Below are 72089 nucleotides of genomic sequence, written 5' to 3' on the forward strand. Positions count from 1 at the left end.
CAACATTTCTAAACTGTTACATGATTAAATAAGTTTGAAATAGAATGTACTAGATTAAGTGAAATTAGATAAGTTATTTGAGTAGAACTCACAAAATTTTTAAATGCTGGTATGTTTTGTAAATCTCCAAAGGGGAATTGTAGTAGGCATCATTTCTCAAATCTTTTTTGACTACAGAATCCTGTTTAAGGGGAACAAAACATAGGGCTTGTGGGCTGTGAAATGTGATATTGTTTTCTGAACCTTCACGGCTAGAGTGGAAATAATGACAGTAGCTTTATTTTTGGACTTAAGAATATACCTTCATCTGGGTGTGGTAGCATACACTTGTAATCCCTGTGCTTGGGAGGCTGAGGCAGGAGGATCGCACAGGTTCAAAGCCAGCCTCGGCTACTTAGGCTCTCAACAACTTAGTGAGACCAGTTTTCAAATAAAATATAAGATAGGTCTGAGAGTATAGCCCGGAGGTAGAAAGCCTCTGGGTTCCACCCCTAGTACCACCACCAAAAAAAAAAAAAAAAAAAAAAAAATGCTTTCAATATACCTTCAAGTGGTACTAACATCCCCAAGTGAGGAAATACTTCTTAAATACTTCTTATATAACAAACATGTTACATGTTCCTGTTAGTGTACAATCTTAATATGTGTGCTTAATTTAAAGCCTATTTGAATGAGGAGTCCAGTGCATATAAAAACAGCAGTTGATAAACAAAGCAAAATAGCATATCATCTAATATGGTTCTTAAGCCTGTACTTGATTAACATATCCCGCTCAAAGTGAGTAGCTTATATCTTTATTTACTAGCAAGAGAAAAGGTGTTACCAAAACTCAGCATAAAAAATTCTGAAGACATAAAAATGTTAAGGCGGTACAAATACTCCATATAATACTATGCTAGTGGATACATGTTGTTAATATGCTTGTCAAATCTCATAAAATATATACCAAGAGTGAACCCTAATATAAGCATTGGACTCTGAATGATCATGATGTGTCAGTAAGCTCATCAGCTGTAACAAACATACCTCTCTGATAGGGAATGTGGCTAGTAGAAGCAGCTTCCATGTGCCAGGGCAGGAAGCATAGGGAAATCTCCATAATATCCCCTCAATTTTGCTATAAATCTACGATTGCTCTACATATAAATTCCAGCATTTTTTTAAGAAAGTGAAATCACAAATATTTAAAAATACTAAGACCCTCTTTTGTCTTTCTCTTCTAATGGAGGAAGAAATGTAAATAAAGATGAAAGGACAGTGCAGGTGGGGTTTTAATGGACTTACAGTACATTTCACATGAAAATAGATCCATAAGAATTTCTGTACATGGAGGGACAATCAATCACAGCAGGACCTAAGTGATGAGAACTTCTTTAGATTTTTCATATAGTTATTACCAACTGACAATAAAGTCAGATTTAATTTCAGAGAAGAGCAAACATGCAAAAAAAAATCCTGTAGTAGTCAAACTCTCAGCAACCTAGTGAGACTCGGTTTCAAAAAGAAAATAGGGTTGGGGGTGTAGCTCCAAGGTTCAATCCCCAGTACAGCCCCCAAAAAGAAAGAAAGAAAGAGAAGCCCCTCCTAGGATATTATCCAGGTCCAATTTGGACATTTCTTGAAATTAAAACAATGAATTTGCAGCTTTTAAGAGTGAATATTTTTCATATGGCTCTTGAATTAGTGGTAGAAGTGGTAACTTGTAGGATATGATAAGGAGTTTATAATGTAAGATAATTTAAAGAAGACTTTGGACAGAGTCCATTGCAATCAAGAAAAGAATTGTGCTTTCCACTTTCCACTATGCATTCTGGATTCCAAGTCTCACATACACCTGTTGGCATTTTCGGAATGTGTGGCCATCTGTTTTTAGTTATTTTAAAGATATAAGGCATTTAATTTCCTAGGGATATATTATTTCTATTCTTTAAGTCTTAGCACTGGTCCTGAACTCAAGGAAATTACTAAAGGATAAAGCACAAAACCACATAATTCCAAACCTTACTAACTTGGCCACACAAGTCTGCCATGCCAACTTAAGTCTTCTTAACACCTGGATGGTGAATAAATCACAGTGGCCAAAAGGAAAAGTAGAACCCTGATCAATTATCCTCCCTCCCTGGAAGGAAGAGTACCTTTAAGATTGGAGGATCCTTTCCCAAGATGATGTTGGCTAGGGATTAGTGTGGTGATAACCACCTCTGATTTCTGCCCAGTGCTGCTGGTCCCTCACCTCACTGCCTGTCCTGACCAGACTTCATTTTACCGAGTGTGATGCAAAAAGCAACCAGCATGCTGCAGTGACCCTCTTCCGAGAGCATTGCTTTTTGGCGCATTTGTCTTCAATGACAGACTTTCCATGGACTCATTTCTCCCTAAAATGTCATTGTTTCAACCTCCAGTACCAAAAAAAAAAAAAAAAAAATTGTGACACTAGTACCTGGTGAACATATCACTTATCACTTGAGCTTACATATTTATCACTCTTGGTTAAGCAAAGTTTAATACAATTCCCAAGGCAGCCTATTTGTTTATCTTGTTAACAGTAGCTGGCAAATGCAAGAGTATATATTTTTAAAAGGAGTACTTTATTTTTTTTTTTTTTGCAGTACTAGGGGTGGAACCCAAGGGCATTTTACTTCTGAGCTACACTCCCAGCTTTATTTTTTTTAATCTTTATTTTGAAATAGGGTCTCACTGAGTTGCAAAGGGCCTCACTAAGTAGCTGAGGCTAGCCATGAACTGTAATCCTCCTTTCTCAGCCATCAGTGCTGGGATTACAGGTGTGTGCCACCATGCCTACCCTTAAACAGTACTTTCAGCAATCAACCATTTTATTTATTTATTTTGAGTGCTGGGGATCAAATGTAGGGGCTCACACATACAGGGAAAGTACTAAACTATATACAACAGCTCCAAATTTGAATCTTACTACCTTATTCATGATGATAATAAGACCATGATAAAAGCTTTAAAGACAACATTTATTATTGATGCAGTAAGAAAAATTAATTAGTAGTAAGTCAGGAATATGAATTGATAATTAAAGCGATATGGGAAGTTGTATTTCCTCAGACTTAACTGGCTTACTTAATTTGGTAGCTTGGAACAACACCTTTGATTATCAATAGTAGGTTGGGCAGTCCAGGGAATCAGATGTGCTTTCTTCTGGCTCTGTGGTTCTCAAAAAAAGTTCTATTGACATTTGCATGCAAAGAGACTTCCTTTGCACAATGTCTAGTATATGCATTCGGAATGTTTAACCTACTACCTGCAGTTGGGTCCCTCCAGGCATTCTGAGGACCAGAAACCCTGTCCTTTTCACATAAGTTTTGAAGTCACACTACCACTGTGTATCAGAAACTTTGCTCTTGTGGGGTTATACTGACCTAATTTGTGAGGGAGTTAGCTTTGAATAACAGTGTTATATAAGCTGGTGAATATTCGATGACTCAGAGTGCATCATTGCCAGTCCTTCTGACTGAGAATTAACTGTCCTTTGTATCTGGATGCCTCTCATCCTTGTATCTTGTTGTACTGATGAAGAGCAACCCATTGACCTCTCTTACGGATTTCCTTTGTCACCCACAAAGTATCACACAGATGTAAGGAGGATTGTTGGGAGTTCTTTAGAAGTCTTCAATGTAAATCCCTCTAGAAAATCTGCTAGAATAATTTAAGAAGTCACTTTCTAAATATTACCTATGAAAAGGAAATTGGCTTATTCTTGAACAAGTATAATAATTTTAGTATAAGAATCACAAATATAAATGAGTTTAACTTACTTCTGAACAATTTTAATGGGGAGATTAAGTAAAAGGTTAAGGTTACATGTTATCTTTAAAAAAATAAAAGGATATAAGTGCCATAGGAGACATTTGTCTTATGCCTAGTGGCTTGGGATTTGAACTTAATCATAGCCTCACTAGACTTTGTTTTTCTCATTTATAAGATGAACATTTCCACGTTATCAGGTAGGATTAACATTGAATCATCCTTAATATCCTGTTAATCAGTTAAAAACTAGCAACCAGCAAAAAAAAAAAAAAATCCACTGAATAAATATCTCCAGAATCATGTATTACAATGTTCAAAGAATGGAATTTGATCACAGAAAAATGTTAACTGGGTCTTGTTTTTATATTACTATGTCAGCAGCTATAGTCAGGAAAGGCTAATTTGCATAATGATAACTGTGAAATTCTGGGGAAGGTAGCAATGACATCATTTTCATATGGGATTCAAATTTCTTATGAAAGTTCCAATGAGATCATATGGATTAGGGTGGATTTGCTCAGCTCTTTTTGGTGTGTGGGATTGTGAGACACAGTGCTGTCAATCACATGGAGTCTAGACATGATACCACCAGCCGCCAATTCACTCTAGGAGCCCGTGAGGTGTTAGCTGCCCTGCCTTTCAATTGTGTTTTGAGGATGATGTAATTAAAAATGGAAGACAAGAGAGGTGTTATGTAAACTCTTATCTTTTCTGTCTCCTCGTAGAGTGGATTTATAGTTCTTAAGAAAGGCTAAGAAAATTTAGTACTTGCCAATGGTGCATTTGTGCTCATTGTCTTAGCTTGAATTCTTCTTGATAGAGTTCATGAGTTTTGAGAATGAAAGACTTTTTAACTCTTTGACCCATGGTATATAAAGTTTTAAAAAAAATGAGCCAGGAATGGTGGTAATATCAGTACTTGGTATTAATCCTCTTGAAACAGAAGGACTCCCGATTCGAGACTTACCTCAGCAATTTAGTGAGACTCTTCTTGTAAACAAAAAATAAAAAGGGCTGAGAGTGAAGCTTGAAAATAGCATGCCCATGAGTTCAATCCTTAGTACCAATGGAAAAAAAAGTAATAATTAATTCCCTATTTCTCTGGAAGTTCAATTTTATGCCAGCTTCTGTGTTAGAGGGTTAAAAAATATATATATATATATATATATATATATATATATATATATATATATATATATATATATATGAATGACCTGGACCACCCTCAATGGTTGCAGAATATACAGAGAAAGTACATATTCAAACAAATAATTGCAATCCACTACAATTATTAGGATGGGAAAAGGTATAGTCATAGAATAGAAAGCAGACAACCCGTTAAAAATATCTGCTTTCCATTAGAAATAGTTCTCGATCCTATTGTCTGAGTGAATAGGAGGTATTTTACAGAGGAGAGAGGGAGGGAGGGAGGGAGAGAGATAGAGATAGAGATAGAGAGAGAGAGAGAGATCCAGATCCAGAAGAGATGTGAGAGTAGGGGGGTAGGGGAGTTTGAGCCTCATGGAGTGTTGAGAAGAAGAGTACCTTTGGTAGAGGCAGGGTGGATGGGGCACTAAGGAGCTTGGTGTAGTGAGGCACCGGCAAGATGCAGGGAGCTGGAGCTTGGTTACAAATAGAGAGGTTGATATGGAACAGGCTCTAGAACTAGACTAGATATTTTTGTGTTGGGCCCTGATTCCTAACATGGAGCTCATTTATCCCAAGGTTAAACATGAACTTGTCCTCCGATGTTCAAGGTTTCTTAACATAGAGCATATCTTCCTTGAGCTGCAAACTTAGTCTTATTTAACTTAAAAAAATGTTTGTTAGCTGGACATGGTGGCTCAGGCTTGCATTCCCAGCATTTGGGAGGCTGATACTGGAGGATCATGGTTTGCAAATAGCCTCAAATACTTGAGGCCCTCTGTAACCCAGTGAGACCCTGTTTCAAAATAAAGAGTTAAAAATAGGGCTGGGGGTATAGCTCAGAGGTAGAATGCTTCTGTGTTCCATCTTCAGTTCTGAAAAAAAAAAAAGTTTGTTAGCAGGGCATGTGGTACACCCCTGTCACCCAAGTACACGAGGATTGTAGATTGGAGAACAACCTCAGCAAGTAGTGAGACTTTCTTCAATCTAGTGAGACCCTTTTTCAAAATAAAAACAAAATGTGGCTGGGAGTGTAGCATGGAGGTAGGAGGTTGAATGCCCCTGGGTTTAATCCCCAGTAACACACACGCGTGCGCGCGCGCGAGCACACACACACACACACACACACACACACACACACACTTTTGGATACAAATATATAGTAAGAAACAGAAAACAAGTTTATTGTAAAATTTAGAGGTTAATTACAAAATTTGAATGAAATCTCTCTAAAGGAGGGCAAGGTTGGAGCTTCAGGTCCAGAGCCCCAGAAGGTGTGGACCAGCTCTCTGGCCATTCCAGCTGCTTCAGCACAAAGGGCTCAGGATGGTTAGTGGACAGTGACAGTGTTCCTAGGCTTTCAAAACTAAATGATGAAAAAGAAGATGGATAGGCCTATTCTCCATATGAAATAGAGTTTAGCTCTTTTTTTGGTGATAATCAGAAGTATTTGCCAGAAAATAATTAAAGTTTCTTATTGGTATTGAAAGCCTCGTCCATTATAGGACTTCCTGGGCTTATCAAGCTCAAAGAATAAAATAAAAGGCTCCTTTGTTGCAAGAGAAAGCCCAGCAGAGTTTCACATGACTCTTTAGAGAGCAGGGATTGTAGCATTGGGACAGGCAGCCACCTGCCCTGCGCAGACCATTCAGTCAGCTGGAGGAGTCTGTGACTACTAGTATCTAAGCAGTTTTGTCATGCAAAGAAGTGACATTTTATATCATATTTCAGCACGATTATAAAATGGCAAGAGTTAAATAAAACATTATCTCAACATGAAACCAAAGGAGATATGTAACAACAATGATTATTTTCCCTCGAGTTCCCCCTTATTCGTGACCCACATGGATATTATTTAATTTTTAAGGGAGTAATTGATAATCTTTTTATTTAAAAAATGATTTCTTCAAAGGAATTCAGTAACAAATGTCACATTCAGAACAAACTGAGTTCATAATTACTTAGCTTAATTGAAAATACTGATAACACAAAGGGGAACAGAAAATCATTTAACTCAGTGTTATTTTAGCAAACCACTCAGGAGAAACATTGTCATCTTAAAAAAAAAAATCAGGTGTTTAAAGTTCCAGTCACCATAAGAGGAGCCAAAAAGCCTTTGTTTAATTTCTGAAGAGAAACAGTGTGGTCAGTCAGTGGGCGCAATAGTGATGTTAACAAAAAATATACTTTCTGTTCCTACTTCAGACAATTAAAATCTCCTTGATCCTGGCAAAATTGCTTCATTTCTCAGCCTCATCTCTCTCTCTCTTGATGTGATGGACATAAAAGTTTACCCATTTTCTTAGATAGGTGTTCAAAGGGGACAAGGTCTACAAAGTATTTGATGCAAATGGGAATTAGCATTATTATTCTGTAGCTTAGTGACCATCAACAGTCTCTCATGGATTATGTTGAATCTTCCATTCTTTTTTGTGGAATTTAAAGGACCAGTGTTGTGCAGGTAAGTTTATCATGCTTTGGATAGATTGTTCCATATCTCGAAATTGAATTTTAATTTCCACATTTTGAAGTTTTCATATTGCCTGCTCGTGATTTTGTGGTAGTCATGTTTTCACAATTGAGAAAATTAATGTCATAAAATAAAAAGTAAGACAAATGTATGGCAGCCATGTTGCTCCCCAAATTTTAAAATACAGAGGAAGAAGAAAGAGTAGCCATATTGTTATCATCTGCATACAGCTGCTATTAACTGCTTGGGATGTTTCCCACCAGTCCTCCCTCATATGTATTATCATAGAATATTGGTGGAATTTTTCAAATAACATTATAATAATTTTTTAGATAGGGTGATATGCTTTCTGTCTCATCCCCAACATGTAAATCAGAGGTTAGCAACTTTTTCTCTATGAAGCCGGAAAGTAGAAATGTCTGTATTAACATTGACTCAATTCTGTAAATAAAGGAGCCATGGACAGTACCTAAGTGCATAAGTGATACCATGTTCCCATAAAAAGTACTCAACAAACATAGGCTGGGTGTTGGGCACAGGGTCTTGATCTAGATGATTATGTTATTTGATCATCTTGTCTACTTCATGGAACAGTGTATTCGAGGAACCTAGACTTCTTATTACCGACTTACTTCTTTGTTTTATTGATCTTCTGGATATATTTTATGTTTTCTTCTTTAAAAATGTTTTATGGGTGTATTATAGTCATATAATGGGGTACAAGATGATAGAGGCATACATGCACACATCACTCAATTCGCCCTTACAAAATTACTTACTTTATCAACTTACTTTTCAAAGGCTTATGAACTTCAAAATAAATTAATATCATATTAAAATAAAATAATATAATAAATATATAATAATAAATATAAATAATATGTTAAAATAAAGTTAAATTAATATTAAAATAAAATAATAGATGTGTTTTCACATTTTAGAAATGGATGTGTTTTCACATTTTAGAAATTTTAGTTGATCTACTCACTACGTACTTGTGACTGCTCAAAAAAAAACCTTCCCATCATCAGACCTGACTATATTTTTAGTGAGAAAATTTGACATCTATTTTTGTGTGTGTGTGTGTGTGTGTGTGTGTGTGTGTGTGTGTGTGTGTGTGTTACTGGGAGTGGAATGGAACCCAGGGGCTTTTCGACCTCTGGGATATACTCCCAGCCCTATTTTATACTTTTATTTTGGGAACAGGGTCTCACTAAGTTGCTGAGAGCCTCACTAAGTAGCTGAGGCTGGCTTTGAACCTGTGCGATCCTCCTGTCTCAGCCTCCCAAGCACAGGGATCACAAGCGTGCACCACCACGCCCGGCCTTAACATCTACTTTTAACAATATATGTAGACACAATACCAAAACATGCCTAAGAGAAAATGTTTCCTCTAGCTCTCTCAGATGCTTGCTCCCCTTCCCAGAAATGCCACATCTGTCCAGTTCTTGTGCATCTTCTTAGCTATTGTTTATTCATATTCAAGTAGAGAAAGTATTGATGCTTTCTCTACTTGAAGAAGTGCTACTGCATTTCTTCGATGATCATTGACCTTGATATTTTTATTTTTATGCAATATTAGGTACTTATCTTTAAATTAATAAAAATTTTCCATGATGTTTTTGATATTTGTATGCATTATGGAATTATTAAATCAAGATAACAAATCTAGCAATTGATATTTTCAATTTTTCAGAAATACATATTTTCCCTTTTTATTGTCTTGTTTTAGTGAGATTTCAAAGTCTATTTTGCATACCATTATTATTTCCTAAGTTATTCTTATGTTGTTTATTTCTCAAATCAGTTTTAGTGTTTTCTTTTGAGCCTACGTCTATATTACTTATTTAGCCCTCATTTCTTTCATTCCATTGGATAGATAAAATATTATTTCATTGGTTTGAAATTTTCATACTCTTTTCATCTCCTAATGTTTACATGTAACTTATTAAAACTCACTCTCGCCGGGCGTGGTGGCGCACGCTTGTAATCTCTGTGCTTGGGAGGCAGAGACAGGAGGATCGCGCAGGTTCGAAGCCAGCATCACTGGTTTAAGAGACCCTGTTTCCAAATAAAAATATAAAAAATTACTGTCTGGGAGTGTAGCCTGGAGGTAAAAGAGTTTCCAGGAACCCCATTACCACCACCATAAAAAAAAAAAACTCACTCTCAATTTCCTAAGCATAGTAATCTATCTTTCTTTCCCCAAATAAAATAAATACCTTAGCATACTTCATCTCATTATACTTTTTCCCATATCTCTAAAATTTAATTATGAATTTTCAATATATTTTTATTATCGCCTTCTTTTGCTTATTTTGGCAACCATATTAAGTTTTTAAATCTTTTAAAATAGTTTTTTGGAGTTGAGGTTAGAGCAGTTGCCTAGTGTATGCAGGGCTCTGGGTTCAATCCTTAGCATGGTAAAGAAAAAAAGAATTAAAAAATAAATGAATTGATAATGAATAAAATGTTTTTCGCAGCCCTTCTTTCTCCACTACAGCTTTATTAAAGTATAATTAGACATAAAACTTGAGTACATTTAAGGTGTACACCTTGGTATTTCAACATGTGAAATCGTCTTAGTAATGAAGGCAGTGAGCATTCCCATTACCAGACTTGACTATTTTTGTCGTAGTGAGATTATTTAGCAACTTTCAAGTATAAAATACATTATTACATATTAGTATATATAATAGTCATTATGCTGTACACAAGATTTTTTAACCTCCTAGCTGAATGTATTCACCTTACAGTGGAAAGTTTGTGCCCTTTGACCAACTTACCTTCATTTCTCCCACCCCTCCATCTCTGGCAACCACCATACTCCTGTACCTGTGAGTTCAACTTCTTCAGATTCCACATGGAAATGAGATCATGTAGTAATTGTCTGTCTGTGCCTGGCTTATTTCACTTAGTATAAGGTCTTCCAGGTTTATCTACATTGCTGTTAAAGAAAGAATTCCTTCATTTTAAAGACCAAATAATAATCCATTGTATATATTTACCACATTGTCTTGATTCATGGATGGACATTATTTAGGGTGTTTCCACATCTTGGCCATTGTAAATGTTGCTTCAATAAATATGGAGTCCAGATATCCGTTCAAGATAGTGACTTTATTATTTTTTTGATATATAGCTAGAATTGCTGAATCTTATGGTAGTTCCATTTTTAATTTTAAAGAAACTTCCATACTAATTTTTGTAATAGTGTACTAATTTATATTCCTATCAATTAGAGCTCCATTTTCTCCATATTCTCAACAACACTTGTTACCTTCTGGCATTTTAGTAAAAGCCATCCTCACAAGAGTTAGATAATATCTCATTATGATTTGGGTTTGCACTTCTCTAATGATACGAGAAGTTAAACACCTTTTCATAAAACTATTGGCCATTTCCATGTCCTCTTTAGAAAAATAAAGACAATAACATCAATATAGTAAGCAAGGAGGACCACATCACACTAAAAACTTTCTGCCCGGTGAAAGAAATAATAAAATGCAAAGACAACCAATGGAATGGGAGAAATATTTGCCAACTATATATCTGATGAGGGCTGTGTGTCTAGGGAAAAGCAAACTGCCTGTCTTTCTCTGTTTTCTCCCCACAACCACGAGTACAGAGGACTTCAGTGTCTCCCTGAAGGTGTGGGGATTTCTCTCCACCAGCAAGGAAGCAATCAGACCTGCGTGGGATTTGACTGGGATGTCCTTGAATCCCTTTCAGTTCTGACAGTCTACCTGGAGAAAGCATCAGATCTCAAAGCTTGAACACTCAACTCCCAAAGCTGCCCCACCTTCCCATTTCAGACACCAGTCACAAGCCTCAGGTTACCTTACCTGTGCTTCTGACCTGCCAGTTGTAGTTCGGAGTTCCCATGACCTTCCCTTAGGGCTAATTAGTTTGCTTGAGCAGCTTGCAGACAATGAACATACATGCGTTCATTAGTTGTTTTTTTTTTTTTTTTTTTTAATAAAGAATGTTCCAAGGGGTACAGATGAAGAGCAGCATAGGGCAGGTTTTAAAGGGACTTTGATGACGTCCTCAGGTGTCCTGCCCTGCAGGACTGTCCCACATGTTCTTCTATTTGAAGTTCTCTCAAACACTGTCCTTTTGGGATTTTATGGAAGCCTCATGACATACGTGTGATGATTAAATCCTTGGCCATTGGTGGTGAATTTAACCTTCTTTCCCTCCTGGAGTTTGTGGATGGGAGTGAAAGTGCTGTCCTGCTTTGGAGGCTTGGGTGACCAGCTCCCATCCAGAGAATACCTTGGAGCCAACAGCCATCAGTCAACTGATACGCATGCTCAGAGGCACTTACCATTTTGAAGATTCCATGGATTTTAGGAGTTCTATGCCAGGAAAATAGAACAAAAATTTCACAATATGATGAGAGGTTAACACCCGAAACATAAGAAATTTATATGACTTACTAGCAACCAATCCCCCCTCAAAAAAAATCCCATAAACTAAATAGAAACAAATATGGACAAAGAACTTAACAGACCTCTTCCCAAAAAGATGCACAAATATCCAGGAAGGTATTTAGTTAATATTGTTTTTCATGAGTCATAATGTTCTCTTTGTTTTTAGAAACATGAGGAGTCTTCTGAGACCTTGTGTACTTATTATAACCTATCATTTAAATGATATTTAGCTTTCTATGTGATTCTGGGCATTTAGCTTTTATAACCCTCTAAACCATGAATATATTAATTTAATCTCTCCTGGGCTTATATTCTGGGTTGGTTTTAAAACCTGGCTTCAATCTAATTTTGTCTTTTGTCAGTTAAAATTAGAGCATCTCGTCTCAGTCTCTGGAAGGTTTTAAAATTCTGTTTTCCTCATCACTTTCTTACATAGTTGTGGGTTTATATTGTTGTCTTTGCTGATTCGGTGACATTCTATGAGCCCTTTTAATCAAAGAACGTTGCTTTGGTCCCTCACTGTTTGTCAGCCAGCTAAAGCAGTATGTGCCATACACACTCTTTCTAGGACTGTATTTCTGGATAACTTTTGTTGGTGTCATTTTTATCCCTGCCCCAATTTAAATGAAACCCAAGAGTCCTTTTGTCAAATATTTTCAGTTTCAACACCGTGGTGAGTTTCCAAAAAGGCTAGACAAGGAAGCAGAGGTGTTCAAGTCTTAAAACTGGAAGATATCCATTTTACATGGCAAAGATAGTTAACCTCCCTTTTATTCCTGTCTATGGAAACATTGTTCTCCATATTTTTTCCAAAAAGAAAAGAGCCATCAACCTAAATCTCTACCCTTAGCCACGTGGAATCGCCAGGAGCCTGACAGTTTCTTCAGATTAAGTTTGTAGGTAGATCTCTGTCTAGTTAGTTTTTCTGTTTGTTTTATTTTTATTTGTTTGTCCTGTACTTGAGAAAATGAGAAAAACTTATTATCTTATTGTACTGATGCTCTTCAAATACTCTCTGGGACATCTCTCCCCTTCTCATTTCTCACTGTAAAGATACAAGCCAGAAAAATTTCTTACTAGGTTGATTACAAAGACTGCCTCTCTCTAACTTCACTGCCAATAATGTTTTCAACCAGCGATCTAATCATATCTAGACCTGAGAGAAATAACACAGCCATTATGCGTGAAACCACTGGCTGGAAACCCTAGGGACAATGAATGAACTGAGTAATTCAGAGGAAGGAGGGCAACTTCATTATGATGTTCAGGAATCCTAGAGTGAATATATGGTGCTTGTTTTCTGTCTCTGGAGAAATAATAAGATTTCCAGATGTGTTCTCACTGATATAAACTAAATTATGAGGAACGTTTGCTGTCATGATGTGCCCTCCCTTCCTTATTCCTTCCTTCCTTCCTTCCTTCCTTCCTTCCTTCCTTCCTTCCTTCCTTCCTTCCTATGAACACAGAGAACAAAAAGTTCAAAACACAATTCAAAATTTCACCGCCATCATGCTAAATCATCAAATGCTGTTTTCGCTGCACATTTAATACGGTTTTAAATTTTCTTCGTTAGGCAGCAAATTAAAGCTAAATTTGTTTCATACTCATTTACTTCAAGTGGAGGGATGTTTTCTGTATTGTTGAAAGAATAGAGCAAACTGGGACTTTCATTCGTTATATTTCTCATTCAGGAAAGTGGCCTCGTTAGTATGGAGATCACTTGTATGATGTTAGTATCAGCTCTGCTGTTGAGTGTCAATCTCCTGCTTGGAGCTAAGTAGGAAGAAACAACTTGAGCCTTTGAGGCTTCAGTGTCTGATAGACAGTGCCGATAAACATGCAACAAAACATAGAATACCAACTTTAAATGCTCCCGAAGTATCTCATAGACAATTCAAGGTTTGACTCCTCTAGGGTCAGCTTCATGAGAGTTGCATATTTCGATTGGACTTCACCAGAGAGATTCATAGCTTCTCTTTTGCTTAGCTGTAACCATGTCCAATGAATCCTTCAGGAGATATTTGACGGGCACCTCCCATCTAAAGAAGTAGCAAAGCTAGAAAAGTAATGACAAGGAAAAAAAAAAGGCATGGATTCCTCTCTCTAGTATATTACAGTGTAAGAGAGCAGAGATGCTACAAAGCATAAAATAGAAAGTAGAAGACAGTGAATGCTAGTTGAAATAGTTATTTGTAAAAACCAGACTGATTCCTGTATCTTGCTGGGTGTTTCCCTGTCATCGACTCCATTCAGGGTTAGTCCTTTCTGTGATTTCAACATCAAATATGCAACCAAATGAAAATGTTTACAAGGACTTTGCAGTGAGTTTGAGGATTTGTTGGAGATGGAGGATGGATAACACATAAACAGGACCAATTATGGTTATTAAAATTTATTTGATCACCCTGATATCTGGACACCCATCTAGTCCTTGCATATGAATGCCATTTTCCTCAAGATTTGTTACTTTTTTAAGATTAGATTCTGAATTCTGGGTCAACCCTTTGCAAATGAGCATAATCTCTAATAGGAAAAAGTACTGTTTTGAGCAAATAAAGACATTTTAATTCTTTTATTACTTTGCATAGAATCCACAAATGCGCACAGCAGACTATTCATGAGGTCTGGGCCATACATAGGACATTGCTTTTCCGTAGGGATCCAATTATTTCTGTAGAGTCCCCTTATGTGAAACAGGAAACCTGACATTTATTCACAGAATGAAAATTGGTCCTATGAAAAATGGCCCGTGTGCAAAGTCTTGGAGTCTCAGGATATTAGGTCTTGAAATGATGGCTGAGATTCTGAGCTTAACCCTCCTTCTGCTCCAGTTGAGAAACGGAGACATAGAAAGGTCTGCCCAAGGACACCTGGGTATCTTAGGAGATCAAGCAATTTATAACTTTCTCTTATAGTTCCTAAGATTTACATGCCATAAAGTGGTGGCGTGAAGTTCTAATATAGGGTTTGTAGGATAAGATGTCACCCTTGAGAATTGTTTTTAAGACTCTTAGAATTTATGTGATTTTTCCATCTCCCCAGATTGATCATTTCTGACGCTTTATAGTTGCAAGTTAATGCATAACCCAGACCCAGATTGTTTCCATAGGAAAGCAAATATCAATTCACAAGACAGGATAGAATTTGGCTCTAATTTAAAAATTGAAATGAAAACCCTGCTCAGAATTAAGATCTTCCCTGCTCTAACTTCCACAGGACTTTACTTGAATCTTAATCCTGCTGTTGGATTTTTACTGCCTACATAATTATTCACAGATTCTATTTCCACTAATCAACTGTCAGTCCTCTGAAAACAGAGACAGGCATATTGACACCTCTCTCTTAGTACACCCTGATACTTCCACATAGATGTTCTCTCCATAAATATTTACTACCTTAATGAATAAGTGAAAGCAACTTCTGCTTGCCAAATTTCATTTTAATACTTGCTCTCCCTCTTTAAAAAAAAAAAAAATATATATATATATATATATATATATATATATATATATATATATATATTAAAGTAGATCAAGTCCGACACTGTAGGTTAAATGCCTACTTTTTCTGTCTGAAATTATCTAACATTAAATGGCACTGTGTTAGCCAACTTTCTGTTGCTGTAACTAAAACCTGAGATTAATCAACTTAGAAAAAGTTTATTTTGGCTTACAGTTTTGGAGGTTTCAGACCAGGAACTCCTGGCCTCATTTCTTTGGGGCAAGAAAAAATGACGGAGCACCCGCTGTCCCCTTCAAGAGCACAACCCTAGTGCCCTGACCTCTAATGTAGGCCCCCCACCTTCCAGTAGTGCCTCAGGCTGGAGACCAAACTTTAACACATGTACCTTTGAGGAACATCAAAATCCACACTGTAGCAGGGTCTAATTTTCCTACTCAGAGCTATGAAATGTTTTATTCTTTCCCCGGGCCAAAATATTCCACTTTATGCTATTCCTTTGTTTCAAAGCACTTAACCTGGAATGACTTAATGTGGTTTTCTGGCCTCTTTTTTATTCAATGACGCTGCTTTCTCTTCAGGCAGGGCTCAAATGTGGATTCATTCTTGTTGAGTCACATGGTGAGTTAGAGGTGAGGACGAGTGTGTTGGTAGTTTTCATTTACAACATTACTGCTAGTTGCCAAGTGTAGGATTGATTTGGAAGGATTTGCCAGGTGTTATCTGCAAATTCTTTGGATCACTTTCTTCTACATACAAGACTGCTAATACTACTCTTGTTTCATTAAGATCATCAAAGAACCCAGGTCTGGTGACGCACTCTTGTAATCCCAGTATTTGGGGGGCTGAGACAGGAGAATCATAGGTTTGAGGCCAGCCTCAATGTAGTGAGGCCCTGTTTCAAAATAAAGAATAAAAAATAGGGCTGGGGACATGGCTTGAAGGTAGATTCTCCCTGGGTTGAATCCCTATTACTGCAACACACACACACATACACACACACACACACACACACACATGCACGCGCGCGTGCATACACACACATGTACATATGTATATATGTATATATATATTTAGAGTTTTTTTACATTTAATATTTTTTTACTTTTATTTTTAATGGAAAAATCCCGAGGCTCTTCAGGTCAAACCCATTTGCAATCAATAGCACAAAACATCATTAAAAAATAGAACAATCCATTATTGATAATGCTGGATGTTAGCATCACCCCATGTTAACATTTATAAGTTCCAACAGTTAATAATAAATCTATACAGTGGGGAACATGAAATATTTAAAAAATGAATAATTGATTTGCTGGAGGATCATTCGTTAAGGTTAGAAGTAATTCACCAATATGGAAATGAGCAGCTGGGAGAAGTAATATTATAATTCATTCCCGGGAAATTACCATGTGGCTGAGGAATAGGAAAAATCCAGAAAGATGGAGAGAAAAGTTATTAATATCAGCTAATTCATTTGAAAGAAGCATATTGATTACAAACAAATGCATCTTTGCTGGTAGAGGCTTCATTTCTATTATTAGCCATACTCCCAAAGTCTTTTAGTGTGACATTTTGTTCTGTGGATAACAATCCGTGTACTAGAAAGGTTGTGGCACGGATATGAAAGAAGAATGCATTCTCAGAGCGAAAACTGTAGTGCAATGGTATTCTTTCCTGTTAATGTCTGAAGGTATTGATAACATTTTGGCTTCTCAAATCGGTTCCTCCTGCCAGAAGTAGGGGGATAAATATATTTCTAGAAGGAGACCAGAGAGTAGTTCCGTTCATGCGCAGTTCTCTTTTCCACAGTTTGTTATTACTGTCAACCATGGTCTAACAATAGCAAATTGAAAATTCTAAAAATAATCAGTTCATTAGTTTTAAATAACTTCTGTTACCATATGTTCTTATAATTGTTTTATTATTAGTGAATGCTAATTTATTATTAGTGAATGCTATTATTAGTGAATGTCTCTTGCCATGCCTGTTATCAACTAAACTTTATCCCAGGTATGCATCTCTAGGGTATACATAGGGTCAGTTTTAGGTTTGAGGATGTACCCTATGAACAAGGTGGGACTGCTTTTTCCATGGCAGAAGCCCATAGTGGGTGTGAGTAGGTAGAATAGATCCTTTCCCTAGCTTTTGCCAACTACCCTGGAGATACTTAACACCTACCCAGCTCCTGCCCAGGACTCTGATGTTTGAAGAAATTACATAAGGTACAGTGTTAGGAAGTTCTCCAGCAGTGTGCTGGCATTCATAATCCGGTGGAAGGACAAGTCAACATCCTTTCCACTCCCGCATCTGCTGTTTTATCCTCTTCCTTTCTTAAGTCTGACTATTGAACTCTTACTACAAACCCTTTGAGGGGCCCACTGGTTACACTTAGCCAAAGTTTAAGTTCATTTTGCCCTACTTCATTTACTTTATTTGTAAAAAGGGGCGAATGAAGAATGCTACCCATTTCTTAAGATCGTCTTGAGGAGTAAATGAGGGAATGTGAGAAGTGCTTTGTGTTGACCTTGGTCATAGTAGGTGATTAATACATGTCTGCTATTATTCTCATCAATACATCAGTATAGTCAGGATCAACTTAATTTGCTGGAAGAATTTTGTGTTGGATGGATTGGTTATTTACCTGCTTAGGTCAGTGGACTAGACCGAGCAACCTATTGTGGCTTCCCTCATTGATTTCCTGAGGGCTGTTTATTTCTCTGTGGCAGCCATTGCTTTGGATTCCTGTAAGGATGAGGATGTGGTTCTCAAATTAGCACTGCCTTTTCGATACTTAAGAAGATGTCATTAGAAATGTCATAAATACAGATCACAGGGTAATTTTAGAAATACCAAATTCATGTTTTAGGGCAAAGTTGAGGAAATTTTATGGTTGAGTTTATAATTATATTTCAGTGGATTTGAAAAAACAGTCTCTTTGTGGCTGGCGTGGGTGGCTTGGCCAAGGTCCCACTTTTTCTGGGGTAGGAGATTGAGTCTGGGAAATGACTGAAGACTCTTTCTTCCTTAGGTCATGGGGTCACGGGTTCATATAAGATCCATATTCCCAGGTTTGGGAGGAGGAAGTTAAGTTTTTTTTTTTTTTCTTCACAGGGTCACTCTGTCACTCTTTGAGTTGACCCAGGGTTAATATTGGCATCATGTCCCTCAGTGAAAGATAAATACACCAATTGGATTTGTGTAGAAATTAGTACATTTCACCTAAAGTGCTTTGCATGTTTCAATTAATTTAGTATGCCTATGCCTAGGAAGGATGATTACTGTTTATAAGAGGAAAAATGAAATATCCGAATGTTAAGGGACTCCTTCATGTGGAATAATTTCAGAGCAAAGCCGGAGATGAAATTTTGGTTTCCTGAAACTAAGCTTAAAGTGTAAGTATATGTTTGCTTTTTTGGTGGAGAGAGGTCATTTTTCTGTTAACTAGATGGAAACAGATTTTTTTTTCAAAAGCTTTGATTTCTGAAGAACTAATTATAATTGATGAAATGATAATCCCTAGTGTGCATGATGTACATTTACAAACATATCAATGTCAATCAGTCAGCCAAACATGAGAAGGAGGGAGGGGGATGAAATGGGGTGGGAACTGCGGAAGAGCTAAAGTGGTGTGTGGATGTATGCCTCTACCATCTTATAATCTATTAAGATGTATGACTACAATGCGCCAATTAAAAAAATTGATATGGTAGGATCCTGTTAACTTGAAAACAAGTTTTTTAACTGAAAGTATTTAATGTAATTCTCCATATCCTTCCCTTTTCACCATTCTTCCTCCTTTATCCTTTATTTACTTATCCCCAAAAGATTTTTTATATGCTCGTGCATCTACTAAGTGTTATGTAGTCTTCTAGTTTCTAGAAATGGAACGATAAGAAGCCAGGCATTTTCAGCCCAGAATATGTTTGATGCAGAAAGTGGACAAGGGAAGAGATGATTATAAATTATCCACCCATTATTTCATGTCTATTTCATCAATTCTTAGACAATAAGCTCCAAAAGATCAGAGAACATCTGGTTTCCAGGACAATATCTCATATACAGGAGACACTTAAATATTTGTAGAATCAATGGAATAGATAAACAAGAGAGGCAATTTGCAAGAATGAATAGCTAATCTCACGGCTAATTTTGGAGCCAACGGTTAGCTAACTTCCACACACTTTCCCAGAGGATGCCATTACATGTCCTGTTCTGTGATTCTCATACCACATTTCATCTTACTGGTGAATATACTCAGTGCTTTGCTTCCTTGTGGGAGGCCTGAGTTTTATATGCTAGCAAGAAGCCGGGCATGGTGGCGCACGCTTGTCATCCTTGTGCTTGGGAGGCTGAGACAGGAGGATCGCACAGGTTCAAAGCCAGCCTCAGCTACTTAGTGAGGCTCTCAGCAAATTAGTGAGACCCTGTTTCCAAGTAAAATATAAATATAAAATAGGCCTGGGAGTACAGCCTGGAGGTAGAAAGCCCCTGGGTTCCACCCCCAGTGCCACCAAATGTAAATAAATAAATAAATAAATAAATAAATAAATAAATACTAGGAAGAAATGTGGGTAGGAAGTAAAAACAGAACCCAGCCCAGGAACATGACTTTTCTTTTTTAGGTTTATGGTAATTTTGCTATTTAAGGCAATCCTGGGTTATAGTGTCACACAAGTGATGTGATTGGAAATATCTGTTCTTGCCATGGTGGGTTTCAGCCAGTACCAGGTAGTGTGTATCACTGTTTACCATATTGTTAGCTGGTCTGCAGCCCATGGGTGAAGGATGGTTTTTAGTGACAGATGGTTCATTCCTTGTCCCGTTTAATATTAAAACTCAGCAGATTATTTCTTTTTTCATTCTGACATTTTCTGTTGTCCTGCTGTCAATCAGTTCTTCCTGATATTCAGACGAATTCATCATCTCTTCCTCTTTTATTTTATTCCTCTGGGACAACACACATCATCCTTCTAATTTTTTAATCTAATTTATTCTTATGAAATATGCAGGTTTGTGGATGGCATCACCAAGTAGTTACTTAGTGAGGCCCTTTGCAACTCAGTGAGTCCCTGTTTCAAAATAAAGAATAAAAAATAGGGCTGGGGATATAGCTCAGAGGTAGACTGCCCCAGGGTTCCATCCCTAGTACCACAAAATAAGGAAGTATGCACTAATTTTTTTATAATTGAAATTTTTATATTTGTATTGAGAATCAGTACACAGATAGTTCAATTTGTACCATTTTAAATACAGGTACTGAAAATACAAAAAACAAAAAAACAAGTATTGCAACTCTTTTAAAAAAGTGATTCCAGTGACTTTCCAACTTCAAATTTGGAGGCAAGTTTACCTTAAGCGAATATCAAGTACTAGTACTTCCAAATGCTGATAAGCCATTACTCAAATCCCACCAGCTTGCAATGCTATACCACAGACACTATACACTCAAAAGTTCAGCCTCTCCCAGCACATTAAAGAAATTATTAGGAAAACTGGTCTGTCCTGGCCAGAGAGTTTAGAGAGTTCCCACAATTCTGATGGGGCGATGGTGGAGGAATAGTTTTCTTCAGGAAACAACCTTACCAAAAAGTGACGTGGCAAAAGAAGTAATGGAAAATATTCAATGCATACTAAATGCTCCACCTTGGATGCAGCGGGTCACTCAGTGTGTTTTGTGTTACAAGATAGGCGGTGACACCCAAGACAGTCAAAACTCCCCACACTGCAAGATCCTACAATTTTCCGGTTGTACCCAAAGTAAACAACCAGTGAATGATTTCACTGCTTAAGAAATCATTTACCTTTAAAAAAATCAGATGAAGTTAAATTCTTATTAGAAATGTCTATAGAGAAATTAAGCTTAGATTTGTTAAACCCTTTATCATGACCCTTTGGGCGGTACAGGAAGGGAGGAGGATGTGATCAGACAGCACTTCTCTCTCTCTCTCTTGCTTCGTTCAAGGCTAGACTCTCCTCATTCATGGTGTTACCATTTTCTACAGGTAGATCTTCTTTGGTTTGTTGGTTAGCCATGTGGGGCTATTTTTCGTTTCTGTTTCTTTTTCTGTCTGCAGGTTCATCCTTCCATACTATTTTGGCTGTGTTTCCACTTTGGCAGGAGCAGTGCTAGTGACAGGCAGCCCTGCTGATCTCCTCTCAGGCCCTTTTCCAATGGCTCTTATGTGGACCTGACTTCATTTTGGCCATATTGGTAGGAAGAAGGGCATGTACTGTGTACCTACCATGTGTCTGGAGATTACACCAAGAGTCTTTGCAAAACTGGCTGCTGCTGGGAGCCCTAGCAGGGACGGTGGGAGAACCGGCTGGCCCTAAATAAACAGTTGTTAAACTAAATTGTCTAGAGACTACCGATCCATCCTTCCCCCAAAGGCATCTGTATATGTTCAGTACAGATGTAATTTCCTCCCCAAACACTATTCAATCCACAGTTGGTTGAATCCACAGATGTGGAAAGCTGACTGCATAGCTTTTGGTTTCATCACGTTTCAAGTGCGCTTCTTAATATATTTTTTTTTTTTTTTGTCTAGAATAGCCTCTTCCCCAAATTTCTTATTTGCTACCCAGTACTGAAAGTCATCCAGCTCGAAAACCTGGATTTGCTTTAAATTAAGCCCTGGACAGCTTACCCTCTTCCACACGTCCTCAGGTTGTACCCCAGACGTTCTTAGCATGATCCCTTTCTTGCTCATCTTCATCCTCATCACCATGGTCTGGTTGCTATATCCTCCCTGTTCCCTGGGGCCTGAGCTACTGAAAGAGCCTCCTTGACAGCCTCTAATCAAATCTATGCAAACCTGCCAAAGTAATCATCTGTCCATTTTGTTTATAGTCACAAGTATTTCTGTATCTTTATTAACATTGGAGTCTAATTTTCTCTGCCTTTCTGTCACTGTTCTTTCTAAATTGTCCAATTCCCTAATTTGTACCCATTTCTCAGCATTAATCCTCAACTTTCATCACACTGAGTAATTTTCTATTTTATCCATACACTCAAATTATTTCACTTCGGGCTTTCTCATCTCATTCTCATCTGCTTAAATAAAGCAGAACCCATCCCTTCAGATATAGCCTAACAGCATCTTTTTTTTTAGTTCCTAGACACTTTTCTTCTCTCAACGAACGGAATCCTTGTTTAACACAGAGTTAGCTTCAAATCACAGCTTATCTTAAATTCACTCATTCAATTAGTATTGAGAATGCATATGCCCTGCTGCATATGTGGTATTAAACAAACAATAATGCTTTTGTTCTTCAATAGATTACTATGTAATTGGACAGGAAGACATTAAGCAAAGGATCGCACAACATCTGAGAAGGAGTAACTAAAAGTAATTTGGAGAAGCAGAGTATAGAGCTAAGCTAAGCTATAGACAGTGGGTGCTTGAGTTCAAATCCTGACCTGAGCTCACCACTTGTTAGTTGTTAAATCGTGTGCAAGTTCTCTGATGGCTCCGGCCCTCAGTGTCTTTACTTATGTCATGGGGATGATAATCATATCTACCTAGGCTTCTTTGTGGGTTTTGCTGCCCAGCGTCCATACCAGACTCCATCTCATTTCTCTTACTCATTTGCACTGTGACAAAGACTAAAGCTAAATATTCAGTCTCCAAGCCTTTTTTTGCAGCTGGGGTTGGAGGTCATGTATCTCCATCCTGGCCCTGAATGAAAGGACAAGGGGATGTCTGAGAAGGCCTTTGATTTACTCCTGTGCAATGGTGATTAGATGGACCAGTTCCCTGTGAACTTCAGTGTGAGGTGCCACTCCTCATTGGAGTCTCACAAGAAAAGTGTGGAATTCTGAGGCCCCTTGAAGGCGCCTCCCTTCCTCACAAGTGTGGCAATGCCTAACCATCAGGAAGCAGTGGGCTGGACCTGAGCTCCATGCCTACTGTTGCCTCTGTCTGTCACACCTTCCCTAGGATCAGGGCCAGGAGAGATGATGAGGACCTTTCTCCTTGGCTGAGCTCCTGAGCTCACACAAAGCGCAGATGGAAGTGCCAGTGTCTGAGCATCCATTGCCATTTCCTTAATGTACTAGAGTGGATAATTGGGAAGGGCATAAAAATGGTTCAAATATATATCCATCACTGTGGATGTCTCGAGGAGGGAACAAGAGAAATCTTTTATGATATTCCCACCACTGGCGGGGTCACATTTGCAGAGTTCTAGTTCAATGGTGGCATTAAGCAGTGGTGTAAATCACAGACATAGAGAAGCTGCTGCCAGTGGCAGAATGGTCCAGGCCTCTGCTGGCCTACTTTGATCCCTCTTCTCTTGTCTTCCACCCTCGATCTCAGAGTGATATTTGCTGAACATCCGTTATAAGCTCACAGCTATTATAACCCTTGTATGCTATTATATGCAAGAAGACTTTAGGTATAACTAGATACCCTTACTAACCTGGTAATGTGGGTATTTTTATTCCTAAAGTATAAGTGAAGAAAGAACAGAGAACTGTTTTGTAGCTATATAGTGATAAAGATAGAATTTATTCTTAGTCCTATTTGATTCTCTGTCTAGAAACACTTCCATGCTGAGGGAGAAGTTTACCTCATGGTCGGGAGCATGAATCTGGAGTCATACAACTTGGTTTTGATACTGAGTTTGGTGTTAATTAGCTGGGTGATGTAAGATAAGTTACTTGATATCCCTGTGCCCCAGTGTCCCCCAATTTAATGAAGATCATGATAGTAGCTAGCCCGTGAGATAGTTGTGTGAGGATTAAATGAGTTGATGGTATCTGACATCTGGTAAATGATCATCATATTAATAATGATTTTGCTGAACAAGGGGCTGTTAGTGACTGGGCATATCTAGATCTCTAAAATGATACTACACAGAAAAATTTTCTCCTAGATAATGCCTATGTACAGCTCTTTAAGAAAAGGTAGAGGAGCATCAGGGAAATTGTAGAACATTCTTCCAGGTAGCCCTAATGGAGGACTCCTACACATGGGATATCTGAGACATACTGTTCACCAGAGCCCAGGAGACATGTGCATTGCTTTTAAATAGCCTTTTAGCAATGCATGCGTGCATGACTTCAGCAGGTCAAATATTGGCTTGGTTTCTACAAGTCTTCCAGGATATTTATGTGTCATTTACTTAGGTACCATCTTGGTGTATTATACATTTACATCCATGAAAAGTTTTCTATCCCATTTTATGTTGCGAAATTACAGTTACATCGATCTTACATAGATCACTTTTATGGCATAGACATCTAACTTAGAGTATAAATATCTTGTCGTTCTAATGTGCTTTGTGTGTGGTGTTATAGAAGAACTTGATGGGGCTGGGGAGGCCTGGCCCATAATTCCTGGCATGCCCTGGGGTCTGCTGTGTTCGTTGCTGATATGGCCTATGCTGATTCCAGAGCTAATGTTGCCAGAGTATCTTTTTTGTTTTGCTTTGTTTTTGTATTAGCCTAAGAGATATTCTTTCATACACTGAAATGTATATTCAAACATACTTTAGGTTGGAAGGATCCCACTGAGGCCAAGCAGCATTGTACAGAAGATTCCCATGGTCTATACCTCATAAATCCTTTTAATTGTGATGCTGGAGATTGAACCCAGAGGGATTTTACCTCTGAGCTACAATCCAGTCCTGCTTTATTTTTATTTTGAAACAGGTCTCACTAAGTTGAAGACTGTCTTGCTAATCTTCTGAGGCTGGCCTCGAACCTGTGATCCTCCTGTCTCAGTCTCCTAAGTACCAGAATTAAAGGCACATGCCACCTCATTCAGCTTTCACCCCACAAATTCTTCATCCACAATTCTAGGTGCAATTCAACCCAGCTGACATGTATTGAAGAGTGTTTTCCCAGATATTCTAGGTGTAGAAACAAAATTCTATATACAATGATTCTACAGCTCATTCTTTATTCTAATTAGAACCATAAAGAACAATGAGATAATTTTCAGAGGGTATGTGGGAATTTGTCTTGCTCAACTGCAGTTGTGTTAGCTAGCCCCAAAGCCAGGTACGCCAATCACGCAACTCAGCAATCTTCTACCTAGGGAAAAATGAGAGTCCCTTACGTTCATTATCTCATTTAATATCTGCCTAATTCCATCAAGTAGGTATTTTTATACTTTTTAAATGAGTAAATACAGACCAAGAAGATTTAGTATCTAGCAAAATGTCACAGGCCAAACAAACCACTGAACCAGGATTCAAATTCACACAGCAGAATCCAAAACACAAGTTCTTCAACTCTCTATGTGAGTACACTTTTACAAGACTTCAGTTTGTACTTTATACTATGGGAGAGAAGATTTCTTTATTTATTTTTAAACAAAGTCTTAAGATATTTTATTTTTCATTTTTAATTTATTTTTAATTTATTTTTCTTGGTGCATTGTAGTCATACATCTTAGTGGAGCACAAGATGATAGAGGCATAACTTTCTTTGGTTCAGTCACTTTTAGAAAAATAATTTATTAGTATTCTTGTTTTTCCAGATGTTAAGAGAGTCTTACAGAAGCTCAACAATTTTCCCACATGAGAAAGTAAAGTCATTAAAGATGGGAGCTAAGATTTTAATGAAATTCTAACTCTAAATATAATGCTTGTCATTTTGAAAAGAAAGTCACTAAATTATCTTTGCTATATCTACTTCTTGGCCCAAATTTTGTCAAGTGGTCCCTCTTCTCCAAATAATTGGGGCTCTTAATAACAAAGCCATACAATAATTAACTTATTCTATGGTTTGATAATGAATATCAAGAATAATGCTTTCTTATCACAGGGTGTCTATTTGCAGCCCAGGTACAGACTATCTAAATACACAGCACATTTTTGCCTAGATTACTGTCTCAGCATCCCGTCTACTTAACCACTCTTTTCCAGACTTTGGAAACGATTTGGATAATTCTATACCGCTAACATGAAATAAAGTGCTGACAGGGATCTACAAGTTGCTATCTGATTTATTAGTTTTCTATGCTATGTAACAAAACATTATAAATGTAGAAGCTAAAGGACATTTACTATCTTCTAATATCTGTCAGTCAGAAGTCTGGGCACTGACATCTTTGCTTTTGGAGTTTGTCAGCCTACAGTCTATGTATCAGCTGGGGCTGTGTCCGTCCACATGAGAGACCCAACCAGGGAATAATTTACTTCCATATACTCTCTTAGGTTGCGATCACATTTTCCTAATGGCTGGGGTGACTCTCAGATCCTAGAGGTCACTGCCGGTCTTTTGCCATGAGATCCTCCCATAAGCTTCCCCTCAACATGGTATTGACTTCTATAAAGAGAGCAAGGGGGTATTTCTTATTTCATCTGTTGAGATAGCATCTTACATAGTATAGCACGATAAGGGGAATGCCTCCGATCTTCTTTGCCATATTGTGTTGAGTAGGAGTCATTCACAGGTTCTGTCTGAATTCATGGGGAATGTAATGTACAAAGCCATGGCTCACTGAAGGTCACTTAGTGTGTGATAGAAACACCTGCTCACAGTTTTCTCCGATGCCAAAGACTACTTGTGTGGTTTTCTGGGATCTGGTCCTCTGTGATCTTGATTTTCCATCTTTAACCTACAAATCTGATGGCTGATTTGAGATAAATTCAGACCAGACACACAACTGGATGAGGCAATATTTTCTGTGGTGAGCTAAATATCACTGAGTTAATCAGAAACATGATACATTAAACTTAGTGCCCACATGTGAGTTCTCATATAACAACTGAAATTCAAAAAGACTCTATCAAGGCAGATACAAACCTCTAATGAAACTTTTGTCTGTCTAGACCCGACTAAATCAAATAACATCTTCAAGGCATGGATAAGGGTTGGGTATGTAAATCTACCTGACTCTTCCCAGGCACCTGGCAGCAACTGAAATTCCCAAACCAAGCCACTTTTGATGACTTGCAGTAGAGTACTACAATTTGTCACAAATAAGTAATTTTTTAATATTTATTTTAAGCCATTTTAAGAACACTCAAATATTTTTTGTCTGTGGCATAAAATCATAGTTGCATGGCAATTTTTAATAAAATGTTACTTAATATTAGGTTGTATAATGATTTCCTTATTTATTCTCCAAGCTGACTTGATTTTATATCATCAACTACTTGCTTAAATTGTCACGTGTTGGCTACTGCACCCCTTAGGGCCTCTTAGTGTCTGGGCTCTGCTCTTGGCTTGCCTCTGTCCAGTTATAGATTTGGTTCTTGGAGCATTCTCTCTCAGTGTCCATGATATTGTTCTCCACTGAGCTGTTTTTGGAAGTATGGTGGTGTGTCAGTCAGCTTTCTGTCACTATAGCAAAATAACAGACAATTAACTTATGAAGAGAAAAAGTTGACTTTGGCTCATGGTATTGGAGGTTCCAAACCATTATTGGGAAGGTCCCTTGCTATTTAGGCCTTTGGTACTGGTGCCATGTGGCAATGGTAGAGAGGGGGGGTGGGGTAGAATGGGAATAGAGTACTACTTGCTCATGGCCCAGAAGCAAAATAAATAAATAAATAAATAAATAAATAAATAAATAAATAAAAGGACTTGTTTTCCACTCTCCCCTTTAAGAGTACATTTCCAGTGACCTACAGACCTCCCATTTAGTCCCATCTTCTCAAGGTTCTACAGCACTACAATGTCAGCCAAGCCTTTAACTCATGAGCCATTTGTGGCATGCAGAATCCAAACTCTAGCACATGGTTTTGACAAGTTGTCTTGAAGGACATTATTATGTCCATTTATATACCCACTAGCCCGCTTCATCTTTCTTGGTTTCCACAAGAACTCTGGTGAAGGGTATATTTTCAGACCTTATGCCCTAGTTTATTTGTGCTGACCTAACAGAATATCAGTGACTGAATCATTTATGAAGAGCAGACATTTATTTATCCTAGTCCTGGAGACTTGAATGTCCAAGATCAATGCCCCCATGTTTGGTCCAGTGAGGGCCTTCTGGCTACAACCTCACTTGGCAGAAGGGCAAGCAGGCTAGCTAGCCCAAGACTGCAAGAAACAGCTTTCATCATAGCCTGTGTCTTTACTGATGGATGAACCTTCCTGTCTCAATCATATTCACATGGCAGCAACCAAATCATGGAGGGGACACTGAGACCACTGAAACTTGCATGTGATGGTTTCCTGTAACGTCCTTTGTAACTGCTTTTCCTATCTCTGTGTGGAGCAGCGGAAGATCCAAAAAGTGATCACCATGTGATTTAATTTTTCTCTGCTACTAACTGGCCTCTGTCCTTGGTAATCTCAGTAAATTCAAACTTGTGACAGGTTGAGGAATACAGACTCCAACCAACCACAGCTTGACCCCCACTAAAAATGTTGAGATTCATCTCTGTTTAACTGCACAAGATGGATGGCTTAATATAAATTTTTTTTTCATTTTCACATAACACGAATGGAAATAGAAATGGTCTTCTTTATTATTTTGGATGAACAGGAAAAAAAAATGCATGGGTACAAAGTTTATATCCTGTTATACTCTGCCAAAGTAGCAAATTGGGGACTGGGAATGCAAGTAAAACTCATAAAGTACAGAGGTACACTTGGAATGGAAAAAATAGAGATCAGTTGAAGCAAGTTATTAGGGAAGAGAACGCTGAGCAAATTCAACTTGCTCAGACCTGTCAGAAGTGCTTTTTCCTGCTAGATATGATATAATGTGATTCACACAGAATAGATGAATTGGTGATTTAAAACCTGGAAGCACTTTCCTCCCTCTATCACACACATACCCATACCTGCACACACACACCCTACGTCATTTATATGCCTAGACTTTGTCAAATTCAAAACCTTGTTATTTTCAGAATGAAGATTCAAGTTTACTAACACCTAAGAGTCCACTAATTAGTTTCTTTCCCAATTTTTGTAATAAAACAGTGTATGGTTTTGCTCTATGCTTTTTGCTGTATGTGTTCAGTACATGCTGCCAGCTGTAGAGGCATCAATAAGAAATGGACCTAGCCTCTGAATGTTTAATTCAATTTAGCCATAAGGGAATAGCCAGTCTGACGATAAAATCCTGGGTTCTAAGGCAGTCTTTAGATTCGTTTTTTTTTTTTTCAGATAATGATCTAAAGCTAGAAGCATGGCAATGTCTATACTACAGACATTCTAAATTCTGAACCTTTTAGCCTCTGAGTTCTGTGGTATTGTTGGTGAATACTACCTTTTTCATTAAAAAAATTTCCTGTCCTAGATTCTCTAACATTCTCTCCTGAGTCACTTTTGCATCTTAGCTATACTTTCTCAGTTTGTTCATAATTTCTCTTCTTTTATGTATCCACTAGATGTATTTTTATGGGTTTACCTTTAACCATCTTCTTTTCCCTCCCTCTGTTACTTCCTTCCTTCCCTCCCTCCCCCTCCCTCTTTCCTCCTTTACCTCCCTCCCTTCCTTCTTTACTTCTCTCCTTCACAGGGAAATTCTACTTCAAATGATACCCCCAGCCCCTTTTCTTTTTGTTATTTTTATTTTCATCAAAATCTTGCTAAGTTGCTGAGCTTCTAACTAAATTCCTGAGGCTGGCCTTGAACCTGAGATCTTCCTGTCTCAGTCTCCCAAGTACTGGGATTATAGCGTGTGCCTCCTCACTCTGCTGGCCATCCTCTTTCCCATCCCATGGCCATCTTTTCAATGCTGGGTGCATCCTGTCCTACCCGAATGCTGATGACTGCAAACCAGTATCTCTATCCTTCTTCTGGACTTGTTTCCTTAGTGTTTTAAACTTTTGCTTTTACCTTCTATTATTTACTAATAGGATCACACATAGGAAAATACAATGCATTTTAAAAGCAAAATTATTATTTCTTCCTAGAATCGATCTCTTATATTGGGTAGCTACCCCAAATCTGGATAATTGCAAACTTCTCTTTTGCTAATGCCCAATCTCTCAGATCATCTGGCCACTGAACATTATAGGCACTCCTTCCATAAAGTCTTCACCTCTCAGTCTTTCTCCGATTCGGGCACTACTTCCAAATTTTAGATCTTGGCCATTTCTTTCTTTTGGACTGTTTTAAGATTTGCTCATTGATGATTCTCCTTGCCTCTCCAAGTCCACCATCTACATAGTATTAAATTATTTTTGTTGCTATGGGAAATCACATTATTTTGCTCCCAGGTTTCAAATATGCTTGCTTCAGAATCAGTCATCATCATCTAGGCATGCCACCTAAGTCTTCTGTGACTTATTCTCTGTTACCTTGGCCAACTCACCTTGTGCTTGTACCTCTCCTCAACCACATCTGTACCGCAGGTCTCCATTCAGTCTCTACTTGGTGGGATGCTACTTTACTCTCATTCCTCTGGCCCACCCAGGACTTTTTCCTTATGTCCTTTCTCTGAAGTCTTCCTAGTGAATCTATACTGATTCTTTAGAACCCGTATCAAGCATCATCTCTTCTTTGAAGAACTTGCACCCATTTTCTCCCCATTTTCTTTCCCCAGGAACTTGATGATTTCTTTTCTTGTGCCCATATAATATTTGGTCCACTGCATTTGCTTTTATTATAACCATTTATTTACCCAAGCGTCTTCTTTAATTTCACTTTCTTAAGATAATTAACTAAAAATAAGTAACTTCCAGCTTTGTGACCTATGGTAAACCTGTGTGATTCAGAGCACTTGAATGAAGTAGAGAAGGGCTAGAGGGAATATTTTATCAGAATATAATAATATTTGCCTTTTGTAAATTGTGCCAAATTATGGAAACAATCTAGGTACCTATCAACAGATGAATGCTTTACAAATCTGTGGTATGTACATATAAAAGAATTTTTTTTTGTGGTACTGGGGGTGGAAGCCAGGGGCTTTGCTACCTCTGGGCTATACTCTCAGACCTATTTTATACTATATTTGGAAACAGGGTCTCACTAAGTTGCTGAGAGCCTCACTCAGTAGCTGAGGCTGGCTTCGGACTTATGTGATCCTCTTGTCTCAGCCTCCCAAGCGTGGGGATTACAAGCGTGTGCCACCATGCCTGGCCATATAAAGGCATTTTACTTAGCCATCAAGAAGAATAAAATCATGGCATCTTCAGGAAAATGAATGGAGCCTGAGATTATTATGCTGAATAGATCAGTAAGTCTCATATATTCAAGCTTATATGTGGAAGATAGAAATAAAGTGGGTAACAAAATGGACCTTGGGTAAAAAAGGAGAGACTCCAGCAGAGTTGATGGAGGGGGCTTAGAGGAGAGGGAAGGAGATGTGATGAACACAACATTTCAAATAATGTATGCCTGATGGGGTGTGTCTATACAGCGCCTAAGACCTGAGCGGCCTACGGCCTAAGGCAAAACTTTAAGTAAAGTGATTCAGTAAAAAAACGGTCAAGATGGCGCCTGGAGGAAGCTAGGAAGGCGTGGTTTCCCCATTCACTATGGGTGGGGAAACTGAGCGGTTTTTCCCTTTCTACCTTTAAAGGAGCTTCCCGCACACATGAATGGCTCATGTACTGGCCTGGATTGGCTGTAAACTACGTGCTAGTGATCTTTATCCCGGATAGGCTAGGCTATTTCTCATGGAAATTCCCCTCGTGGCTTGGTGCTATATAAAGAACTGCTTGGAGAGAAATAAATGAGATCTCGCCTGACTTGACTCCCGGCTCGTGGGTTTGTGTTAGAGTCGTCGGTACTCACCATCTTGCCAAGCCCTGCCACCTGTCGGGCTGGATTCCCGGCATATGCCCATATACACAATTATCAGCACCCATCTCAACAACATGTACAGGCAAGGGGAGGGAATAGGTAAGATTTGGAGGGAAACATACTAAATGTCTTATGTATATATGTTCTTATCACTTCATTAGGATATATAATTATAAAACATCAATAAAAATGTATTTTACAAGAATATAATATTTTATAAAAAATAAAATAATATTTTAAAAAAGATATATTTCAGTGGACTTTGTACATAGAATATAATATTAGTAAGGTTATGCTGAGACAAATGGCGTTCAATGTAAAAATTGCATGAACATGACATGTATATAATTTTCTTTTTCTCTTCTCTCCCTTCTCCTCCATATCACCTTCCTTCTTGGCTTTCTTCCTCCCCTCCATGTTTTCTTTTTCTCTATCTTTTTCTTTCCTTTCCCTCATTTTCCAAGTTCCATTGAATTATTATTTTAATACTTTTCTAGATATTAACCACTGAGTTTTCTTCACAATTACATATATATTTAACATGTGGGGAAAAGTAGTCCATCTTGATCATTTTCCTGATTGAATTATGCATAGCCACATGTGAACTTACCTTAGTGAAAAAGCAAAGGGTCAATAAGTTAGTTACTTGGGCTACAACATAGCAAGATGAATGGGTATAGGTGACATAGCAACCCTTAAGTTTCAGATGACTGTTGCTTCAGTGTTGACTAAACTTATGACCTGTGGTCTTAGATTCTTACCAAGATGCTTCTGAGTCCACCGCAAAGAAGCCTTGTCTTTCCCACTTGAATGTTTGGTCTTGAGCTAATGTCATCAACTCTGGTATCCTGAGAATTTTAGAGGAGGCAATGACCAATGAGCTTCTCTAGCCTGGACACATCGGAGTCTATGGAGGGAGGTCGTTTTGTGTGTAGGCATGATAGGCAGGCATTAAGGTTTCCTTCCTGAAGCATTTCTCAATTCCATCAATGAAGTTAAGAGTTAAACTCCCATTTTACATGCATTCCTACAGGATAAGTAAACCAGGACCTTTTATGTTGTTGATTTCCAACACTTTTACCAGAGCAAAATATATTCCTCAGCAAGCAAAATGGTAGTGGGTGATTCCTGGCCTAAGGAGAATGTTCTGTAACTCCAGCAAGGTAAATGGAAGGGAATGTGTGAGATTCTAAGTTGACTCTAAAAAAAAAAAAAAAAAAAAAATACTGAATACTTGTGGCACATCTCAGTGTGGCCTTTGATTTTGCATCGACTGACGGAGAGTCCTGATGTTATGTATATCTTGCCTTTCATCCTCCTCTCTAATTGAAAATGCTAGAGAAAAGCAGCTTATCCTATGGGAAGGCCTGCATTTGTTTGATAAGTCTCCAACATTGATTTGCTCTGGTTCTTACTAATAAAAACATGAAATGGGGTTGTATCTGCATTCTGAAACATTCGTGTATTGAATACTTGATATGGGAACATTAAAACGTGCATTTTAGATTGGTTCTTTCATTTAAAGAAGAGGTTACCTAAAACCTTAACATGGTGAACTTTTTCAGTCTCATTCATTGGTGTGCTGTGCTATCTGTAATATTATCATGTCTTTCCAAGAAACATACTTTCTTTTGTTTTGTTTTGTTTTGGTGGTACTGGGGTTCCTGGAAACCCTTCTACCTCCAGGCTTCACTCCCAGACTTATTTTATATTTTTATTTGGAAACAGGGTCTATTAAGCCAGCGAGGCTGGCTTCGAACCAGCGCGATCCTCCTGTCTCCGCCTCCCAAGCGCGGGGATTACAAGTGTGTGCCACCACGCGCGGCGAAACACGCGTTTTTATTTGTTGCTTTTTATTTATCCCTTCCTTTATTACCTATAAATTGGGAGCCAGTCAATTCTGCTGGGTCTAAAGATGAAACAGAACAAAATCTGACATAGCTGGGTGTGGTGGCGCACGCTTGTAATCCCAGCATTCGGGAGACTGAGACCTGAGGATCGCAGTTCGGGGACAGCCTCAGCTACTTAGTGAGGCCCCCTGCAACTCAGTGAGACCCGGTTTCAAAATAAAGAATAAAAAAAAAATTATGGCAGGGGGTATAGCTCAGAGGTCAAATGCCTCTGGGTTCCATCCCAGACCCGCAAAAAAAAAAAAAAAAAAAAATCAGAAAAAAAAATCTTCTTGGATTGGACAGTCCAGAGTGAGCAATGAACAACAGAATATTATATTGTTATTATATTATATTATATATTAATATATATTATATTATATTCAATCTTATATTTGAGCAAATATAACATTGTGACTGCTATTGGAAGGAGCACAGGAAAAGAAGAGAAGTGTATGAGAGGGGTCTCACCTGTCAGGAAGCTACAGATGATATCTCTACACAGGTGAGCCTGGAACCAAAGAGCTTCAGGGAGAGTTAAGAGTTAACTAGGTAAAGAGAGAGGGGGAAGCATATTAGACAGATGCAGTGTTGGATTTCACTTGTTTGTAATCTCAGGTGCGGCAGATTGGCTGTGTGGATTTAGGATAGTTTTTACATTTTACGTAGAGGCCAAACGTAATTCTGTGACTTATATGTAAGGACTACGTATAAGATAACATCAGTAGTTATGTTTCACTGTTTTTTTTTTTTTTTTGGTCTTTTTTCTACCTTCTTTAGTTTAATTTTTTTAAACATGACCCTCTTTCCTTCGTTTTTAAAAAATGGGAACCAAGAAATCGAGAAGTGTACCATCTTGCTTCAGGATATTGAGGATAGATAGCCTCTTGATTTTTGTAGATCTGTTTTGTGCTAATCATTGACATCATTTTTTTATATAGTATTGATGGGGATCAGGACATGATGCCTTGAAATATAGTGCTTTAGCACTTGAATAAACAGCAGAACCTAGGGTGATCACTCCCTTTACCCTCCCCTGTGAAGAATTCAGTGAGATCCTCATTCCAGGGACATCTTCCCTGTATACTGGGAAGATAGGATCGCCCTTATCTCTGTAGATCTGGAGTGTTCAGAGAAGAATCTGAACAGCAAGCCCTGCTACTCTTCCTCCAGGTCATTGCTATTAGGTCATGACCCTTCTTCCAATCATACTTCTCCATGACTGTCTACTTTTTCATCAAACCCAAATAAAAATACACAGGTGTCCCTGTTTCTTTGAGTCTTTATTTACTTAGAAAGGCTTCCGCACCATCTAAACCTCACACTAAATAAATGTGTGTGCCTTTCTCTTGTGAAAGGAGCCCCAGGCATGATCCTTATGATAAGTAAGGAAAGAAATCTTTTCCTCTTTTTTCATGCTTACAGTATTAAACCCACTGACCTCTTGAAAATCTGAATTATCTGGCTTATTTCCAGGATTGCTGTTACCATTGTCATTTAGAAATATAAGGTTGTGGAAGATTCATTGTGCTAGTAATTCCAGTCCCCTTCCCTTCCCTGTAGCCATGCAGCTGTATGGCTCTGTAGTTTTCATTAGTCCCGGCAGTCTTTTTCTCTACTTCTTGAGTCTGAGCTGCATTTGAAATTTATTTTGGCAAATGAGATATTATTTAGTGGGGCACAAACAGAAACTGAGTTTAAAAAAAAAAACTCTGATATGTTTCTGGTTGTCTCTTGTTCCTCTGAAATTGACAAAAGAACATGCCTAGGCTAGCCTGCAGGGAGGAAAGTCCAGAGGAGGAGGCCAAATGGTCCCAGTTGTCCTGGAGAATGCCTTGCCAGCAACACTGGGTGGACCCCAGATGTGTCCCTGAGGAGCCAGCTAACACTGGATCTGTCTGCCAAGACCAGATGAGCCCACCTCAGCACCAACATGGAGCCTCAGACACAAAACAGGGGCCTATTCACTAAAGTCATTGAGTGTTGGGTGATTCATTACCTAGCATTATTATGACAACAGAAAATAGATACAAGGGTAAATTCTTAGATATAACTTAATTATTTCTTTGTAATTTTCTACTTTGATTCACATTTTATTTTTTCAATGAAAACCAAGGAGAAAGTTGTAGAATAGACATTTTACTTATCATTAACTTCTCAGGAAACTTTATATTTTATAAAAGAGGGTATACTTAAAGTTGGACACTCCAAATTTTGGGGAAAAACTCCCTTCTTTCCTCCTATAAATATACAAAAATATAGAGTCAGTTTGCCTCAATAATAATCTTATCTCTGAATAAGTTTAGATTGCTCTATGATTATGTTCTAGAAATGAGAACCCCATACCAGAGAAGCAAGGCCTCTGTTTCATGAGAGCTGCACAAAACTATGCAGGTTTGATATTTTATGGTGTATAAACCCAGGTTAGTCTTATTAGTTGTAAAGAAAGTTTCTCATATTCCTACTCTTTAGAAATGTGCCTGTCCTCTTAGGCATGGAAATGTGACTTCAGTGCCAAGTTTGACGGCTGATTCTGTATAACCACTTAATTCCACATCCTGGGAGGAAGTGGCTCTGAAAGTAAACAGATGGAAATGCCTTGAGTTATGTAAGCCGGGGTGTCGTGCACAACAATCAGCAGAGGCAGAATCATGTCTTACATTTCTAGATAGTGTAATTTGAAGAAAGTTGTGAAGAATATTAGATTTGAGATGGTTTTTCTCAATTACCTGTACATCTATGGACTTCTTCCTTCCAAAACATCCAGAAAGTGGGAAAACTACCTAGCCAGCAAAATTGTCTAAACTTTGGTGGTGATGGGGGGGGTGAGGAATGGGACGGAGTGGTGAGAGCCTAGGGCAGCACATAAGAGTTCCTGGCTACTGTGAGGGATGCCCACAGTCACATGCTGTAGAAGTCATGGCCATGGACTGCCGAGGGGTGGCCTGTTTCTCAGGAGAGTGAGCCCTTTATACAGCATATATAGCCATAATGTCTTTAGTTAAAAGATCTTTACGTGATGTAGAAGTGATTACTTCATAGACCACATCCCTACAATAGAATATTACTCAATACATAAAACACTGTCAAAGAAATTTTAATGGCTCAAAAAATGTTTATCTGTCAGGGGTGGTGGCGCACCCTTGTAATCCCAGCATTCAGGAGGTGGAGACTGGAGGATCATGGTTCATGGACAGCCTCAGCTACTTGGTGAGGCACTTTGCAATTCAGTGAGACCCTATTTCAAAAACAAAAGAACTGGGGGGAGTGGAGGGCACTAAGCACTGTCTAAATGTATGCCATTTAAAATATGATTCTCATAAAAATAAAACTTTTAAAAAGTAAATGCAAAAATATAAAAATAAAAGGACTAAAAAATAGGGCCGGGAGTTTAGCTCGAAGGTACAATGCCCCCTAGATTCCATTCCCAGTACCACACACACACACACAAAAGTTTACGTACATTAAGAAAGCTCAACTTTAAAACTAGTTATGTATGCTGGGCGTGGTGGCGCACGCTTGTAATCCCCGCGCTTGGGAGGCTGAGACAGGAGGATCGCACAGGTTCGAAGCCAGCCGTGCGCGCTGGCTTAGGAGACCCTGTTTCCAAATAAAAATGTAAAAATAGGTCTGGGAGTGTAGCTCAGAAGTAGAAGGGCTTCCAGGAACCCCAGTACCACCAAAAAAAACTAGTTATGTGGTGTAGTTGGGCTTCTGCATTTATTTATTTGTTCTAAGAAGATTGGAAGGAAGAATGACCATCAAAGTAATTAGCTATATGTGGTATATTTAAGATTGATCTATTAATCTCTGATATTATTCTAATTTCCCAATTTTAAAAAGTGAGTATATTGATCCAGGTGAGGTGTTATACGCTCTAATCCCAGTAGTTGTGAGGCTGAGACAGGTGGGACACAGGTTCAAAGCCAACTGTGGCAATTTAGGGAGGTCGGCCCTCAGCAACTTAATTAGACCCTGTTTCAGAAACAAAATAATAAAATCAAGTTCAGATTGTAACTTGGAGGTAGAATACCTCTGGGTTCAAACCTTAGTAAGACACACACATACACACACTTGAGTATATTGGAATTTATAATTAGAAAAATTAACGTTCTACTTAAAATAGACTGGTTTAGGAGTACTTTGAGATTAAAGAATATGTCTTGCTTATTTTTGAAATCTTAATACTCCAGCACCCAGTGTTTGGGAGTTTGTTGTGGAAAAAAAAAAAAAAAGCAAAACCACACATTTGATGAATAAAAAGACTTTAGACAAAGATTCAATAGTCTGCATCGAGCCTCAATTAAAAGGGAGAAAGTAAGGTTATCTTAAGGTGCAGTTATAAGAAAACAGAGAACTTCTTTACTATCTCCAGTCATTCTTCTAAAGTAAAAAAGAGGTTCCTGAGACCCAGAAACCATTTTTTCTTAGATGCTGTCAACCACTGAATTTTGTGCTGGGATCTTGGGGTTTTATTTTTCTATTGTTAAAATATGTGACTAGTTTTGAATCCAGCACCTAACTCTAGTAACACTACTTTAATAGTTTTACAATATATAAGAAACTTTGAAGACAAAGGAGGCATTTATTCCTGTTTAGGTGAAACCCCCATCCACTTCCTCCAGGAAGTTTTCCTCGATGGTTGTGACTACCATTCCACTAAAGTGCTTTCAGGACATATTGTCATCAGCCAACATTGTGCCAGAAACATTCTTTGTTTTCCACATCTTTGTTTGGTTGTACTTCTCTCAGGTAGGAGTCCTTAGCCTAGACTTTTCTATTATAAAGTGAACACATGTTGTGAACTGACTTGTCTGTAGGTGCTGGATAAACAGGACCCTCTTCTAAGCCCTTTTCCTATAGTGGTCATACCATTTCCCAACAGACACAGGGAACAGTTCATCTCATCATTTATTTATTTATTTTTTACGTACTGGGGATGAAACCCAGTGATAGTCCACCGCCGAGCTGTACCCCTAGCCCTATTTATTATTCTTTATTTTCTTTGAAACAGAGGCTCACTGAGTTGCAAAGGGCCTCACTGAGTAGCTGAGGCTGGCTGCAGAGCACAATCCTCCTGTCTCAGCCTCCCAAATGCTGGGATTACAAGCATGTGCCACCATGCCTGGCTATCTCATCTCCTTTTACAAGGGAGGAAGGTAGATAAAGATGTGCACAACGTGGTCAAGGTCATAAAGAGTTGAGCTTTGCTTCAAAATCCTTGCTCTGTACCAGGAGTTTATACATCCTCTTTAATACCATTAGACAATTATTAGTCAGTGTGTATTTGTTGCTTAAAAAGAAGGCCCAGGTCAATTTGCAACTCCAAAACCACCTTCGTCAATCCATGAAGAGAAGTCATAGTATTTCTATCGAGTTTGACAGCAAAGTTTGAAAGATGAATCCTACCTTAAGCAAGTCCCAAGCTACTAAACTTTGAGTGAGTGTTTGAATTATTCAAGGGAACAAGAGAGAAGCTGTCCCTCTGAGATGACTGTGTCAGCGTGTACATGTTATGACACGTTCTTGTACTGAGGGAAGTGGAATCGTGTCTGCTCACTTTCCTTAATTCTGCATATTGTTTTGGTTCTTATTCTGCAGATGCAGCTGATTAAAGTGTATATCAGACATGAAAACAGCAAAAGCAACCCCTGCCTGTTTAAACCAGAAGATAAACTAACAGGATAGGAGGGCTTTAAGAGAATACATTGAGTAGAGTTTCTCACCCAGTCTCTGCAGCTCCTGAGAAGGGAGTCCAGTGGAAGGTAGACACCCAAGGATCTGCATGCTGCTTCAAGGACAGAAGATGAACGGAAAGGCATCCCCAATTCTTTCTGTTCTGCTCAAACTGACACACGCATTCTGGTTCGAGTCATTTTCCTCTGTCTGGAATTTTTTTTTTAATCTGTCATTTGGGGAGTTAATAACCAGCCTTTCCTTGGAAAGCATTTTGCAGCCTTTCCCTGAGAGGCGTTGGTTGTCCCTGCTGTTATTAATATTACCGTATCGCCGTTACAGGCCAGCCCTGGCTTGGAATGGAAGAAGTGAGCCGACCTTGCCTGACGTTATTGTAACCCTCTGAGCTGGTCAGCTTGCTTTTATATCTGACCCCCATGGCCTCCTGCTACCCGGTGAAGCTCAGCCTTTTGACAGCTGGCCCAGGGTCATTTAGTTCAGTGCAGAAGTGGGCCCTGCGGACATAACACTTGGAGGGCTCTTTGAATGATCCAGCTGGGGCGGGTCCAGGTTCTTTTTGTGCCAAGTGGAAAATGAATTCTGTGTCCGTCCTCGGGAAGCCCAGCATGGGGGAGCAGTGAGCTCGGCCCTCCTTTCCCCCAAATTCATATCGATTCCGAGCTGCTGCACTTACATTCTTTATTATCTACCACTAACCATGAACATTTCCAACGCCCAGGTGCTTTTCCTCTTTGAACCCTTCAGCCATGATGGAAACTTTATACTTTTATGTCTGCTTGGCTGAAATTTCCTCCTCTGGGAGAGAAGACAGTAATTGTCTTTTGGGTGATTTCTCCTCTGCCGGTTCTTTGGTTCTTTGCACATCCATCTGGGGTTGGGGTGGGGTGGGGGGAACCTACAGAAACAAATCACCCAGTGCTCCATCACGCACACTCAAAGAGCAGACTTCAGTGGCAGCAGCCTGTTTATAATCTCCCGGGCCTGTTTCTGTTTTCATTTTCCTGTAGATTGAAGTGGATACAGTGCAGAAAACAATAGCAGGATAATTCTGTAATCCTCTTGGTTCCCACACGTGTGGCTCACCAGCAAGCGTGCATTCAGAGACCTAGGCAAGAATTGTCTGTCCTTATACCCACGGTAAACAAAGGACCCCACAGTCTGCTGCCCATCTCTGGGGAATTAAAACCAAACATATATACTATAGTATTCCTGCAGATTAAGTTATTTGAAAGGCATTTTATTTTATAATCATGCAAATACATCTGTTCTTGTTTTTCAGCCTCGTAACCCAATCTCACAGGGCCAGTAAATAATCTCCCTTTTCCTTTCTTCTTCGGTACTCTACCCCGGTCTCTTACCCTTTGCTCTTTGATGCATAAGATGGGATGGCTGGGTAATCAGGCGCTGAAAATCTGCAGTTAGTGAGGGTCATTTTTCATTTATTGTTCTTATGCTGCTCTGACTTTTCCTGACTTTACATGGTCGAGGGAGGGGGAGGGGAGAGGTGGATGAGAAGGTCACTCTATTGTGTTGCCTCTAGATGCTGTGCATTTGCCCTTCCTAGGTCTGTTTACACTCTGAATCACTTGACCTGCTGCGCATTCTTCTATAAAATCCAGCTTTGAGCAGCAGTCTCTGAGCACTGGGGAGCACACTAGGTAATTTTAAGACTTGAATAACAAAACACGATTGGGGGAAGATTTTTTTTTTTTTCAAATAACCGAAGCCTAGGAGAAGATAGCTTTCTTGTTTAGTGGTGAATACCTGAAATCAGTAACCCTGTAGTTTGTCTCTTGAGTAGGCTTAAAATTATTCTGTATGGTATATGGGAGCATTGTTCTTTTAGGATAACTTGAGATATGCCCATTTCTGGTTTACCGGAAAGAAACGGCCATTATCGATGCTAAGCTCTGCTGTTATTTGAGTCAATAATAAGAAGGGGAGAATTATTTTTACAATGGGCCACTGGAATGATGTGATCTATCATTGGGATCTCAGAAAAAAATTGTATTTAAAGGGTTTAAAAATATTGGGATCTCAGAAAAAAATTGTATTTAAAGGGTTTAAAAATAAAGGGCATTTAAAAACACACTAATATATTTAATATGTTGCAACTAAAACAGAATTAATTTATTAAACATATCTAGTTACTTACATATTTGAAAATTGGGATTAAGTTGGGCATGCTAGAGCATGCCTATATTTCAGTACTTAGGATGCTGAGACAGGAGGATCACTGGTTCATGGCCAGCCTCAGAAATTTAGCAAGGTCCTGAGCAACTTAGAAAGACTGTTTCAAAATAAAAAAAATAAAAAGATCTGTATTGTAGCTCAAAGGCAGAATGCCCCTGGGTTCAATCCTTAGTTCCAGTTAAAAAATAGAATTAGCGTATAATTCAATTTTTATCATAATCAAGTGCCATTCTAAGACTTTGATTTATTTATATTAGTAGCTAAAGGCATTCATTGAATCTATCTAAAAGTATAGCCTGTATGAAATTTGACATAATGAAAATTTAAACATGTCTGTCATGACAGATGGATGTTAAGACAACTTAGGGGGATTGCAATGTACTGCCGAGTTTAAAAATCATTAATGATTATGGGTAGCTAGACATTTTCAGGCAAAATAATACTCTCCAGGAAGAAAAGTTACTGTTTCCCAAGAAAATCTCTTTTAATCATTTGGCAAATCATATAATCTATATGACCTCAGTTGTAAAATAATCCAGTTTGTTTTAAAAACCACTAGCTCAGTCTAATGTCCCCAGAGTCGTTAGGCCTGATGCATAATTTTGGGGTTCATGCTGCTCCTAACCCTCGCTGTCCTTCACAGGTGAGCCCACCGGTATCTTGTGTCTCCTTCTTAATTAGAACTTCATGTCACCAACAGACTTCTGTGCATCCAAACATGGGTTTTGCTTCCAATTTCACCTAGACAATAGTGGATTCAGGTCTTCACTAAGGTTTTGTGTCTTGTATTACTTCTTCATATTAAAATCATCTTGGACTTGGATTCATTATTTTACAGTTTACATGTTCTCTAAAAAGGCAGTATTCTCTAAAAAAGCAATATTCTCCATGATCTTAAATTTATAATCAAGCTTGATTCTTTAAACACTGGCATGTATTTTTTTTTCTTACTACCCTGTCTCTGAAAAATTTGGAAAGGTACATTCTCTTCCCTTACACTTCTATCTAACATTAGCCTCAATCCTGTAAGCCTTATTTGACTGGGTGCATAAGCATGGCTAAGAGAATAGATGTTTGGACACTGAAGCAAAAGGCTGGGTTGAATCATTTTCCCAGTTCAACATTGTACAAGAATAATTTTATACTTTATATTCTTCAAAAACAATATTGTATGGGATTGTAATGAATGACTGATAATTTTTCTAAACTGCTTTCTTTGCAATAAACCGTATTTCATGTTTGGTCCTTAGCTATGTCGTTTAGAGGGACAATTCTTACTATTGGGTGGGAAGTGAAGTAGAAGAAATGAACTATCACAGTCCCTGGGGTGGGTTTTGAGTTGGAGGTTGGATTTCAGAATTTATGCTCACCTCTGTGAGAATCAAGTCCACAGGGAGAACCAGTCACTCAAGGGCTCATCCTGGTTGAAAGTGAGGGAGCCATTGAATTCAAGTGTTTATAGCAGGGTGGTCAGTTTAAATGAGTGGAAAGAGTTTTCTCCCACAGCATGGAGAACTGTGTGTGTGTGTGTGTGTGTGTGTGTGTGTGTGTGTGTGTGTGTTGGGAGGAGGGTGTTGCTGTCATTCCACTCCACAAGGGCAGTGGGAGCCACAGGAAACTAGAAATAGGGTAGAGTCATATTTCCTGTCCTATCCTCTGACACTGGCTCTGACACTCACCAGTGAAGCTCCTCATGGATTTCTCAGCAGTAGGCTGAAATACTAAGGTCTCAAACTTACAACTGAAATTTGGGTATTAATGTAAACATTTCATTTTCTCGCATGCCTAGAGACCTAAGAAGACTTTTGGCAACCACGTTTCTTTTTATATTTACTTTCCATAAAAACTTAGATAAGGGTATGTTAGTAGTTCAAAATTCTGTACATATTATACTCTGAAGGCTGAACTCCTAGGTATAGAAAAATCACTGGCATAGAGAACATTCAGTCACCCAGATTTTTCTAAGTGAAGAAGGATGTGCCTTTTCATAAAAGACATACTCTGAGAAGCTTCACATGTGGGAATCATAGCCAGTGAGCATTGAAACCCTTAGATAAAAAATTACCAAGTATGATTGTTTCTGGCATCAGCAATTTTTAGGTGGTGAGAACTTTGATGAGTCTTAAACTCTATGTTTAATGCAATCTGGCATTGTTGCAGGGTTTAGAAGACAGCCTGGAGTTCAGAAAGTCGGGAGTCTAGGATTTGTATGATTTAGGGTTGAGAAGAGGGAGTTACATAGAGAAAGAGCTCTGGAAGTGTGCACAGTGGTCTTCCCAAGTCTTTAGTTGAATACCAGCGTGCACAGTGAAAGATGGAGCTATACAAGGCTTCATCAGAACAACTTCCAAAGAAATCACTGTTCCTTGGAAGATATAAGGCAAAACATTCCCAGAGCTAACACGGGAGGGATTTTATCTGTTTTCTCTAACTCAAGTCAGGATGAAGAGCCCGTGTTGAACATCATAGGCATCTTTACAAAAGGTAAAATTTAGGATCAGAACAAAGTTAGGGTTAAACTAACACTACTCTGGTCTGGACATTCTACTCCCCCCAAAGTTTAAAATAGGACCAAACTAGTCCAAAATTACATGCCTGCAAGAAATGTCTAAAGAAATATAACAAAATCCATTCCTCAAAATAAAAAAAAAATCTTAATGAATAGCCTACAATAGTGAAATCACTAGGCATTTGCAGAAACAGACAATATGACCCATAATCTGAAGAAAATCAGTCAAGGAAAATAGGTCCAAAGAGTTCAGAAATAAAGAAATTAAGAGAGATGGGAACAAAACCAGCTATTATAAATATGCTACTAAAGTACATGATGTAAGGAAAATATGAAAATGATGAGCAGAGAAATGGAAGATATAAAAATGCAAATCAAACTTTGAGGTGAAACATATATCTGAATTGAAATTTATACTGGATGTGAGTAAAAGCATATTGTATACATAGGGAAAAAACTGAAATTGAAGGCATTGATAGGAAGAATTCAAAGTATACTATAGAGGATTTAAAAAAACAATCAGTGACATTTCAGATAATTTTTATATAACATGATTAATTGGAATCTTAGTGAGTTAAACAATATTTGAAGAAATGATGAAAAATTTCCAAGTTAATGAAAATGATAAAGGCTCACATTCCAGAAACTCAATAGATCCAAAGAAAAGTACTTTTTTTTTTTTTTTTTTGGTGGTACGGGGGTTCCCGGAAGCCCTTCTACCTCCGGGCTACACTCCCAGACCTATTTTATACTTTTTTATTTTTGGAAACAGGGTCTCTTAAGCCAGCATGGCTGGCTTCCAACCTGCGCGATCCTCCTGTCTCCGCCTCACAAGCGCGGGGATTACAAGCGTGTGTCACCATGCCTGGCAAAAGTACATATTTTTAAAAAAACATAGATACACATCATGACCAACTTGTGGAGAATTAGTTATAAATGTTTGAATGATACATGAATATATGCCTCTACCATCTTGTACTCCATTAAGATGTATGACTATAATGTACCAATAAAAAAATAAAAATTGTTAAACATTAAAACTAGCTGAAAAAAGCTGGGTGTGGTGGCACATACTTGTAATCCCAGCATTTAGGAGGCTGAGACAGGAGAATTGCAGTTTGAGGACAGCTTCAGCTACTTAGTGAGGCCCTTTCTTTGCAACTGAGACCCTGTTTCAAAATAAAGAATAAAAAAAAATACAAATTCATGTTTACACAAAGAAAATAAGAGAAGGAATGATTTAACTAGTGAGGTATTAGAGGTTTTTATTGGTATATTTCATTTAATAATAATTTTCTAGAGAAAAAGTAATAATAGTGTATATAGTAAGGTCTATATTACAAAGGATAGCAGGATGAAAATAGAGTATATTATAATGTTCTTATACTATATGTGTAAGTACTATAATAAATGTGATTATTATGATTATTATATATTACAAATAGTAAAGCAATAACTCTGGAAAGGCATTAGTGAAGCAGTAGTGAAGGTAATATGAGATAATAAATAATTTATACCTGGTGTAATGGTGCCTATTAACCCCAGTACTTGGGATGCTGAGACAGGAGGATCACAGATTTTGAACCAGTTTCATCAATTTAGCAAGACGCTGTCTCAAAACAAAAAATAAAAGGGGTTGAGAGTATAACTCAGAGGTAGAATAGCTATGGATTTAATCTCTAGTACCACAAAACAAACAAATAAAATAAGTTCCATTAACCCAAAGGAAGACAGGGTAGGAAAAAGAAGAGATGAAAAAAGTAGAAAACAAAGAACAAGTCAGTAGATTTATACCCCAAAATATTGAAAATTCCATTACATGTAAATGGTTGAAACATGCCAGGTAAATGGCAGAGATTGTCTGATTGGGGAAAATGAAAGAACTCAAGTTTTTATTACATGCAATCTATAACAAGCTCATCTTAAGTAGAAATATAGAAGAACTAGAAGTAAAAGGCTATACAAACATAGCCCATAAAAACAAAAGAATCAAAGATAGTCTGGAGTGGACATTTAATATTATATGAAATAGATTTTAGCACAAGAAAATTTTACCATTGTTAAAAGTGATCATTTCTTAATTATACAGAAATATATTCAAGAACTCATAGTAATTGTAAATGTGTATATAATTTTAAACTGCATATGTGATTTAAATTACATAGTTGAAAACTGAAAACAATAAAATACACTGTCAGGGCATGGTGGCGCACGCTTGTAATCCCCGCGCTTGGGAGGCAGCGACAGGAGGATCGCGCAGGTTCGAAGCCAGCCGCACTGGTTTAAGAGACCCTGTTTCCAGATTAGAAAAGTATAAAAATAGGTCTGGGAGTGTAGCCGGAGGTAGAAGGGTTTCCAGGAACCCCAGTACCACCAGGAAGAAAGAAAGAAAGAAGAAAAGAAGAAAGAAAGAAAGAAAGAAATAAAGAAAGAAAGAAAGAAAGAAAGAAAATACACAAATAGTAATCTTTAAGTAGCTGCTATAACAAGTGCATAAAAATTTAGAATATATAACAGTTAAAGAACACAATCACCTAGCTTGACTTAATTGACTTTTTTTTTTTTTTTTTTGGTGGTACTGGGGTGAAACCCAGACGCTTTCTACCTCTGGGCTATACTCCCAGACCTATTTTCTATTTTATTTGGAAACAGGGTCTCACTAAGTTGCTGAGCCTCACTAAGTAGCTGAGGCTGGCTTTGAACCTGTGCGATCCTCCTGTCTCAGCCTCCCAAGCGCGGGGATTACAAGCGTGCGCCACCACGCCCGGCTCGACTTAATTGACTTTTATGGATCACTCTACTGCAAAACAGTAGAATGTTAATACTTTAAAGCACATGTGGAACATTTGATGAATGGACCATTTGATGAATGGACATGTGGAACACTGATGAATGGAGCATTAAACAATATTCAATAGAATAAAATAAAACAAACTATATTCTCTGAATACACAGAACTCTACTAAAAAACAAATAATGGAAAAATGTCTGAAATTTTTTCCAAATATTTAGCAATTTACATCCTCTTTCTATATGTCCTCTGAGTCAATGCAGAAATAACAAAATCATTTATCTGCAACAAAAATACAACATATCACAAATTTTGGAATGCAGCTAAAATAGTGCCGTGGAAAAATTATACCATGAAGTGTTTATATAAGAAACATATAACCAATAATTTATACTTTTACTTTAAACTTAAAAAAATACATTAAGCTTAAACTAAGTAGTTGGAGAAAATAATCAATAAATGTAATAGATAATAGAAACAAAAGCCCAACTAAAATTGCTTTTTTTTGCAAAGATTAATAAAATGGCAAAATCTCTAGCCAGACTAATCTGATTAAAAAAATACAGATTTTTAGTATCAGAAATAAAGAGAACATAAGTATATGTCTAATAATGGTAGATAGTTAAGGAAATGTTATAAACAAGCTTAGGGGATGTTATAAACAAGCTTATGCCAGCTATTTATTTATTTATTTATTTATTTATTTATTTATTTATTGTGGTACTGGGGTTCCTGGAAACCCTTCTACCTCCGGGCTACACTCCCAGACCTATTTTTATATATTTTTTAAAATTTGGAAACAGGGTGTCTTAAGCCAGCGTGATCCTCCTGTCTCCGCCTCCTAAGCTCAGGGAATACAAGCGTGCGCCACCACGCCTGGCCTTATGCCAGTTTTTACACACGTGATGAAGTACTCAAATTCCTTGAAAGACAAAAGCAAAGAGACACGAAGCATATCCACAAAAGAAAGCATTGATGCAAATAGTTGTATATATTGAATTTACGGTAAAAATTTTTCTCACAAGGAAAATCCAGGCATAGCCGCTTTTATTGGTCAAATTAATCAAATATTTAAAGATAATATAATGGCAACATTACACAAACTTCTCTAGAAAATCAACAGAAAATAGTGTGTGTGTGTGTGTGTGTGTGTATGTATGTAGTACTGGGGATGGAACTGAGGGACTTTCTACCTCTGAACTATGCCCTCAGCCCTATCCTACTGTATTTATTTATTTATTTATTTATTTATTTATTTATTTATTTATTTATTTATTTATTTGGTGGTACTGGGGTTCCTGGAAGCCCTTCTACCTCCAGGCTACACTCCCAGACCTATTTTTATACTTTTTTAAAATTTGGAAACAGAGTCTTTTAAGCCAGCGCAGCTGGCTTAGAACCTGTGCGATCCTCCTGTCTCCGCCTACCAAGCGTGGGGATTACAAGTGTGCGCCAACATGCCTGGCCTCTTACTGTTTCATTTTGAAACAGGATTTCACTAAGTTGTTGAGGCTGGCTGTGAACCTGTGATCCTTAGCCTTCCAAGTACTAGGATTACAAGTATGTGCCACCACTTCTGGCTGACAGAGAATACTTTTGAATTTATTAAGCCAGAATGACTCTGATACAAGTACGTAACTTATGTGTGAATGCACTCCTTCCGAAGAGGGAAATTGTAGGCTAGTAAAATCTCATGATCAGCCGGGCGTGGTGGCGCACACTTGTAATCCCCGCACCTGGGAGGCGGAGACAGGAGGATTACACAGTTTCAAAGCCAGACACGCTGGTTTAAGAGACCCTGTTTTCAAATAAAAATATAAAAAATAGGTCTAGGAGTGTAGCCTGGAGGTAGAAGGGCTTCCAGGAACCCCAGTACCACCAAAAAAAAAAAAAAAAAAAAAAAAAAAAAAAAAATCTCATGATCATAGCTACAAAAATCCATTAAAATAAAAAATCAAAGCTAGCAATGTTTTAGAAAGATAATACAGTATGAACACATGGAGCGTAACACAGTGAAGCCAAAGTTGGTTTAACATTTAAATAATAATATTAATAAGCAAAAATACAAAACCATACGATCACCTCGGTAAAAGAGAATACACCATGACCAAAGATTTGACAAAAGTCAGCACCCTTTCATGGCAAACCCTGAGCAAACTAGTAATGGAAAATAATTTCCTCAATACAACCAAATATACCTCTAAATTACTGAAGCTTAGTGATAAGAAACTGAAAATGTTCTAAGAGGGGGAGCTGCACAATAATATTCACTGTACTTTAACACTATAGTAACGAAACTGACTAGCGCTATATAGGAAGAAAGTGAAATAAAAAAATATATGTGTGAAAAAGGAAACAGTGATATTTTATTTATTATAAACAGCATTATCTTTTATTTAGAGAGTGTCAAGAAGTTTCTTTAGAAGTTACATGAGTGATAAGTGAGTTTAGCAAGATAACTTTATGCATGGTCAATTTATAAGAATAGCAGCATTTATGAATATTAGCAGCAAATATTTGAAAATTTAAATCTGAAGCATTTAAATGTTGTTTGTTATAGAATAAAAAAGAATGTACTAGATGTTAATGTAACTGGATATATACAAAATCTATAAACGAAAAACTGTACAATACTGATAAAAGGAATGGCAAGTTATCTAAATAAATGGAGCGATATGGCAGGTTTGTGGATCAGAATATTGGACTCAATATTTTTAAGATGTTAAGTCTTCATACCTTGATTTAAGATCAGTGAAATGCTACTTAAAATTCCAGCAAGTTTCTTTATATAAATTGACAAGCTTGATTCTAAAGTTTGTATAGAAATGCAAAAGAAAACAAAAACAAAAACAAAAACTGAGGAACCTGTACCACTTGGCTTCAAGAATTCCTATGAGTCAACAAAAATGAAGTTAGTATAATAATAGGCATAAGAATTATGAGATCAAAACTGACAGTATAGAGATATAAGAATGCATACATGCCCAGTTGCCAGTGGAATTCAACAGAAGAAAATCTTATCATTCAATGATGATGGAGCACAATGGAACCTTATGGGAAGAAAATGAACCTCAACTCTTACATCACGCCACATGCAAAAATGAACTTGATACCATAGACCTAAATGGAATCTCCCAGACTACCCAACTTCTTGAAGGAAACAGAATTTTGTGTGTCTGTGTGTGGTACTGAGGATTGAATCCAGGGGCTTTCTACCTCTGACTTAAACCCATGATCCTCCTGTCTTAGCCTCCCAAGTACTGGGTTTATAGGCATGTGCTACCACACCCAGCTAAACAGAAAATTGTTGTAACCTTGTGTTAGGCAAAATTGTCTTAGATTATGTATTTAATATCCCAAACTATAAAAGTTAGGGAAGGAAATTTGGGAGAAAATCTTTATGATGAACCAGGCATGGTGATGCACGCTTATAATCCCAATATTTGGGAGGCAGAGACCAGAGGATGGTGGTTCACTGATAGCTTCAGCTTCTTAGCAAGGCCCTTCGCAACTCAGGGAGACCCTATTTCACAATTAAAGAATAAGAAAACCGGGCTGGGGGTGTAGCTTGAAAATAGAATGCCACTGGGTCCCATCCCCAGTACCACACAAACATACAAAAATCTTTATGATGTAGGATTAGGCAACATCTCTTATATATATAACATGAAAAAATATGTAGTATAAAAGATGCACTATGATAAGTGGGGCTTTATCAAATTAAATATATTTGCTCTCCAACATATAGCAATAGGAAAATGGCAGGGTCAGTCACAGACTAGGAGAAAAGATTATTCTCTCTGCTATCCTTTCTCTTCCTTGGGGTTGTGCCTTAGGAATTTTTACTTTGACAGCTCAAAAGGGAAAATGTTCTTGCTTCCAGATAATATATTAGGTATTGATAAACAATGCTAGCAGCTGTTCAGAAATTAGTTGTAAGATAATTTAAAGGATATGAGAAGGGGGTAAGAGTTAGTAATTTTAATGTATGTCCTGTTGAAGGTTTGATAGAAGGATTTTTAGGCCAAACAACTTTAGAATCCATTTGCAAGTTTTATCAATCCAATGGATTTTATTTTTTGTATGAAGGTGGTGTTATAGTAGAGCCTTCTTAATGTTTAGGAATCTTTGTGTAGACTTTCTTCCTTCGATCTGATATTTCCTTCTTTTCTTCTCTGCCTTTTTTTTCCCTTTGAGGAAGTTTTGCTTGGCCTGGAGTAAATGAAACTCAGAGCCCAAAAGGTTCTGCTAAATTGAGCTTGAAACTGAAAACCCAGGGCTCTCTAGTGAGTGCTGAGCGAAAGGGAGAATATTGGCTGGATTTCACCCAGTGGAATCCTCTGACTTTTCTATTTTTCTCTTTGCCTTCAGAATTAGAAGATAAAAGTTATAAATATATAAAGCCATGCATTGGGAGGAATTAAACTCTCTGAAGCTGAAACTTCTTAGTAATTGACACAATGATTCAAATTAAACTGATGTTGGTTCTGAGCAAACTTTGTTGACCTAGTTGCAATGAAATGCCCTGCCACACCACGTGGGTTTCCAACTGGCCAAAACCCAGATGCCGCACTTGCTGTTGACAGCCATCAGCTCCGTGCCAGTTGGCAGCTTTGACAGCAAAACCATAGGTCTGGTAAAGTTGGGGGAGCCACGGCTCTCCATTTTGCCTGCCAGACAAGTCTTGAGCTCAATTTAGGACTGGGAAAACCAGTCCAGTGCAGGCCTTTGTTAACTCCAGGGAAACTGATATTAGACACACTGGATTAAGAGTATCAGTGGAATTAAATAGGTGTACTTGTCGATCCTTTGCATGAATTTAGTTTCCATTAGAATTCCTCTCATCTAAACAATCTTAAGATGATGGAAAATTCCAGCTGGTGTTAAGACACAGAAATGGTACCATTGTCCTCAATGTAAACCATGACTGGGAAAGACATTGGAGGCTGGCTGGCATTGGAAGGCTTGTTTCTCTCTTTTGGTTTGGTTCACTTCTTATCGTAAACCTTGGTAATTACATTTTGTTCATCCCGGGAGGCTGGAAGACCGACAAGGCTGTGTTTAAAAGGGAGGAATGGAAACCTCCCAACAATGCCTGAATTCAGCTCACTTGGCTCCATGCATTATGACATCTTTCATCACTGAAGCAGTCACGTACGGCCATGTTGGGCAGCATGGGAATAAATGGCTTTTATCTTGTCTTTTCTTGAGCTTAAAGATTTTCCTTTTTGCAAACATTTTTCTGTAGATACCCCATACATTTTTCTTAGTGCTTCTTTGCTGGGGCTGGGGAATGAAATTTGTGTAAATGGATATGTTTTTGCATCTACTTGCTATTTTTAAATTTAAATTAAAAAAAAAAACAAATGCTCATGTTTAACAGGCTTTTCTTGGTTCTAAATATTTTACTTCAACCACATGCATATACAATATAGTATTCTCCTTAAAAGGGCCGAACTATATGCTAAATTTAGGTAGTAAGTAATAGATTGTGATGGGGGAATAAAAAAAAGACAAAAATATTAGTGCTATATAAAAGATTTTTAGTTTTGGTGACTTATTGGTGCTGCTGGGTTTTGCCATAGTTAAGGAGTTGGTCCTGTTTGTACAAGGAGAGATTTTGCTTTGTTCTCCTATTGCTTGAATTTGGATAGAAATATTATATTCTTTGTTTATCAGAAATAGAAAAAGCAACATTAAATATCAAATCAGACTCTCCATAAGAAAAGCTATTCTAATCTAATATATTTGAGTGAGGTGAAGAATTCACTCAACGTAAAGTGCATAAAACTCATAAAAACAATAGCATCAATGTAAAAGTTTCTGGTTAAAGTGAGCATCATTGATTTTCTTCTAATTTGGAAATTTAGCAATTTGATACTCGGGCATGTGTTGAAAGCTAAAATACTAGTATGTTTTAGGTGCTTGGAATATGTCACCTTATTATTCCTGATAACAGTTCTTGAGGCAAATGCTATCATTGTCTCCATTTGTCAACGAGAAAACTGAAAGGTTATAAAGTTAAACAATTTTTCAAAGCCAACTCTTAATTACTGATGAATCCAGTCCAGGGCATCTGTTCTCAGAGATCTTGCTGTTAATGTATGCTTTCACATCAGCTATGAATATGTCCAAAGTTCTATTGCTTTTTTGGAAACAAACAAGTCCAATGCTTATGTTTCTTCTTATAAGTAACTGACTTTGATATTACAACAATATATATATTATTTCAATTTTCTTGTGGATCAGATCCTTCTCTGGGTGATAGGCCTGATGCATGGATAAACAAATTGTGTTACATGTAGACAATGGCCTATTACTCGGCAATTAAACAGAAATGTAGCAGTGTTACATGCTAAAACATAGTGAACCTTGAAAACATGATGCAGAGTGAAAGAGGTCATCCAGGAATTGGTGTGTATTCTATGGTTCCATTTAGAGAAAGGTGCAGAAGAGTTAAATCTGTAGAGACAGAAAAGAGATTAGCAGTTGGCAGGGGCTGTTGGGACAGAGTCAGTGGGGATTCACTTCTAATGAGTAAGGGTTTCTTTTTAGAGGATGACTAATGTTAGATCCCTGCCCATGTCCTTATCTCAGAACTAAGCTTGGATATCAAGTTGTCCACAAAATACTGTCATTCTTCTATGAGCCTCTATCCTGGAAATTCTGGGAAAGAAATAATTTCCTAAAGAGTTTAGAATAGCTTTTCTATCAGTTTCCTTATATTAAAGTTTCTAAATAATTAAGGAGCATTTCTCACTCACAGATTACTCATCTTTAGCCTATCTAGTAAAGTGTCTTCAAAGCTTTGGTGTCCAAAGAGTGGTACCAGGACCACATAGCCACCTCCTGGGAGCATGCTCCAGTGCAGATTTCTGGGCCCACTTAGTCCTACTGCGTCAGAGTCTGATCCATTCTTAGGTGATTTCCTTACACAGCAGAATGTTAGACACTCTGCCTTAGAGAACAGGCATGCCTACATAGCCAGAAGGTGATCCACAGACTAAATCTTGTCTCTATCACATATAGGCTTTGTAAAGTTGGGCAGGTCATAGAGAGCCTAACTTTGTATGTCAGTTTCCATTTCTGTGAAAGAGATAACATAGGATTATTGAAGGATGAAAATAGAGACTGCATGTACAGACCAACCTTGACATGGTGCCGGGAAATACTGTCCAGTGAATGTTCAGTGTAGAAGTGAAGTTGACCCTGTGTGGACAGGACACTTATGTCAGGGCACACCAAAGGCAGGGATGATGCTCTTGTTGGGGTTCTTCCCCTGGACTTCAACAGAGTAGAGTAGCGTGTATAACAGGGAAAGTGGTAGTTAGAAGATAATGGATAAATAAAACGTGCTATACCCACACAATGGTATATTTTCCAGCAATCGGAAAGGACTGTGGCAATGACACAAACTAAAATATGGATGAACCTTGACAACATTCTACAATGGACATGATCAAGCAAGACATCACGCATCACTTTGCCCCGGAGGCTTTAATGTCAAGGAATGTCCCAGGTCAGGAGGGTAGTAGGCAAGATTCAGGGAGAGTTGCTTTCTTGAACTATATCAGTATGTGAACACATGAGGATTTTCATATATCTAGTCCCAAACTGGAGGTTTGTATACTGAAAGGTTGAGAAGGGAAAGCACAGAAAGCAATCAAGGAGAGAGATAGAGATAGAGATAGAGATAGAGATAGAGAGAGAGAGAGAAGAGAAGGGGAGCGAGTGCTAAGAAGGTGAAAAGAGGGATTTCTGACTACATTCACACTCTGGAGTTCTGTGCACACCCTGCTCACCCACCAGTGGGATTCTCTAGGCAGATCTTGCCTCCCACTTTGCCGGTCTGTGGCTTGCAGGTGCATGGATTAAAGGAGTGGGATTTTCCTCTGGCCACCGAAGGGCTCGGGACACGTTTTCAGAATGCATTATAAAAACAGCACTTCCTCAGCGTCTCTTACTCTGGTCACACTTCCTGATCAACATGGGTTTTGTTATAAGAGTTTCTCTCTGTTGACAGAAATGTAGTTGGCGACCTCAGGCAGCCTGCAGCGGGATCTGGAGCCAACACAAACACGCCCTTTGGCTCCTCCTACCCTCATAGGATTGTAGCTTTTGAATATGTGCCCTGGCAGCCTCCATGGCTATCAGTGTTGTTATTTCAATTTATTGTTAAACTTAAAAAAATAACTCTGGTAAAGAGATATGTGTGCATTAATGACATGGACAGGACAGAGTTCGCCAAGTTCACTGATGGAGGAGAAAATTTAAAGTGAGGTGTGAAGCTGCTTAGAGCTGAGCCCTTTCAATAGGGGAATTCATGACCTGCTGGATCACCTCTCCAGTGTCCTGCTGCCCCAGTTGTTTTTCAGATTATATGGGCCACATGATTCAGTGAGTGTAAAATAAACCAATAGGATCCAGAATCCACTGAGTTCTTTTCCCATCTGATTTTAATCAAGGTCACCAGAAAGTAAAAATTACTCTAACAAATAGGGGCTTTGGTGTCATCATTAAAGTTTTCTTCTTTCTTTGTTATTCAAATTTCTCTATTTTTAATAACATTTCTGTGCATTAGACACGGCTGCAAGCCCCCAAGATGCAGCTAGTCTAATGGGCAACAGAGTCTAAACTCTCTCTGCCTTTCTGCAATCTGCCTACTCGTTTACTCTTGCTTCCTCTCCTCTCCTTTGAAACACATCCACAGTATCCCAGAGACTGGAAGCCTCACAGACATGCATGTGCTGGAAATTTCCACTAGGGCTCCTCCACCCAGTCCTCCACCCAGCTTCCCACAGCACCACTTCCTCCTCCGCTGCCCATTTCCCGCATGCATTTTTACAGACTTCCCTTCACACCTGTCATCTGCCTCAAGTGGTAGAGACACTGGTTTCTCTGACCAGAACGTGCTGTCACTTTTTAATCTTCCTCCTGTGCCTCTTCATTTGAACTGGCAGCACTGACTTTGAGCTAAGGGAGATGTGAAGACAGCTCAAAGGAACTGTAAGACAACATGATAATGTGTCTCTAAATGCTAAATGAAGTGACAAGCTCACGGCATCTCAAAGAAAATCTTAATTAAAGTGAGTAGAGGTGATACTCTGCACACATAACAACTAGTACCTAAACATGATACCCTGCGCACATAACAACTAGTACCTCAAGACCCGGGTCCTCTAGCCAGTGTCTCATCCTCCTTTTCTGTGTCTTAGATTACAAAACCTAACTTTTAATTTTAATTTGTGTGTGTGTGTGTGGGGGGTGCTGGGTATTGAACTCAGAGTTATTCTACCTTTGAGCTATACCCCCAGATCAATTTTATTTTGTATTTTTACTTGGAAATAGGATCTCACTAAGTTGCAGAAAGCCTTGCTGAGTTGCTAAGGCTGGCTTCGAATCTGTGATCCTCCTGCCTCAGCCTCCCAAAGTCCTGGGATTACAGGTGAGTGCCACCACACCCGGCTCTTAAATGATTTAATTTAGATAGGATGCCACAGTTAAATTACATCACCCCTCTCCCCAGTAATCCACGACATGTGTCAACATCGTCAGGATGTGTGTAACTTAGAGTTTTCCTTCTGTCAAAAGGAAAGAGCCAGTTTGCTTTCATTCGTAGTCCTAAAATCTGGTAATACCTAGTTCTATACAAGAGAATGAGTGTTCTGATGAGCGGAGCAGAGGAGGCCTGATTAGTAGGCAGAAACGAGCTGAAAAAGCAGAAAATAAGGAATGAAAGATGGATCGATTATTTCCGAGTTACTTCCCTTATAGGCTTGAAACACAAGAAGCTTTCTTATCCTGATGGGTCAGGGAAAGGAGGCCCATTCTGATTGGTTGCTGTGAATCACCTGGATGTATTTATTTGGGAAAACAGCCCATTGCAAAATTCAGTTTCCTTATGTGGTATTCTGCAAGAGTGACTCCATTCTGGTTTTGTCTGGTCTTCTGGGGTTTGGTGCAGAAGCTCAGTTCCAGACAAGGGTTCCTTTATACCTTTGTTGAGCAGTTCCAAAAGACCCAGTAGATGCCCTTTCTCTATCACCCAGGGTTCTCAGATAGAGAAGTGCTCCAGTTAGCCATCGAACTGTACCCTCACATGTAAGCAGCCTGAGAAGCGGTCAGAAATGCATTGCCAAGGGAAATCAGCACACAGGACTGATCATTTCCCTATTCTTCTTGGCTTGTTCTAACACACTGTCATGCCAGGGCTGCCCATTTGGTTTTTAAGTGCCCATGGAAGCTTATTTTCCTTGGTCAGTTTTCTTATCTGGTAGAAACACAGCTTTGATTATGACCCATGATAAGTACTCAGCTATAGGGAAGGCAGATACTGGTTCTTGAAACAGTGTATAGTTTGAAATTTTTTTTTTTTTTGGTGGGGGGACTGAAAACTATAGGTAGTTACAGCAAAGGTCAATAAGTGCTGCAGCAGGAGAAGACCATTGAGGTGCTGTGCTTGAGATCCTGTTGAAGCTGTTTGGGGCATTCTTGAAGCTCTAAGGCAGTGCTTTCCATTAGAATATCTTGAGATGAAGACATTCTGTATCCATACTGCCAGTATGGCAGCCGTCAGTCACAGATGCCCAGTGAAGCTTGAAACATGAGGAATCCACTGAGGAACTAAATTTTGCTTCTACTTAATATGTAATAAATTCATACTCAAATTGAAATAGCCACATACACTATTGACTTCTTTATTGGACAGTGAAATTCCAGGGTGTCAGATATGTGCAGTCTTTCTTGGTAACCCTTATTTGCATCTACTTTCCTGGAAGATATGAAGGCCATGAGACTGGGTACCATGTTCTTGTCCATAGCACCTTCAAAATAATTGAAATGAAGTCCTAGATGTGGGCCTATACTTTCCCACTAAATTGTATGCTTTTAAGATAGGCTCTGCTTTTTAAAAATACTTTGCCATATACTGTAAGTGTTTGTCAAAGGTGCTTAAAAAATACCAGTTGAGCCAGGCATGGTGGTACATGCTTGTAATCCCTGAGCTTGGGAGGCTGAGACAGGAGGATTGCACAGGTTCGAAGCCAGCCTCAGATACTTAGTGAGGCTCTTGGCAACTCAGTGAGACCCTGTTTCCAAATAAAATATAAAATAAGTCTGGGAGTATAGCTCAGAGGTAGAAAGCCCCTGGGTTCCACACCCAGTAATATATATATATATATATATATATATATATATATATATATATATATATATATATATATACCATTTGAGTTTTTCACGTGGATTAGTCATAGGATCATAAGGTATTAAAACCAAAGGGACTTTTGCTTTTTCATAGGATATCGCTGCTGCCTGTCCTCAATTGCTCTTTATTCCTTCCTTCTGCTGATAAATCCTAAGGATGTTGGCCTTTACAGAACTCTCCATTCTGACTCAGTACAATGTGGCCTTCTCTCCCCAGCTGCTTAGGGAATCATTTGAATGTTACCATGAAACCCAACTGTGATCAGTAAGATGTGAGGGGCTTCTTCTGGGAGTGACTATGGGAAAGGTTTGCTCTTAGAAGGGATATGAGGAAGAGGCCATCCATCTTTTGCTTATAAGTATATCTGTGATTGCTGAGTCTGGAACTGATGAGCCACTTTATGATCATGAGGTTGAGGTGGGAGTAGAGGTGAGGAGACAGAGTTGTGAAGATACAGAATCTTCAATGTTGAGCTGCTAACCCTGAAATTTGTTTAATGTTTGCATAATTTTTTCTATGAGATATACTAAGTTTTTTTTTATTTTTAAAAACCAAGTGTATTAAAATTCTCAATGCTATAATCCAAAGAACTGACCATGTAGTTTAGTGGAAGGAATATTTGCTCACAGTTTCCTTGAGAGTTCTGAGTTCAGTCGATATAAGGGTAGAGACCATGGATCTTGGGGCATGTCAGTAAGAAGTGAAGAGAAGGAAGAGAGCAAAGCTTCACCTTCACATCATAGAGCCCAGAAGCAAGAAAGAGGGAAAAGAGAGGAAGAATCAATATGTAATCCCCAAGGCCACACCCTCAAGGACCCAACCTCTCTAGCCACATTCTACTAACCAAGCCACCAGGGCTGAGATTACAACCAAGCCTGCTTCTAACATTGCTACCTTGTTTCCATGAAGGTTGGAAGGGACATTCTATTTCCAAACCATTAAGCTAATGGAACTAGGATTGTCACAGATAACATCTGGACACAGCTCAGCTGACCCCCTGCAAAGCAATAATCAAGAATCAGTGGTGACTTCATTCTCTTCTGGAGCCCAATGGAGAAATGGAGAATCCAATTCTAAGCTCACAAGATTGTTCTTGGCATTCAGTTTTATTTTTTTTGTTTGTTTGTTTGTTTTTGCAGTACTGGGGAGGGAAGCCACAGGCATTCTATCTACCTCCAAGGTACACTCACAGCTCCATTTTTTATTCTTTATTTTGAAACAGGGTCTCACTGAGTTGCAAAGGACCTCACTAAGTAACTGAGGTTGGCCACAAACCTGGATCCTCTTGTCTCAGCCTCCCAAATGCTGGGATTACAAGCATGTGCCACCATGCCCGGCAAGCGTTAGCTTTTTTGTTATGATTTTTTAAATTTTGGCTTGCTATTTGTTGGCCATAGGCTCCTCTTTGCTCTCTTTTGCATGACATTTTCCATGAAGCAGCTCAGCCTTTTGGCTTATTTTTTCAAAATGGTCCAGACTCCCCTCACATGAGGAAGCTGCACTGCCGTCACATCCATCTTGTCATATTTGCTATGTTCTGATGGTCAGAAATAAGTCTCAGGTCATCCCACCTTCAGAGAGAGGTTCACAAAAGAGCATGAACATGAGGACCACCACACAGCCGCGGTGCCAAGACCTCTTTAAAGTCAAAGTGAGGAAATTGGCCAGAGGAATGATAGAGCTTCCAGAAGGTAGAGTTTCTTGGTAGAAGAATTCAGAGGAGGTTCTACATTTTCACCTCAGGACATAAGCCACAAACCAGTACTCTAAAGTTATACATGTTCCTTCATCTTTCTAAACCTCAGTTTCTAATTTCTCAAAGTTAACAAGATCTTTTCTTAAGAATTGTTCTGGGAGTTTCATATGGCTGCATTTCCAAGTGCCTGTCATGGTAGCTGCAGAGATAATAGCTATTTTTAAAGTACTGGCTTCTTTATACTTAATTTTCTTTTCTACCACAATTTGTACTTTCCTTCATCTCTTTAGTGAGGAAGATGAGAATGTTCGATTTATTGTTGTTTGACTTTGAAAGGTGGGAATACTATCTGTTAAGTTGAAAATTAGAGTTAGCAGAGGTTTTTGGAGCCATCTCAGGAGTAAGGAAGTAGGTCCAAAGTCAAGTAGGAACCTTTTCCTTAATAGTGCTGACATAACTGTGTCTTTACTTTGGCCACAATCTCTGAATTTCAGGTCAGAGAAATTGAATTGGGAAACTTATCTCTGGGGACTTTCTTCCTAGCATTTTGTTTTTTGTTTATTAAATTAAAGTCAACTCTCTTCTCTGGAGGGCATATTTTTTATGCCAGCCAATTGTCATAAACAATACACTAGGAAGTTTTTTAAAGTGAAGTCACAGACTCACTGGTTGATGGGAATTCTCAAACTATTGTTGTTAGGCTGCGATTCCTGGAATGAAATTCAGAAATTTCCTTGGAGTCAAGATAAGTTCACTTCATAAAGTGTGCACGAGGAATCTCATTCCTCCTCTCTGACCCACTCTGAATTGTTTTATAGCAGAGGTCAGCGAGATGTGCGTTCCTTCCTGCTACACTATCACGCCGTCCTCCTTTGGGGACAGAAGTCTTTATACATGGGTGAACTGTCATGTGTGATACGAAAGTAATGCCTTATGATAGACTTTGACAGAGTTAAGAGCCAGACTTTTGTCCTCTTATTTATTAAGTTAAGCTCCTGAGGGATAGAAAGGGAGAGACGTGCATTAAAAGTGTTCCAACAATACTCAGGGATATTTCTCTTAGGTTTTAGTTCCATGGTGCTATTCTAGTCTTTATTGCCAATCTGAATTGCTTTAGCTAAAATAACCCTGTAGTCTCTGTTCTTGTTATGATTCAAATTGTTATCAGTCACTGAGATCACAGTGTGTACCAGGCTGAGCTTCGTTCTAAGTGCTTTACATGTATTAATTTATTTAATCCTCTCAAATACGCCTGATAAACTATAAGTTATGTGTTTGAGCAGATAGAGATAGCATACATGCCACTAACTTAAGACAAAAATTGTTGCAAGCTAGCATTAATGATATTGGAGGGTGGAGGCATATGTATTCTCCTCTTATCTGTACTTGTTCAACAGAACCTCTGTTTAATTTACTGGGGCCTCTGCCAAAGTAAGACAGCCAAGACGCTCAAAGCCCCAGAGTTTATTTTGAAGACATCCTTACGTCTTCATGGGGAAAGACCATTTTATACTACTTTTTTCTTTCTTGAGGTACTAGGGATTGAACCCAGGGACATTCTATCTCCAAGCTATATCCCCAGCCCTATTTTATTTCTTATTTTGAAACAGAGTCTCACTAAATTGTAGAGGGCCTGAGTTGCTAAGGCTAACCTCAAGCTTGAGATTCTCCTGTCTCAGCCTCCCATGCACTGGGATTACAAGTATGTGCTACCATGCCCACCTTTTGAATTTTTAGTGATTATCTGATATATTGTTGTACAATAGATTTGCTTATTAAGTACAGATGAAACACACACAAGCAGAAGAGGAAAAACACACTTAACTGAAATTTACTTGAGCAAAAGAATTAATAAGTGTATGATATAGTCTATGATATCCTATGGCTATCAATAATTAATATTTTTAACATTTTTTATGTGTGTCCAGAGAGGACACACACACACACACACACACACACATATATATACATATATATGTATATATGTGTATATATGTATATATATGTATATATGTGTGTATATATATATGGTATATAGGAACCAAATGCATTGTGCCCCTATTCTTGGCTAATTTTTGCTACAGGAGAGATACTTACTTATGGATTCTAAATCACATCCAACTGTACCATCACTGATCTTTATTAGATTGCCACTAAATGGATCAGAATTTTTTTGTGTGTGTGTGGTACAGGGGACTGAACCCAGGGGCATTTTACCTCTGAGCTGCACCCCTAGCCCTGATTTTTATTCTTTATTTTGTAATAGGGTCTCACTAAATTGCAGAGAGCCTCACTAAGTAACTGGCTCTCTGCAAACTTGTGATCCTTCTGTCTCAGCCTCCCAAGTACTGAGATTACAAGCATGTTTCACTATGCCCAGCTTGGATCATAATTTTTAATTCTACCTTTTGAGGAGTAGGAAAGGAACATATACCTCTGGTGAATTGGAAATGTTAAATGCCCTAACTTCCTGACTGTCCTAGCTAGCAACACAGCACGCTGTGGGTGTCGGTTGTCTCCCTTTGTGACCTGGTGACTCACTGGACGCTGCGATCCCTGCGACCACCCAGCATTGCCAGAGGATCACAGGGCAGGTCACTCATGTGGGGGAAGTTCTAGAGCCAAAATTCCAAGTACAGCTTAGACTGAATGTATATTACTTTCATATCTTGGTAAAGCTAAAACTTCTTAGTAAGTTGAATCATTCTAAGCAGGGGATGGTTTGTGTAATTTTATTTGAGAACAAGTACTAAATTTTGTGGTCTGAGTAATCATGTTTTAATGGAGGGCCCCAACTCATTATCAAGATGGGGCAACAAAATAAACAGACTCTTCATAAATATTCCACGCCCAGCAGGTTTTTTTGAATAATAATAAAAAAGCTGTTCAGTGATGAGGTATTTCTTTTCCCTGCCCACAGCTTACAACTGACTTTTTAAAGCTAGCCCATAGTTCTGAGCTAATGCCAAGGCCTTTCTCACATAATAGACTGCTAACTGCCACCTGGTTTAAAGCATCTTAGCATCATCTAGAGGTCACATAAAAACTCAAGTCCAGTGTCAGAAATCCTTTCAAAGAAATAATGCACATGATATTTTCAAAAGAACTGCTAAAAGAACATAGATCTTACAGAGCTTCAGAGTATTACATATCAGTAACTTGAGAATTCGCCTTATGCTCCGCCCTGGCCAGAGTAACTGGGTAACAGAACAATGTATTTCCTTGAGAGATTTTATTTCTCCCATATGCACAAGAGTCCAAAATACAAAAAGGAATGGGATTTTTTTTTGCATGGCATCTTCATGGGCAATTGACAGCTGACATTTAACTGAATAGATAGGTTCATAAATAGCTTGGGTGCTACCATATGGTGACATTTGCAATTATAGGTCCCTAGTGGAACAGTGGAATTTTTCTTACTTTTTAAAATTTACTAACCCAACACAAAGTTCATTTTGATGTCCATTTTTTATAAAAAAAGCTTTTGAGTTTTCAGTTTGTTCAAGTTTTTTTTTTTTAATTTATTGTTAGGACGAGTGATGACTTTCAAGATTCTTTTGTAAGGACTTTCAAATGTTCCAAGGACTTTCGGATGATTTCTCTTTGGGGATGTATTAATTTGATCCAGCATCTGAGATCTAAACAAAGCCAGGTGTAAGGTCCTCAAAGACAGCAATCTCTTTTATAGTACTTAGGCTTTTCTTTTATAAGTTATCACAATTTTGTGATTGTCTAAGGCAACAAATTTGTTTCTTTTAGTTATATGACATGCCTTCAACTATTTTAGAGTTTCTTTCAGGAAAATCTAGACTGTTTATGACTCTGGAAGTCACGAAACACAAGAAATCCTGTCATCATAGGCCCTTACGCTTTTGTGACCATGTCTTTTGGGAGCAAGACCTGGTTCTCATCCTGAATGTCAGAATACAATTCCCTAGAGCTTCCAGCAGGGAGAGAGAAAAGGGAACTATTTTGATACACAGCAAATAATTTGTGTTCTTAACAAGGCCTGCCCTGAGGAGAATCTAATAAACCAGAGCCTAACTAGTTATCACAAATCTAAGTGACCTGAGAGAAGGGAAATAAATACTCACCAGCAGCCCATTCTAGGCAGTGGGAAAGGGGAACAAGAAGTCTGTTTCAAATCCAGTTCTAGAGGCACAGCCTTATTAAAAGACTAAAACTTAAGAGTAGGATCATAGAATGCTTATCTTTTCTCACTACCACATTATTGAGTCTCTTTATAGCAGTTCCTACGACCCAGTATTTTAGTTTTGGCTACCAAGAAGGAAGATAAGATGTACTAAAGGGCAAAAAACAGTTTGAAAAGATAGAGACCCATGACCCATGGCATGGATGCTGGGATTACCAGATGGTGATTTTAAAGTAACAGTTATTAAGATGCTGAGGGATCTAATGGATGAAGTATACAGAATACAGAAATATAGAGGCAATGTAAGTGGAGAGATGGAAGTTCTAAGAAACAATATGAAATGTTAGAGGTCAAAAACGTAACAGAAATAAAGAACACTTTGTGTATGTGTGTATGCACACATTTGCATGGTGCTGGGGATTGAACCCAAGATACTCTACTTCTGAGCCTTTCTTCCTTCCCTCCCTCCTTTCTTTCTCTTGCTTATTTTTGTGGCACTAGGGATTGAATCCAGTGGCATTCTACCGCCGGGCTATGCCTCCAGTCCTATTTTATTTTTTATTTTGAAACAGGGTCTCATTAAGTTGCTGAGGGCCTCACTAAATTGCTGAATCTGGCCTCAAACTTGCTATCTTCAACCTTGCAAGTATGGGATTATAAGCATGCGTCAGTCACTATGCCTAGCAATTTAAGTATATTTTCAAAAATTTATGACTTGAACACTTACTAGAAAACTATACTAGTCAAGATAGCTTGGAACCAGGCATGGTGGTACAAGCTTGTAATTTTAGTTCTTGGGAAGCTGATACAGGAGGATAGCAGGTTCGTGGCCAGCCTCAGATACTTAGGCACTCCACAACTTAGTGAGACCCTGTTTCAAAATAAAGAATACAGCCGGGCGTGGTGGTACAAGATTGTAATCCCAGTGCTTGGGAGGTGGAGACAGGAGGATCATGCAGGTTCGAAGCCAGCCTTGCTGGCTTAAGAGACCCTGTTTCAAATATAAATATAAATAAATATATATATATTTATTTATATATATTTATATATATATAAATATAATATATATATATATATATATATATATATATATATATATATATATTAGGTCTGGGAGTGTAGCCTGGAGGTAGAAGGGTTTCCAGGAACCCCAGTACCACCACCAGAAAAAAAAATACAAACAAACAAAAAAGAATACAAAATAGATAGGTCTGGGCATGTATCTCGAAGGTAGAATGTTCTTGGGTTCAATCCTTAGTACCACACACAAACAACAACAACAAAAAGATAGCTTGGTATTAGTAAAATAGCAAATAGATAAATGGAACAAACTATAGAATCCCAAAATAAATTCACATAAATATTTTAACCAATATTTGCCAGTTTTCTTAAGATTATCCCATGGAAATATTTCTATATAATTAATTAGTCAGTTGCAGTTCACATTAACATTTGCACTAAAACATGCTATTATAGTTAGGATTGGTTATGTTTAAAGGCTCACCTTTGAATTGTCTAGTAGTAAAACTGTTTAAAAGGTAGCATCTATTATTTTTAATCTAAGGCTTATGGTATAGTTTTGTCAAATTAGGAAGACACAAAAATATGCGTGCCATCAACTAATATTTGTATATGGGAGCTTTGCGTTGGGTTATGTAAGTAGAATTAAATTTCATTGGCAGTTGTTAAGTTTTCATTGAGACTGCCAAAAGTATAGACTAGTTTGAAAAATTGTTGATTCTTTCCTCCCATATTTCTGAAATTCAGTTTTTTTAAAAAGCAGAATTGAAACTTCAATTTTAACAACCATGACGCTTATGGTTTAAAAGCTTAGCAGTGCTGGATTGCTGGTCAAATAGGGTCTTCATTATGAAATTAAACTACTTTCTTCCATACTGAAATTAGACTTGCTTCTGGCTTGTGAGCTAACATCTAAGTAGTAAAATGTAATCCAAGGTATAGTCTTTAATTTGACAAATATGATGATCTTTTGAATGAAACCTGACTAGATAGCACTTTAAGTAGGATTAACTATAAGTTTCTCTGTGCATGTGAGACAAGGAATTCATTAAGATAGATATTTCAAAATCTCTGTCTAACAGATGAGAGTGAAATTATAGTGGCAGTGTAAATCTTCCGGCTTTCATTAGATATGTGAATGAATTTGCCTATAAGGTTTAAGGATTTATAGCAAGGCACAGTTATCAGTTTCTATCTTTGATACCTACCAGAGGGCAAGGAAAGAAAGGAACAATGTCGGAGAATATGAGGAGAAAACAACGTCTTTGTTTCCTTCCATGTATAACTCTATTCATAGTGAAAGATTAAATTCTCTTATGAGGGCCTGCTAATCAGAGGTTACTTTCTACTACTATGGGGACAGTAGAATGGGCAATGAGACGAACAAAAAAACGTCTTCCTGCCTTCCCAGAATTGCAGTAGACTGGGAGATCAGTATGCCCCAGATGATTACATCTTCCATTTTTCCCACATTTCAATGTAAAATGTCTCTGGTAATTGACATCCAAATGGCTCCAAACTCTTCTGAAACCGGATAGGCTACTGGCTCTAAATATGTTGAGTCATGACGATGGATGACATTATCTCCTGCTCTTTTAGTCATCCCAAAGGAAACCCAGATTGTCAGTGGCTTACCAAGTCTACTAGAGAGGGGAGTTCAAGAAAATGAGGTCATCTATGGGCTTGGAGAACTCAAGGAAACTTAACCTTAAGAGAAGACTTTAGTTTTCAAATAAACTATGGTAAATTTACTCTTTCTGCTAGTGTTTTGCATTTCAGGATCTTATCCCACTAACTCTTCTTTATTTTTTTTTCTAAACTTGATATACAAAGTCAACATTTACACTTATTTTAACTTCAAACATGATCACCCAAACCTGAAATCTAAGAGTTCATCAAATAATTCCTATTTTTTTCTCAGTATGATTTTCCTACTGTCCAGTGTTTTTAAATAACATATGTTTAGTCATCTTCTTTATAGGTTAATCTATGTCTGTTTGCTGCTTGCAAATATGTGTATTTATTATCCTTTTAGAATGAATCAAAAGACATTATCTACCCTATCTGTGTAAAGTAATATGTAGTAATTCATGTGCTAGAAATATCAAAGGTCTTTGGTATGCCAGAGAATCTGTTCTAATGAGAAAATGAGGTATATTTTTCATATTGAGCTATCCTAAGTGATTCCAAAACCTTTATTATATTGAAAAGAATTTCATAGGATCAAATGAATCTAGATGTACTTATAGACTGGGAAGCAGCTGAAACTATTATATAAATGTTTGGCTTGTGGTAGAAACCATAATATATTTTTCCAAAAGGCATTTATCCTTCCATTTTCAACTTAAATTCTCATTGACGAAAATTTAATTCACGTGTTTGTGATTCATTTATATTTAACTCACCAAACCAATATTTTCTAAGAGCTATTGAATATCAACCAACTTCTTGATCTATGTGGAATTTTTAAAAGGTTCCTCCCCACTCAAAATTTGGGCAAACCACTTGAGCTTTTATATATTTTTTTGCTTTTTGCTAATTTTTTAAAAACTTGGAATCCTAAAAGTTGAAGAAGATATAAGGTGGTAAAATATTTGCTGTTTTGTATCAAATAATTTCCTAAGAGTAGGATTCTAAGAGAACTCATTAATGACTAAAAAGTTAACTTTCTAGTATTGCTAAAACAATTGGGTTATTACCACGCTACTGAAACTCGAGGTGCTGAATGGCAGTGGTTCAAAAATGTAGAGGCTATACTTTGCAATTTAAAAGTAATATTTCCCTTGCTTTTTACAAACACATTTCTTTAAAAATCCAGCAGAGCTTTTAAAAGAATGAGGCCATTTTTGCAAAGAGCTTGATGAGGCAACAGGGACGTGACTGCTCTACTTAGAGCAGACAAGACTCAAAGGACACATAAAATGTGATGTGGTTCCAAAGGCATCCTCTGGGGAGAAACAAGTGCTTTAAAAACACTTGAATCAAGGGAAAAGTTGTTTATGTAGTTCTTTAACTCATAGGTGATTTCTTCCTTAATATTTTTATAAGGGTGGAAAATTACACATAGGCAAATGGGTTTTACCTTTGCTGATTGGGTAGGAACTTCTGTGGTTCCAAAACACAAACTTTCCTGTTGTTATCAACAGGGGTGAGGGGACTGTTCCAGCCGGAGATCAGAGAGACCGGCAGGGTTCAGTCTGTACTCTGCCTTATCGACCATGATAAGAATTTAGATTGACTTCAACTGTGATGATAAACCATGTGGGGAGTTTAGGTAAGAAAGTAACAATTTGATTCATGCTTCATAGATCATGGTTACTCTGTGCAGAGTGGACCCAACCAAGGTGAAAATAGAACAGGTAAGGCCAGTTAGGAGCTGCCCAATGTCATCCAGGCAAGAAGGTATAGTGACTCAGCAGACGGTGGCAGAGAAAAGTAAGCACATTCATATACTTTGAGACAGAGTCCATAGGACATAGGAACATATTTCAGTAAAATTAGGCGTGACTTCTTGTCTGGCTTTAGCAACTGGAAATGTAGCAGAATCATATGCTGGGAAGAAAAGCTGTGCATATGGAGGCAACACATTTGTTTCAGTTTTGCCAAGTTTCCATGTGGCCATTAAGATGTCACTGGATACCCATGTATAAATTTCAATAAAAAAATGGATAGTCACGGTTTGTATAGGCATTACTGGTGAAACTGGTTGCTGTTAAAAGGTTCTTAGATAAAAGTGTCCTCGTACATACTCTTTATATAGCCTCCTTGTAAAATTTTAATAAGAAACAAGACAGCCCGATTTGAATATTTCTGTTTTTTTTTTTTTTTGTGGTACTGGAATGGAACCCAGGGTTATTCTACCTCCATGCGACACCCCCAGCCCTATTTTTTATTCCCTATTTTGAAACAGGGACTCACTAAATAGCTGAAGCTGGCCGCGAACTACGATCCTCCTGTCTCAGCCTCCCAAATGCTGGGATTGCAAGTGTGTGCCACCATGCCCAGCTTGAACATTTCTTTAAGATACAACTACTTAAAGACTTTCCTAAATCGAGGAGATGGATTAGAATCACCTACCTGCTGGGTTTTTTTTGTTTTTTGTTTGTTTTTTTTTGGTACTGGGGATGGAACCCAGGGGGCATCTACCTCCGGGCTACACTCCCAGATGTATTTTATATTTTATTTGGAAACAAGGTCTCTTAAGCCAGCTGAGGCTGGCTTCGAACCTGCGCAATCTTCCTGTCTCAGCCTCCCAAGCACAGAGATTACAAGCATGTGCCATCACGCCTGGCTGATTTTTTATTGTTTTTATGTAATTCACTAAAAAATACTGTACTCGCTTCTTTTTGTATGGTCATAAAGTTCTTTGTATATTATGGAAGACAAGTTTTTAACACTGCCAGACACAAATGGATTGATCAAAATGGTATTTGTTTCTGTAAAATAGTATATGCATACATAGATATATAGATATAAAACATTAATCGTATATGTAGGATATATAAAATATATACACACACACACACACACACACACACACACACACACACACATATATGGATATCCATAATATTGGATGTAGTTCTGATACTACAGCTCCAGCAATCCTTGGTTTCCATTTTATATTCTTAGCTGATTGTCACATTCCATAATTTTCTAAATAAAATGAAATGAGTTTTGTTTATTCCTCTGGGCCTCTCTACTATTTACTTGTGTTCTGGAAAATAGTTTTGATTTATAAAACGGGATAAAGGTGATAGTGTTGGAACTAAGACAAAGAAATTGGCATTATATCTGATAAAATATGAGTCCCCTGGTAATTTGAGATACCTTCAAGAGATGGCTAATGATGCAGGAGGCAAGATCAATGGGCAATAATGGATTGGTAGGAGTTTGTTTAAATTAAAACATGCTTCATTAATATAAATGAAATGATTTGATGTGAACTCCAGCTGGAAGAATCTACAGTTGGGCAAAAGGTGAAAATTAAGTGACTATTCTATTCTGATAGCATGAACAACTGGATTGGTTCGTGATTGCTGTGGTCTGAATGTTTATGTTCCCTTCCAATTCATGTGTTGAAAACATAATCACCAATGTGATAGTCTTAGGGACTGGGGGCTTTGGGGTGTGATCCCTTTGTGAGATTAGTATCCTTATAAAAAAGGTCTCAAGAGCTGCTTTTCCACCATCTACCATGTGAGGATACAATTAGAAGGTACAATATAAAAAACAGAATTTGGACCTTTACCAGACACTGACTCCTACAGGTGTTATGCTCTTAGATTTCCCAGCCTTCAAAACCCGGATAAATAAATTTTCATTATTTATAAGCTATCTAGTTTATGGCATTTTTTATAGCAGCCAAAAAGAACTAAGACAATGATATTATTTCTAAACACATACCTCTCAAGAAAAACAGAATATGCACTTACACTTTTTTCTTTTGAACTGAGTAAACATCCAATGAATCAGGAGTAAGCAGCAGTATCCTTCTCATAGAATAAATCTGAAAAATGTCACCGTAGACATTCAGACTGCCTCATTTTATACTTATTCAAGAAAGACAATGCATTGAAGCGGTAGTACTCACCCTATTCTTTTCAACATTGACACACAAGTTGAATCATATTTACTGTATCAGGTTGCTTATGATTTTTTTTATAACCACATTTAGTATATTAGATTGTGGCCAACATATCTGAAAAAAGTTTAAGAGGTTTAGTCCATCATTGATTGGTCCCAGGGCAGAAACATCATGGTGGCAATGCTTGACCAAACACAGTGGGAAGGAGAGAGAGAGGAAAAGAACAGATACAGGGTTTCCAAGGACACACGCCTTACTAACCTATCTCCTCTACCTCCACCCTTCCTGCTTATAGTTACTGCCTAGTAAATCCACATAAATTATTAATCCATCAATGGATTTGTCTATTGGTGAGGTTAGAGCCCTGATTAAAATTATTTCACTTTTGAACATTTCTGCATTACCAACACATTAGTTTTTCCAGGGGACATTCCATAGCTAAATCATAGCCTTTTCTTACGCAACACTGTGCGATGGGAAATTCCCAATGTTTCAGCTGAAACTCGCTTACTTTTTCTCTACTCAAGAACATTTATGTATGTACAAATGCAAACACATGACAATAAAAATATTACATGAACATTTTTATCTTTTTTGTAGTTTATATTAAAACAAGCATATCCTTCACAAACCCTGATCCTTTGTTATTAATATTTAATTGCACTGAACACATCTCACAGTTAATGGCTGTATTGATGAGTGCTTCTGAGAATCTAAGTATAGAAAATCTGAATACTTTAGCCATCCATGTGTGACATATCTATCCCAAATCAATGCAACTCTAAGACTAAACATTCCACAGTCTACTTTGTCTATAGGGAGATGTTCTAACTTTAGATACAGGAGTTATACTTTTCTTGGACTAATTTGTATTATTTACCACCTAGTCATGTACTTCAATGTTAAACTCATTTTCACTATTAACACATTTTTCGTCTTTTAGAAATCAAATGCAGTAAAACCGAATTTTCTCAGTATAGTATTTAAGAACCTTCATATTAGCCAGGCATGGTGGCACATGCCTGTAATCCTAGTACTTAGGAGACTGAAACAAGCAAAATCCCAGGTTGTAGAATAGCCTGAGCAACTAAGCGAGACATTCTGCCACCTAGCAAGACCCTGTTTCAAAACAAAAATTAAAAGGCCTGTGGCTATAGTTCAGAGGCATGAGCATGCCCCTGGGTTTGATCTGCAATAACACCACCAAAAAAAAAAAAAAGTACTTAAAATGCATGACATTTTATCATGGAAAACAATGTACCCTTAGTTCAGATTTTCTAATGCAATTACTATCTTTTCTACATCTGGGCCCCAACTTATCTTTATATTTTTAAAACAGATATGCCTTTTATTTAAAGCTGCCTCAGGTTCAACATGAAAAGTTGATGGGTAAT

The sequence above is a fragment of the Muscardinus avellanarius genome (assembly GCF_963383645.1).
Source record: "Muscardinus avellanarius genome assembly, chromosome: 14".
NCBI lineage: Eukaryota > Metazoa > Chordata > Mammalia > Rodentia > Gliridae > Muscardinus > Muscardinus avellanarius.